This window comes from Salvelinus fontinalis, chromosome 34 (genome assembly GCF_029448725.1).
Source record: "Salvelinus fontinalis isolate EN_2023a chromosome 34, ASM2944872v1, whole genome shotgun sequence".
NCBI classification, from domain to species: Eukaryota; Metazoa; Chordata; class Actinopteri; order Salmoniformes; family Salmonidae; genus Salvelinus; species Salvelinus fontinalis.
Window position 1 is genome coordinate 16,531,718 of NC_074698.1, and position 72,089 is coordinate 16,603,806.

At 43.4% G+C, this 72,089-nt stretch overlaps 1 protein-coding gene across 2 annotated transcripts; it reads left to right on the forward strand.

The window, feature by feature from the left end:
- Positions 1-6,863: 6,863 nt before the first annotated feature.
- Positions 6,864-30,606, forward strand: LOC129833301 (acyl-coenzyme A thioesterase 1-like). Of its 2 annotated transcripts, XM_055897800.1 has the most exons (4): positions 6,868-7,818; positions 8,429-8,634; positions 19,403-19,795; positions 27,949-30,606. In XM_055897800.1, the coding sequence occupies exons 1-4, from the start codon at positions 7,287-7,289 to the stop codon at positions 28,171-28,173; spliced, it is 1,356 nt and encodes a 451-aa protein (XP_055753775.1). In that variant the 5' UTR covers positions 6,868-7,286; the 3' UTR covers positions 28,174-30,606. The 2 variants fall into 2 exon arrangements, with proteins under 2 accessions (XP_055753776.1, XP_055753775.1); XM_055897801.1 differs by lacking the exon at positions 8,429-8,634 and having other exon boundaries at positions 6,864-7,754.
- Positions 30,607-72,089: the final 41,483 nt, after the last annotated feature.

Below are 72,089 nucleotides of genomic sequence, written 5' to 3' on the forward strand. Positions count from 1 at the left end.
GGAGCCACTGTCAGGTTTTGGCCAGGACTATTCAGGTTTTGGTCACTAGATGTCCCCATTGCACCTTTTGAACCTTTTGTTTTTTCCCTTCTAATTATTGTTTTCACCTGTATCTTATTTCCTTGTAGGTATTTAAGCCATTAGTGTCCCTCAGTTCTTTGCTCTGTGTTTGTATGTTAGCACCCAGCCCCAGCCTTGCTGTGAACATATATTTCTCTTGTTGGATTTTCCAGAGGTTCTCTGGTTTTGTTCTTGTTTATTTTTGAGGTTTGTTTTTCCCCTGCTGTTCTTACCACTTTGTGGATTTTCTTTGTATTTTGGAGGATATCCATTTTTTCTCTTGGCTTTATTTTTGACGTTGTGGATTTATATTTTTTGCCTCAAGATCTTTTTCCTTTATTAAACCACCATCTCTAGTACTGCTGTGTCTGCCTCATCTTCTGGGTTCTGCCGACTATTAGTGACCGTTTCTCACACCGGGTCCTGACAGCCACTCCTTAGTTGCCCTGGCTGTGTGTTTCGGGTCGTTGTCATGCTGGAAGACACAGCCACGACCCATCTTCAATGCTCTTACTGAGGGAAGGAGGTTGTTGGCCAAGATCTCGTGATACATGGCCCCATCCATCCTCCCCTCAATACGGTGCAGTCGTCCTGTCCCTTTTGCAGAAAAGCATCCCCAAAGAATGATGTTTCCACCTCCATGCTTCACGGTTGGGATGGTGTTCTTGGGGTTGTACTCATCCTTCTTCCTCCAAACACGGCGAGTGGAGTTTAGACCAAAAAGCTCTATTTTTCTCTCATCAGACCACATGACCTTCTCCCATTCTTCCTTTGGATCATCCAGATGGTCATTGGCAAACTTCAGACAGGCCTGGACATGCGCTGGCTTGAGCAGGGGGACCTTGCGTGCGCTGCAGGATTTTAATCCATGACGGCGTAGTGTGTTACTAATGGTTTTCTTTGAGACTGTGGTCCCAGCTCTCTTCAGGTCATTGACCAGGTCCTGCCGTGTAGTTCTGGGCTGATCCCTCACCTTCCTCATGATCATTGATGCCCCACGAGGTGAGATCTTGCATGGAGCCCCAGACTGAGGGTGATTGACCGTCATCTTGAACTTCTTCCATTTTCTAATAATTGCGCCAACAGTTGTTGCCTTCTCACCAAGCTGCTTGCCTATTGTCCTGTAGCCCATCCCAGCCTTGTGCAGGTCTACAATTGTTATCCCTGATGTCCTTACACAGCTCTCTGGTCTTGGCCATTGTGGAGAGGTTGGAGTTTGTTTGATTGAGTGTGTGGACAGGTGTTTTTTATACAGGTAACGAGTTCAAACAGGTGCAGTTAATACAGGTAATGAGTGGAGAACATGAGGGCTTCTTAAAGAAAAACTAACATGTCTGTGAGAGCCGGAATTCTTACTGGTTGGTAGGTGATCAAATACTTATGTCATGCAATAAAATGCAAATTAATTACTTAAAAATCATACAATGTGATTTTCTGGATTTGTTTTAGATTCCGTCTATCACAATTGAAGTGTACCTATGATAAGAATTACAGACCTTTACATGCTTTGTAAGTAGGAAAACCTGCAAAATCGGCAGTGTATCAAATTCTTCTTCTCCCCACTCTAGGTCCTGGATGTCAGGAAACTTGGCCCCAGTAAAGTACTGGGCCGTACGCACTACTTTCTGCAGCGCCTTACAGTCAGATGCCGAGCAGTTGCCATACCAGGCGATGATGCAACCAGTCAGGATGCTCTTAGATGGTGCAGCTGTAGAACTTTTTCATCATGCTTGGCCACGCAGTCGTGGGTGAAAAGACAGTACAGGAGGAGACTGGCACAGGCCCCAGAGTTGAGGATCAGTGCGACAGACGTGTTGTTGCTTACCCTTACCACCTGGGGGCGGCCCGCCAGGAAGTCCAGGATCCAGTTGCAGAGGGAGGTGTTTAGTCCCAGGATCCTTAGCTTAGTGATGAGCTTTCAGGGTAATATGGTGTTGAACGCTGAGTTGTAGTCAATGAATAGCATTCTCACATAAGTGTTCCTTTTGTCCAGGTGGGAAAGGGCAGTGTGGAGTGCAATAGAGATTGCATCATCTGTGGATCTGTGTGGGCGGTATGCAAATTGGAGTGGGTCTAGGGTTTCTGGGATAATGGCGTTGATGTGAGCCATTACCAACCTTTCAAAGCACTTCATGGCTACGGACGTGAGTGCTACGAGTCTGTAGTCATTTAGGCAGGTTGCCTTTGTGTTCTTGGGCACAGGGACTATGGTGGTCTGCTTGAAACATGTTGGTATTACAGACTCAATCAGGGACATGTTGAAAATGTCAGTGAAGACACCTGCCAGTTGGTCAGCACATGCCTGGAGCACACGTCCTGGTAATCCGTCTGGCCCCGCAGCCTTGTGTATGTTGACCTGTTTAAAGGTCTTACTCACGTCGGCCATGGAGAGCGTGATCACACAGTCGTCCGGAACAGCTGATGCTCTCATGCATGCCTCAGTGTTGCTTGCCTCGACGCGAGCATGTGATTTAGCTTGTCTGGTAGGCTCGTGTCACTGGGCAGCTCGCGGCTGTGCTTCCCTTTGTAGTCTGTAAAAGTTTGCAAGCCCTGCCACATCCGACAAGTGTCAGAGCCGGTGTAGTTAGATTCAATCTTAGCCCTGTATTGACCCTTTGCCTGTTTGATGGTTCATCGCAGGGCATAGCAGGATTTCTTGTCAGCTTCCAGGTTAGAATCCCGCACCTTGAAAGCTGCAGCTCTACCCTTTAGCTCAGTGCGAATGTCGCCTGTAATCCATGGCTTCTGGTTGGGGTATGTACGTACAGTCATTGTGGGGACGACATCCTCAATGCACTTATTGATAAGGCCAGTGACTGCTGTGGTGTACTCCTCAATGCCATTGGAAGAACCCCGGAACATGTTCCAGTCTGTGATAGCAAAACAGTCCTGTAGTTTAGCATCTGCTTCATCTGACCACTTTTTTATAGACAGAGTCACTGGTGCTTCCTGCTTTAACTTTTGCTAGTAAGCAGGAATCAGGCGGATAGAGTTGTAGTCAGATTTACCAAATGGAGGGCGAGGGAGAGCTTTGTACGCGTCTCTGTGGATGGAGTACAGGTGATCAATAATGTTTTTCCCTCTGGTTGCACATTTAACATGTTGATGGACATTTGGTAGAACTGATTTAAGTTTCCCTGCATTAAAGTCTCCGGCCACTAGGAGCACCGCCTCTCGGTGAGTGGTTTCCTGTTTCCTGTTCCTGCTTATTTCCTTATACAGCTGACTGAGTGGGGTCTTAGTGCCAGTATCTGTCTGTGGTGGTAAATAAACAGCCATGAAAAGTATAGCTGAAAACTCTCTAGGCAAATAGTGTGGCCCTGCAATTTATCACAATATACTCTACTTCAGGTGAACATAGGATATTACAGTTTTTGATGTCCTGTTGGTAGGATATTCGTGCTGAAGGCTGAAGGCGCCATGTCCAGCCCTGCCACTCATAAATCTCTGATCCCTGTCTGGTGGGATCTGCCTAGTCCTACCGTCCAGCCTACTGCTGTCCAAAGTTGTCTCCCTGCTCCTCCTTGGGAACCCCCTCCAGTCTCTGCTGCAGTGGCTCGGTCCGTGTCTGCTGTCCAACCCCTGTCAGTCCCGGTCTGGTGGAACCTGCCAGTCTCAGCCCTGGGGTTCTTGCTAGCCCTTACAAACTGTTTCCCGCTAGTTCCAGCCTTGGGGAGCCTTCCTGACGTGCCCGTGGGGGACCCTCCTGACTGATGTGTTCAGTGTCCGATCGTAGGAGACACCTCACTTTCTGCCCTACTAGGTCCTCAGTCTATAGCCCATGTAGGTCCATAGTATCTTAGCCCTCAGTTCTCTGATCACCTAGTTGCTTCACAGTTTTCTGCAAAGCTGGGTCCCCAGTTTCCTATTCCAGTAGGATCAGAGCTTTCTGTCCTGATAGATCTAACATCCCCTAGCTCAGTCTGTAGCCCAGTCAAGCCCAAAGTCACTAGCTCTGTCAGGCCCCAAGTTTCTCCTGGACCCAGGGTCCAGCTCTCTCCCGCCTTTGCTACTTTTTCTTCCTCTCTTTCAGGTGTGCAGTTTTCTCCTCTCCTGAGATCTTAACCTGTTGTTGCTGTGAGGATCCAGCTGATCTCAGCTCCGGTCCCAGAGCCCTCTCCGTTCGCTGACGTGGTGGTCCAGCCGTCTATTGTCCTGAGATCTCCACCCGTCGCTGCGAGATCCAGCCGACCCCAACTCCTGTCCCTTGGGCCTTTCCTTTCGCCAATGGGGTGGCCTCACCATCTGCAGTCTGGAGACCCTCATCGAGCTCTGCTGCTGTGGACCTGTGGTCTCTAGTCCTGAGAACATCATCGAGACCTGCGGCCGAACCTCCGCCGCCTGCCGTGCTGAGACCACATCGAGCTCTGCTGCTGCGGCCCAAACTCCTGAACCAGGGCCCTCACCTGGTCCCTCTGCCTGGGTCCGGCCTGTCCGGTGGCCACCGCCCATTGCTGCTTCGTGGCTCCAGATGCCTATGTATCCAGTTCCAGGGTCCTCATCGAGCTCTGCTGCTGCAGCCCTGCGGCCTCCAGTCCTGACACCCTCGTCAAGCTCTGCCGCTGTGGCCCTGCGGTCTCCTGTCCTGGTGTCCTCAGCTGACACTGTGCCAGGGGTCAATATGACTCCTGCTCCCCCTGGGGTCTTACAAGCCCTCATCATTGAGGTACTCCTGTTGCCTGTTCCTGGGCAGAGGGGGCAGCCATCACCAAATCCACCACTGCATCTTGTTGGCGCCCCTCTTCCAGAACTGCTTTACAGCCTGCACTGGCCCCCACAGTATCACTCTCCCTGGTCTGGTGAACTCAAGCACCTTCGTGACGGGGCGGCCAGGTGCAACAAAAGTCAGGCCTTCTGTTGGACCAGTCGCCCATCTGGTCTACATTTCTCCCTCTCTGGATGACCACAAGTATTCACGTCATTCCTCTCAGTGACTGTCTGCTCTTGCTGCCCTTTAAAATCTGTACAACACATTTGGGGGCGGCTATTAAAACGGCCAGCTTCAGTCAGCTGATTCTAGCCATCCCTCTGGTTAGTTCTAGTTGTGCAGCTTAGTCTCCCATTCAGAGACTCACCACTTTTTTTAGTGTCTTATTGGTCAAGGTCACGCCAAATACTTATCACCACATCTCCTTCAGCCTATCAGTGGCCTTGATTCCCGGAACTTCCGTTTCAGTTAGTCTATGACACCAGCACGCTGTGTGGTCAGAAACATGCTTTCCCCATCCTGATGAGCATTTCCACAGTTTCCCCTCCTGCTGAATTTGTCCTCCTGTGGACTGAATCCCTGTATGTCTGATGTTTAATTGTGCGTGCATCTGAACAACCACATAATTAATGTCAGTTCTCACTGGACATGATTCTCAGTTATCTGAACCATGAGTGGTCAGATGTGTGTGTGTGTGGACATCTTCTTCCATTACACTTTCCTCAACCTGGACATCCGCCTCCTCCCTGTTCTGAACGGACATTCTGTAGTGGTTGAAACCGGCCTTAAGCCAACACCTAAGGTTTCTTATTACATTCATGGTCCTTCGATTCTTTAAAAACCTACCCTTATTTTTCACTGTCCCTTTCGCTGTGATTGTCATTCTAATGGAATCCAGAAAGGACAAAACCAAACATTTACATCAAAAGGTGAAAAGACACAACATCCACATCAAATTAAATATTTTTCTGGATCAAATAACATGGAAAACAACCACTTTTTGTGCAGTATTCATTTATCATCCTTACAAACCACGATGTAAATTTACATTACTGTATTGAACATAGGCTTGTCATCTAGGTTTGTACGTTAGACTTTCCATCAACCTTGAATAAAAACAATGCACAACACAGTAATTGAGTACATTGAGACATCAAGTGGTTTGTGATGATATGATGTGGCTCAGTTGGTAGAGCATGGTTCTTGCAATGCTAGGGTTTGATTCCCACGGGGAACCAGTACCAAAAAGTATGAAAATGTATGCACGCACTACTGTAAGTTTCTCTGGATAAGAGTGTCTAGAAAAAGGAATGAATAGAGCATTTCATTTTTTCACATAGAAATAAGTTGCATTTGCAAAGTATTTCAAGAAACTGAAAAACATATCAACCATTTTTATATTCCAACAAGTATTATCAGATGAACTGTTAAGTACAGATAATTATCAGACTCAAGTTATAAATGCTGGTAAACACTCCAATACATTTAGTTTAAATTTGTTCACAAAAGTAGTGCACTGGGCCTTTACTAGTGCTGTATTAGCTGACGATATAGATGTATTCAGTGCTGGCAACAACAACAAAAATAATTAACGTAGCAGGTTAGGATAATTCGGTTACGGTTAGGAAAAGGGTTAGGGTTAACTAAAATGCAATTTTTACAAAAGCTTTACTCCTTCTAGCCATGACTGCAAGCATACCAAGATCTGATCATGGCTAGAAGAGATACAGCTTTTGGCAAGTTAACGTCAAAAGTCGATTTTTCTTTAGCATTTTAGCTAACCCCAACTCGTTTCCTAACATTAAAGTAATTATCCTAACCTGCGACGTACAGTTTCCTAACTTGCTGCGTAAATTCTTCTAAACCGCTACGAAAAGTTCAATCGGACGTTAATTTGACAAAAGCTGGATTCCTTCTAGCCATGACACCAAGATCGGTTGAAGGACGAGCGTCGCGTAGGGTGAACCGAACTGACGTAAGACTATGACCGTGTTCGAGAGGATCAAAACCGCAATGTACCATTGTGCTTGACTGACCGACAAATTGTAGTGAGTTCGACCCTGGGTTTATAAGTGCGGAAATCGACTCTGCCGCACGAGCATACTTTTTCGGCACAGTCGATAGCGCGCCGGACTTCGGGCTAGAAGCTCCCTGCTGTTTCATTACAGTGTGATGTAAGGTGATTTGTAGATCCGGCAGTCACCTGCTGTCATTTTGATGCTCTCGAACACGGCCAATGATACTTAGCCATATTTGGTGGTTAGTGGAAAGGTCATGGCAAGAAGGGATATAGCGAAGACACTATGCTGTGGCTACAGCTTTTGTCAAGTTAACGTCAAAAGTGCATATTAGCTAACCATTAACTCTATTCCTAACCTGCTATGTTAATTCTCCTAATGTACGAAAAGTGAACTATGACAAAAGCTGTATCCATCTAGTCAAAACCGAGTGGAAATTTCAACCGGATGCTTCAGATTTATACATCCGGTGAAACATCTGGCTACTTATATCTGTGGCCATGTTGCACCAACGGGCTTACCGTGAAGTTATCTCAAAATTATGGTTTATACGATTTCAGACAACAGGTTTGAATTCGCAACAGGTTTGCGTCCGGCTTCTCCCCAGCCCTCGCTGTTTCTTCGACGAACCGGTGCACGTGAAGGTAGATGGACTTTCTCCCCACCAGAAAGTAGAGTTGAGGTCCAAACTCAAGGACGATAAAGGGGTCATCTTCAGAGCTTCCGCTCTGGTCGCTGCAGATGCTAGCGGACAGGTGGACCTGTGTCGCTCTCCCTCTCTGGGCGGCAGCTACACGGGAGTTGAATCCATGGGCTTGTTTTGGGCCATGGCGGCCGAGACTCCACACAGCAAACTGTTAAAAAAAAATGTTTTGGGTTCAATGACGGTTGACATAGAAGTGCTGCATGGGGACACAGGTGAACTCTTGGCCACAGAGACCAACGAGAGGCGGTTCATGGCGGATGGGGTAAGGAGAATACCGTTGGGCATGAAAGAAGGGAGAATTCGGGGAGTCCTCTTTCTACCACCCGGTTAGTAGGCAATTCAAAATGCCCTGAAGTGGGAAATTATATTTTTGTGTCTACTGGACCAGGATTAAGTTCTAAGGAAATATAAATCCATTGATTTTTATGTACTGTATTCACACCTGTTTAACGAAAGTGCCTATATTATGATTGAAAAGTGTTTGAATATTTTGTTGTGAGCTCTCCTAAGAAAAGCACAAATTACAGTTTAGAAGGCCTATAAGCTTATTCCTTGATTACACGGACAGCGTCATTGTATTGTGCAAAATGGTACGCAGCATCATCTGGATGTGTGTGCAACAAAAGTTCAATATTCACCTTCTACTACCGTTTCTGTCAAGCCCTCAACACATTCAGTTTGATGCATACGTTCATTAAATCCAACGTATGCACCACCCAGAACGCACTGCAACTGCCTCTGCAACGCAATGCTGCAAGGCAAACTTCAGGTGTACCAAAATCAAATGACACTGTCGGTATGATCAAGGCATTAGATAACAAAGCTTACTTTGCATTGCATAGGTTTTATATACGGTAGGTAGGCCAGAAAGCATCTCCACCTGCAGTGAGTGACAAAACAGTCCTACATTTCTCTGTTATTCCCCCATCCTCACAGGGCAGGGTCCATTCCCCGGTGTACTGGATGTGTATACTCTGGGTGGAGGTATATCAGAGGTTCGAGCCAGTCTGCTGGCTAACAAAGGCTTTGTGGTTCTGGCTCTGGCCTACTATGGCTTCCAGGACCTGCCCAGAACCTTGCCCAAATACTTTGACCTGGAGTACTTTGAAGAGGCTATCACTTTCCTGAGGCGACAGCCACAGGTTAGTGGAGGAAGAAAATCAGCGCCCATACTCATAAAACATCTGATTATAGGAGTGCTGATCTAGGGACAGGTTCCTCATGTCCATATAATGTCCAGCACTCTTAATTCAGACACATTGTGAATATAGGCCATTTGTTCCATGAGAAGAAAATGTCACCTTGAGGTTCCTCTCACTATGCTTCAATATTTTGTTAGCTGTGTAAATGCTACTATCTAGTGGCTTCTGTTTGCTCTACACCAGGGGTTCTCCAACTTTTTTGGGGCGGGAACCCCATTTGTGTTAACAAATTCATCAGGGACCACCTAACAGAGTTGAGACCAAGTAACAATTTTGAAAGTCCTAAGCAAGTCTTTAACTTTCGAGTCTCGAGTCAAGTCTCAAGTAATAATGGGGAAGTCTCAAGTAAAGTTCCAAATTCAATAGCTCAGGTCAAGTCACAAGTCCCTAATTTTGGGTTTCGAGTTCTTAAGTCAAGTGTTTTATGCCAATTTCATTGCAATTGCAATATATCAGTGATTTTTGGCCCACGTTTGACAAACTGCACCCCCCCCCCCCCCCCCCCACTACAAAAATATTTTTGGGGGACTGGTGATGCAGAGGTTCTAGAGTGGTGGGGAAAATTGTTTCCCCTGGGGCTTTTCCTAATCTGGTAACCTAATGAAATCAACTTTTATGAGTCATATTCACCGACTACAACAGTGAAATGCTTACTTAACGAGCCCCTAACCAACAATGCAGTTTAAAAAAAAATATAGATAAGAGAGAAAAGTAATTTAAAGAGCAGCAATAAAATAACACTAGAGAGACTATTTACAGGGGGTACCAATACAGAGTCAATGTGCGGGGGCACCGGTTAGTTGAGGTAGTATGTACATGTAGGTAGTTATTAAAGTGACTGCATAGATGACAACAGAGAGTAGCAGTGGTGATGGGGGGGGGGGGGGGCACTGCAAATAGTCTGGGTAGCTATTTGACAAGATGTTCAGGAGTCTTATGGCTTGGGGGTAGAAGCTGTTTAGAAGCCTCTTGGACCTAGACTTGGCGCTCCGGTACCACTTGCCGTGCCGTAGCAGAGAGAACAGTCTATGATTAGGCTGACTAGAGTCTTTTACAATTTTTAGGGCCTTCCTCTGACACCGCCTGGTATAGAGGTCCTGGATGGCAGGAAGCTTGGCCCCGGTGATGTACTGAACCATACACACTACCCAATGTAGTGCCTTGCGGTCAGAGGCCGAGCAGTTGCCATACCAGGCAGTGATGAAACCAGTCAGGATGCTCTCGATGGTGCAGCTGTAGAACGTTTTGAGGATCTGAGGACCCATGCCAAATCTTTTCAGTCTCATTATGGGGAATAGGTTTTGTCGTGCCCTCTTCACGACTGTCTTGGTGTGCTTGGACCGTGTTAGTTTGTTGGTGATGTGGATACCAAGGAACTTGAAGCTCTCAAATTGCTCCACTGCACCCCCGTCGATGAGAATGAGTGCGTGCTTGGTCCTCTTTTTCCTGTAGTCCACAATCATCTCCTTTGTCTTGATCACCTTGAGAGAGAGAGGTTGTTGTCCTGGCACCACACGGCCAGGTCTATGACCTCCTTGCTATAGGCTTTCTTGTCGGTGATCACAGTTGTGTCATCAGCAAATATAATGATGGTGTTGTAGTGCCTGGCCGTGCAGTCATGAGTGAACAGGGAGTACAGGAGGCGACTGAGCACGCACCGCTGAGAGGCCCCTGTGTTGAGGATCAGCGTGGCGGATGTGTTACCTACCCTTACCGCCTGGGGCTGCCCGTTAGGAAGTCCAGGATCCAGGATATCTATGACAATGGTGTTGATGTGAGCCATGACCAGCCTATCAAAGCACTTCATGACTACAGATGTGAGTGCTACGGGTCGGTAGTCATTTAGGCAGATTACCTTAGTGTTCTTGGGCACAGGGACTATGGTGGTCTGCTTAAAACATGTTGGTATTACAGACTCGGACAGGGTGAGGTTGAAAATGCCAGTGAAGACACTTGCCTGTTGGTCAGAGCATGCTCGCAGTACATGTCCTGGTAATCTGTCTTGCCCTGCGGCCTTGTGAATGTTGACCTGTTTAAAGGTCACATCATCACACAGTCTTCCGGAACAGCTGGTGCTCTCATGCATGTTTCAGTGTTATTTGCCTCGGAGCGAGCATAGAAGTAGTTTAGCTCGTCTGGTAGGCTTGTGTCACTGGGCAGCTCTCGGCAGTTCTTCCCTTTGTAGTCTGTAATGGTTTGCAAGCCCTGCCACATCCGACGAGCGTCAGAGCCGGTGTAGTATGATTCAATCTTAGTCCTGTATTGATGCTTTGCCTGTGATGGTTCGTCGGAGGGCATATCGGGATTTCTTATAAGCTTCCGGGTTAGAGTCCCGCTCCTTGAAAGCGGCAGCTCTAGCCTTTAGCTCAGTGTGGATGCTGCCTGTAATCCATGGCTTTTGGTTGGGGTATGTACGTACAGTCACTGGGGACAACATCATAGATGCACTTATTGATGATGCCAATGACTGATGTGGCGTACTCCTCAATGCCATCGGAGGAATCCTGGAACATATTCCAGTCTGTGCTAGCAAAACAGTCCTGTAGCTTAGCATCTGCTTCCTCTGACCACTTTTTTTATTGGATCTAGTCACTGGTGGTTTCCTGCTTTAATTTGTGCTTTTAAGCAGGAATCAGGAGGATATAATTATGGTCAGATTTTCCAAATGGAGGGTGAGGGAGAGCTTTGTATGCGTTTCCGTGTGGAGTATAGGTGGTAGAGTTCTTTTTCCTCTGGTTGCACATATAACATGCTGATAGAAATTTGGTAAAACGGATTTATGTTTCCCTGCATTAAAGTCCCCGGCTACTAGGAGCACCGCCTCTGGGTGAGCGTTTTCTTGTTTGCTTGGCGGAATACAGCTCATTCAATGCTATATTAGTGCCAGCCTCTGACTGACTGTGGTGGTATGTAAACAGCTACAAAGAATACAGATGAAATCTCTCTCGGTAGGTAGTGTGGTCTACAGCTTGTCATGATATCCTCTACCTCAGGGGAGCAATAGCTCGAGATTTTCTTAGATATCGTGCACCAGCTGTTGTTTACAAAAATACATAGACCGCCGCCCCTTGTCTTACCAGACGCCTCTGTCCTGCCGGTACATCGTATAACCAGCCAGCTGTATGTTGATTTTGTCATCGTTCAGCCACGACTCCGTGAAGCATAAGCTTTTAGTTTTTAATGTCCCGTTGGTAGTTTAATCTTCTGTGTAACTTTTCGATTTTATTGTTTAATGATTGCATATTTGCTAGCAGAATGGAGGGAAGTGGGGGTTTATTCCATCGCTTATGAATTCTCAGAAGGCAGCCTGACCTTCGGTCCCTTTTTCTCCGCCGCCTCTTACGCAGATCACAGGGATCAGGGCCTGTTTCAGAGGAAGTAGTATATCCTTTGCGTCGGCCTCGTCAGAGTCATGAAAGGAAAAAAAGGATTCTGCTAGTCCGTGGTGAGTAATCGCAGTCTGGATGTCTAGAAGTTAATTTCGGTCATAAGAGACTGTAGCGGCAACATTATGTAAAAAAACAAGTTATAAACAAACCAACAAAAAAACACAATCGGCTGGGGGCACGTAAAACGTCTGCCTTCTTCTCCGGCACCATCTTAACCAGGTATAAATCAGGAACCTATAGGGCAGTGCTTTCCAAACTCGGTCCTCCGGACCCCAAAGGGTGCACAGCTGATTCAAAAGATCAAATCTTGATGATTAGTTGATTACTTGAATCAGCTGTGTAGTGCTAGGGCCAAAACTAAAACGTGCACCCCTTGGGGTCCCGAAGACCAAGTTTGAGGAACTCTGATGTATGGTCTGACAGTGACTTTTCTTTAGTAGTTGTAAAAAGGCATTTACAGTACATTCGGAAAGTATTCAGACACCTTGACTTTTCCCACTTGTTATGTTACATCCTTATTCTGAAATGGATTTAAAAAATTGTATCCTTCATCAATCTACACACAATACCCCATAATGACAAAGCGAAAACAGGTTTAGACATTTTTGCAAATATATTAAAAATAGAAACATACCTTATTTACATACTGTTGAAGTTTACATACACCTTAGCCAAGTACATTTAAACTCAGTTTTTCACAATTCCTGACATTTAATCCTAGTAAAAAATAACCTGTTTTAGGTCAGTTAGGATCATCACTTTATTTTAAGAATGTGAAATGTCAGAATAATAGTGGAGAAGGATTTCTTTCAGCTTTCATTTCTTTCATTACATTCCCAGTGGGTCAGAAGTTTACATACTCACTTAGTATTTGGTAGCATTGCCTTTAAATTGTTTAACTTGGGTCAAATGTTTCTGGTAGCCTTCCACAAGCTTCCCGCAATAAGTTGGGTGAATTTTGTCCCATTCCTCCTGGCAGAGCTGGTGTAACTGAGTCAGGTTTGTAGGCCTCCTTGCTCGCACACGCTTTTTCAGTTCTGCCCACACATTTTCTATAGGATTGAGGTCAGGGCTTTGTGATGGCCACTCCAATACATTTTGCCACAACTTTGGAAGTATGCTTGGGGTCATTGTCCATTTGGAAGACACATTTGCGACCAAGCTTTAACTTCCTGACTGATGTCTTAAGATGTTGCTTCAATATATCCACATAATTTTCTTACCTCATTATGCCATCTATTTTGTGAAGTGCACCAGTCCCTTCTGCAGAAAAGCTCCCCCACAACATGATGCTGCCACCACCAGGCTTCACGGTTGGGATGGTGTTCTTCGGCTTGCAAGCACCCCCCTTTTTCCTACAAACATAACGATGGTCATTATGGCCAAACAGTTGTATTTTTGTTTCATCAGACCAGAGGACATTTCTCCAAAAATTACGATCTTTGTCCCAATGTGCAGTTGCAAACCGGGGTCTGGCTTTTTTATGGCTGTTCTAGAGCATTGGCTTCTTTCTTGCTGAGCGACCTTTCTGGTTACTTCGATGAAGGACTTGTTTTACTGTGGATATAGATACTTTTGTACCTGTTTCCTCCAACATCTTCACAAGGTCCTTTGCTGCTGTTCTGGGATTGATTTGCACTTTTGCACCAAAGTACGTTCAACTCTAGGAGACAGAACGCGTCTCCTTCCTGAGCGGTATGACGGCTGCGTGGTCCCATGGTGTTTATACTTGCATACTATTGTTTGTACAGATGAACGTGGTACCTTCAGGAGTTTGGAAATTACTCCCAGGGATGAACTAGACTTGTGGAGGTCTATAATTTTCTTTCTGCGGTCTTGGCTGATTTCTTTTGATTTTCCCATGATGTCAAGCAAAGAGGCACTGAGTTTGAAGGTAGGCCTTGAAATGCATCCACAGGTACACCTCCAATTGACTCAAATGATGTCAATTAGCCTATCAGAAGCTTCTAAAGCCATGACATCATTTCCCGGAAATTTCCCAAGCTGTTTAAAGGCACAGTCAACTTAGTGTATGTAAACTTCTGACCCACTGGAATTGTGATACAGTGAAATAATCTCTGTTAACATTTGTTGAAAAAATGACTTGTCATGCACAAAGTAGATTTCCTAACCGACTTGCCAAAACTATAGTTTGTTAACAAGTGTAGAAGGTGGAAAGTTAAGTTCCTCGACGTACACATCACAGACAAACTGAAATGGTCCACCCACACAGACAGCGTGGTGAAGGCGCAACAGCACCTCTTCAACCTCAAGAGGGTGAAGAAATTTGGCTTGTCACCAAAAACACTCACAGACTTTTACAGATGCACAATCGGGAGCATCCTGTCAGGCTGTATCACCGCATGGTACGGCAGCTGCTCCGCCCACAACCGCAAGGCTCTCCAGAGGGTAGTGAGGTCTGCACAACGCATCACCAGGGGCAAACTACCTGCCCTCCAGGACACCTACACCACCCGATGTCACAGGAAGGCCAAAAGGATCATCAAGGACAATAACCACCCGAGCCACTGCCTGTTCACCAGGCTATCATCCAGAAGGCGAGGTCAGTACAGGTGCATCAAAGCTGGAACTGAAAAACAGCTTCTATCTCAAGGCCATCAGACTGTTAAACAGCCATCACTAACATTGAGTGGCTGCTGCCAACATACTGACTCAGATCTCTAGCCACTTTAATAATTAATAATTGGATGTAATAAATGTATCACAGTCACTTTAAGCAATGCTAATTTATATAATGTATACATACCCTACATTACTCATCTCATATGTATATACTGTACTCTATACCATCTACTGCATCTTGCCTATGCCGTTCGGCCATCGCTCATTCATATATTTTTATGTACATATTCTTATTCATTCCTTTACTCTTGTGTATAAATAAGGTAGTTATTGTGAAATTGTTTGATTACTTGTTAGATATTACTGCATGGTCGGAACTAGATGCACAAGCATTTCGCTACACTCGCATTATCTGCTAACCATGTGTATGTGACCAATAAAATTTGATTTGACAAGAAATTTGTGGGGTGGTTGAAAAACGAGTATTAATGACTCCAACCTGAGTGCATGTAAACTTCCGACTTCAACTGTAAGTATTCAGAATCTTTGCTATGATACTCGAAATTGAGCTCAGGTATATCCTCCTTCCATTGATCATCCTTGATGTATCTACAACTTCATTGGATTCCACCTGTGGTAAAATAAATTAATTGGACATGATTTGGAAAGGCACACACCTATCTATATTAGGTCCCACAGTTGACAGTGCATGTCAGAGCAAAAACCAAGCCATGAGGTCGAAAGGAATTGTCCGTAGAGCTCCGAGACAGGATTGTGTCAGGCATAGATCTGGGGAAGGGTAACAAAAAATGTCTGCAGCATTGCTGTTTCCCAAGAACACAGTGGCCTCCATCATTCTTAAATGGAAGAAGTTTGGAAACACCAAGACTATTCCTAGAGCTGGCGGCCTGCCAAACTGAGCAATCGGGGGAGAAGGGCCTTGGTTAGCTCCAGTGTTCCTTTATGGAGATGGGAGAACCCTCCAGAACGACAACCGCTACAGCAGCACTCCACCAATCAGGTCTTTATGGTAGTGGCCAGACAAACCACTCCTCAGTAAAAGGCACCTGACAGCCCGCTTGGAGTTTGCCAAAAGGCACCTGAAGACTCTCAGACCATGAGAAACAAGATTCTCTGGTCTGATGACACCAAGATTGAACTCTTTGGCCTGAATGCCAAACGTCACATCTGGAGGAAACCTGGCACCATCCCTACGGCGAAGCATGGTGGGGAGGTTTTTCAACGGCAGTGACTGAGACTAGTCAGGATTGAGGGAAAAGACCTGAGAGACCTGAACATTAGATGTGCAGCGACGCTCCCCATCCAACCTGACAGAACTTGAGAAGAATGGGAGAAACGCACCAAATAGCGGTGTGCCAAGCTTGTAGCGTCATAACCAAGAAGACTCCAGGCTGTAATCGCTGCCAAAGGTGCTTCAACAAAGTACTGAGTAAATTAGATTTAAGATTGTGAGCATTTTTATTTTCATTCATTTTGGTGTAGAATATACTTTAAAAAAGTCACAGTAACTGAGCTTCTCGGTCCTTATACATAGAAATTCCCCCAAGGAGAATCCCGGACCCTAAGGGGACAGGAATTGGTCAAACCCGCAGTTTAATACTTTTAATCAAATTGAAATTAAAATTGTCACATTTTATTGGCCACATACATATATTTAGCAGATGTTATTGCGGGTGTAGCAAAATGCTTGTGTTCCTAGCTCCAACAGTGCAGTAGTAACTAACAATTGACAAATCTAAAAGAATGGAATATATAAAAATTGGGATGAGCAATATCGTAGTGGCATTGACTAAAATACAGTGGAATAAAATACAGTATATACATATGAGATGAGTAAAGCAGTATGTAAACATTATTGAAGTGACTAGTGTTCCATTATTAAAGTGACCGACGATTCCATGACTATGTATATAGGGCAGCGGGGTTGAGTAACCGGGTGGTTGCCAGCTAGTGATGGCTATTTAACAGTCTGATGGCCTTGCGATAGGAGCTGTTTTTCAGTCTCTTGGCTCCAGCTTTGATGCAACTGCAATGACCTCGCCTTCTGGATGTTAGCGGGGTGAACAGGCCGTGGTTCAGGTGGTTGATTATCTTTTTGGCCTTCCTGTGACATCGCGTGCTGTAGGTGTCCTGGAGAATAAGCAGTGTGCCCCCGGTGATGCGTTGTGCAGACTGCACCACCCTCTGGAGAGCCCTGCGGTTGCGGGTGGTGCAGTTGCTGTACCAGGCGGTGATACAGCCCGACAGGATGCTCTCAATTCTGCGTCTGTAAGAGTTTGTGAGTGTCTTAGGGGCACAGACAAATTTCTTCAGCCTCCTGAGGTTGAAGAGGTGCTCTTGTGCCTTCAACACACTGTCTTTGTGGGTGGATCATTTCAGATTGTCAGTGATGTGTACGCTGAGGAACTTGATGATTGAGTTGGAGGCGTGCATGGCCACTCTGTCATGGGTAAACAGGGAGTACAGGAGGGAGCTGAGCACGCATCCTTGTGGGGCCCCAGTGTTGAGGATCAGCGAAGTGGAGGTGTTGTTTCCTACCTTCACCACCTGGGGGGCGACCCGTCAGGAAGTCCATGACCCAATTGCACAGGGCGGAGTTCAGACCCAGGGCCCCGAGCTTAATGATGAGCTTGGAGGGAACTATGGTGTTGTAAGCTGAGCTATAGTCAATGAACAGCATTCTTACCTAGGTATTCCTCTTGTCCAGATGGGAAAGGGCAGTGCGATGGCGATTGCATCTTCTGTGGATCTATTGGTGCGGTAAGCAAATTGAAGTGGGTCAAGGGTGTCAGCGAAGGTAGAGGTCATATGATCCTTAACTAGCCTCTCAAAGCACTTCATGATGACAGAAATGAGTGCTACGGGGTGATAGTCATTTAGTTCAAACTTTTGCTTTCTTGGGTACAGGAACAATGGTGGACATCTTGAAGCAAGTGGGGACAGCGGACTGGGATAGGGAGAGATTGAATATGTCCGTAAACACTCCAGCCAGCTGGTTGGGCATGTTCTGAGGACGCGGCTAGGGATGCCGTCTGATCCGGCAGCCTTGCAAGGGTTAACACGCTTAACTGTCTTACTAACGTCGGCCACGGAGAACGAGAGCCCACAGTCCTTGGGAGCTGTCAGTGGCAGTGTGTTATCCTCAAAGCGGGCGAAGGTGTTTAGCTTGTCTGGGAGCCAGATGTTGGTGTCCGACGTGGCTGATTTTCCCATTGTAATTGTCTATAAACCCTGCCACATACGTCTTGTCTGAGCTGTTGAATTGCGACTCCACTTTGTGTTTCTACTGACGTTTTTCTTGTTTGATTGTCTTGTGGAGGGAATAACTACACTGTTTGTATTCAACCATATTCCCAGTCACCTTTCCATGGTTAATTGCGGTTTGCGCTTTCAGTTTTGCGCGAATGCTGCCATCTATCCACAGTTTCTGGTTTGGGTAGGTTTTAAGTCACCATGGGAACATCATCCCCTATACACTTCCTGATTTAACTCCGTCACCGTGTCTTTGTATACGTTAATGTTATTCTCAACATCAAAACAACATCAAAACAATCTTGAAGCATGGATTCCGCTTGGTCAGACCAGCATTGAATAGACCTTAGCACTGGTACTTCCTGTTTGAGTTTCTGTCCAAAGTAAGGGAGGAGCAAAATTGAGTCGTGATCTGATTTTGCAGAAGGGAGGGAGTGCAGGCATCTTGAAAGGGGGAGTAGCAGTGGTCTAGTGTTTGTAAAGAGGGAGTACTACAGTCAATTTGTTGATAGAACTTAGGTAGTGTTTTCCTCATTTGCTCTGTTAAAATCCCCAGCTACAATAAATGCGGCCTCAGGGTATGTGGTTGCCAGTTTGCATATAGTCCAGTGTAGTTCCTTTTAGGGCCGTCGTGGTATCGGCTTGAGGCAGAATATACACGGCTGTGACTATAACCAAAGAGAATTCTCTTGGGAGTACCTATGGTCGGCATTTGAAGTGTTCTAGTCGGGTGAACAAAAATATTTGAGTGTCTATGTTATCACAATCACACAATGAGTAGTTAATCATGAAACCTAAACCACTGCCTTTTTTCTTCCCGGAGAGTTCTTTATTCTTGTCTGCGTGATGAACTGACAAGCCAGCTAGCTGTAAGAATGGGGACAGTATATCCTGAGAGAGCTATGATTTAGTGAACCAGAGTATGTTATAGTCCCTGATGTCTCTCTGGAAGGAGATCATCGCCCTTAGCTTGTCTACTTTATTGTCCAGAGACTGAACATTAGCGCGTAATATACTCGGAAGCGGTGGATGGTGTGCTTGCCTCCTGAGTTGGACTAGGCGTACACTTGGAGCAGTCTCTGGGATGAGTTCAATTGCCCTGGGGGGTAAGAACAAAGGCTCCAATTTGGGAAGTCGTAATGCTGGTGGGTTAGCGCCGCTCTGATATCCAAAAGTTATTTCTGGCTGTATGTAATAACACAAAAAATGTTCTGTGCTAATGTAAGAAATAACACACAAATAAACAAAATACTGCAAAGTTGCTTAGGAGCTAGAAGCAGAGCTGCCATGTCTGTCGGGGCCATCATACTCTATCATTAACAAAATGATCCTCTTTCCTAAAACCTTGATGGTCATGACTTTCTATATTTAAAGGGGAGGTTAACTTGGCCCCAGACAATCGATCTGGTATGTATTTCTTTGCTTTAACCCCTGTGACAATAAAACATATTTTGTTTTTATAGGTACAGGGTCCAGGAATAGGAATCCTGTCCATCTCGAAGAGTGGGGATCTGGCTCTGTCCATGGCCTCTTTTCTCTCTGGCATCTCAGCCACAGCCTGGATCAACGGCAGCAACGCTAATACGGTGGCGCCACTGCACTACAAAGACCTCATCATCCCTTCCATCACGCCTATCGTTGAGAACGTCACCTTCTCACCGTCCGGCATCCTCGACATCCGAGACGCCTTACCGGACCCAGAGACTGAGGGGAACCGCGGTTCTGTGATCCCAATAGAACGTTCCAATTCTAGGTTCCTCTTCGCTGCCTCTGAGGACGACAGGAACTGGAACAGCTGTCTCTTCGCCCAACAGGCTGCCGCCCGGCTGAGGCATCATGGGAAAGAGAACTTTGAGGTAAGGAAATAAACCTGAACACAAACATTTTTGATAGCAAAAATGTAATCAAGTACTACTAGATAAACACATGATGTTTCAGCCTAAACTGCCTTTACTCAATAGCAGGGGTTAAAACTGAATTTATTCTTCCAATAGTTTCGTTCTGAACAGAACCTCTATTTATTTTGTTCCGTTCCATTGTACCGACCAGCATAATAAAGTTAGTTCACTGAATTGTGTACTAGCTAGATGCTTATGGAGGAGCGGCTAATATGGAGGAACTTTGAGCATCAGAGTTGTCTCAATGACGTGATATCTATAGTATTCTTAACTAGCTGGCAGGCAGACACTGAAAGGCAGAGACACCATTTTGATTTGAATGAGACCTTCCATACATACAATGCCTTCAGAAAGTATTTATACCCCTTGTCTTATTCCACATTTTGTTGTGTTAAAGCCTGAGAAAAAGCAGAAACCTGCACACTACTCCTGCTAGTATGACTGCTCTTTATTTAGCTTATCAGCCTCGAGTCCTTTGTCAGAGCCTGAATTCAAAATGGGTTAAATGTATTTTTTTCCCTCACCCATTTACACACTTAAAAAAAAAATTGAAAATGTATTGAAAATGACATACAGATATCTCATTTACAGAATTATTCACACCTCTGAGTCAATACATGTTAGAACAGTGGTCACCAGCCTTTTTTGAGCCGAGATCACTTTCAAAATACAGGCTGAGATCTACCGTTCATGTTTTTTTTAAATCATGACTTAAACATAAGCCTATGCAACATTAACCTATTAAAAGCAGTTATTTGTGCAGTATGCTATAGGCCCAATACATTATCACTTTGCTGTGCACTCGGAAGCAGCAGGCATGGTGATCTAAGCAATCCGAATGGCTAGCGGTAGGCCTCTAGGTGCACTTGATTTACTCTCCGGTTTGTACCTTCAGACACTTGAAACGGTTCAAAATGGAAACACAGTGGTGGAAAAAGTACCCAATTGTCATACTTGAGTAAAAGTAAAGATACCCTAATAGAAAATGACTCAAGTGAAAGTCACCCAGTAAAATACAACTTTAGTAAAGTTATTTGGTTTTAAGTTAATCAATTACCAAAATATACTTCAATCAAAAGTATAAATAATTTCTTATATTAAGCAAACCAGATGGCACACATTTCTTGTTTTTTAACCTGTCTATCCCCGGGGGGCCGCTAGCGGCACACCCCCCCCACCCCCACTGAAAAGGCAGAGCCGCGAAATTCAAAAAAAAATATATTTTTTAAATATTTAACTTTCACACATTAAAGTCCAATACAGCTAATGAAAGACACAGATCTTGTGAATCCAGCCAACATGTCCGATTTAAAAAAAATGTTTTACAGGGAAGACACAATATGTAAAGATGTAAATCTATTAGCTAAACACATTAGCATAATCCACCATCTTTTCTTTGTCCACCAACACCAGTAGCTATCACCAATTCGGCTAAACTAAGATATTGATAGCCACCAACCAAGAAAAAACCTCCTCAGATGACAGTCTGATAACATATTTATGGTATAGGATAGGTTTTGTTAGAAAAATGTGCATATTTCAGGTAGATGTCATAGTTTACAATTGCACCCACCGTCACAAATGGACTAGAATAATTACAATGAGCAACGTGTTTACCTAACTACTAATCATCAAACATTTCGTAAAAATACACAGCATACACTAATCGAAAGACACAGATCCTGTGAATACAGACAATATTTCAGATTTTCTAAGTGTCTTACAGCGAAAACACAATAAATCGTTATATTAGCATAGCACATGTGCAAACATTACCCCAGCATTGATTCTAGCCAAAGAGAGCGATAACGTAAACATCGCCAAAATATATTAATTTTTTCACTAACCTTCTCAGAATTCTTCAGATGACACTCCTGTAACATCACATTACAACATACATATACAGTTTGTTCGAAAATGTGCATATTTAGCCACCAAAATCATGGTTAGACAATGAGAAAAGTAGCCCAGCTGGTCAGAAAATGTCGTGCGCCATATTAGACAGTGATCTACTCGTATACATAAATACTCATAAACGTGACTAAAATATAGGGTGGACAGGGATTGATAGACAATTTAATTCTTAATACAATCGCGGAATTACATTTTTTAAATTATCCTTACTTTTCAATACAGTTTGCGCCAAGCGAAGCTACGTCAAAAAAGATGGCGTCCTAAGCCACTAACATTTTTCGACAGAAACACGATTTATCATAATAAATTGTTCCTACTTTGAGCTGTTCTTCCATCAGAATCTTGGTCAAAGAATCCTTTCTTGGGTCTAATCGTCTTTTGGTCGAAAGCTGTCCTCTTGCCATGTAGAAATGCACATTGCGTTCGGCAAGAACTGGAACGGTGCCCAGAGATTCACAGTGGCTCAGAAATAAATGTCCCAAAATCGCACTAAACGGATATAAATTGCTATAAAACGCTTTAAATTAACTACCTTATGATGTTTTTAACTCCTATAACGAGTAAAAATATGACCGGAGAAATATAACTGGCTACACTAATGCTTGGAAAAACAGTAGGTCGGTGTCCTCCGCGCGCCTGACGCACCAAGAAAAGAGTTCCTACCTACAGGATTTTTTCATTTATAGTGGCTGTGATTGGGCAATCGATACCATTCAAAGCGTCATCACGTAAAGGCATCCAGGGGAAGACGTAAGCAGTGTCCGTATACTCATAGGAATAACAGTGGCCTTAAAACTGACTCCAGAACAGGGGCCAAAATGTGTGAAATCTGACTCCATGTCAGGGAAATTGCTGTAGAATGAGTTCTGTTCCACTCAGAGACAAAATTTCAACGCCTATAGAAACTATAGACTGTTTTCTATCCAATAATAATAATATGCATATTGTACGATCAAGAATTTTGTAGGAAGCCGTTTCAAAAATTACACGATTTCCATAATGAGTGACAACAGCACCCCCTAGCCTTAACAGGTTAAAGTTATTTACAGATAGCCAGGGGCACACTCCAACACTCGGATATAATTTACAAATTAAGCATGTGTGTTTAGTAATTCTGCCAGATCAGAGGCAGTAGGGATGACCAGGGATGTTTTCTTGATAAGGGTGTGAATTTGACAATTTTCCTACCTGCTAAGCATTCAAAATATATGATTTTGGGTGTCAGGGAAAATGTATGGAGTAAAAAGTATATTTTCTTTAGGAATGTAGTGAAGTGAAAGTTGTAAAAAATATAAATGGTAAAGTACAGATACCAAAAAACTACTTAGGTACATTAAGGTATTTTTACTTTACACTACTGTGGAAACACTTTGTCTAGCCGTTGCACAGGGCAGCTGAATCAATTGCACCTACTGCCAACAGTGCAAGACAGAAAAAAGCAGGAATGCAAGGCTTTATCTATTTTGTTTTTGTAGAAAATGTTATAGAAAATCTACTAGGAATGCTTTGGCGATTGACTGTTTGGTGACCACTGTGTTAGAAACACATTTGGCAGCAATTACAGCTGTGCGTCCTTCTGGGTAAGTCTCTAAGGCCCCAATTCCGACCCGAGTTAAGCGCCCGTAAATAGAACATAATTACTTTTTTATGTGATTTTTCTCTCTATGCATATTTGGACCTTGAACTTAAGCATGAGAATAGCATGCTATTCACCAACTATTAGTTTGAGGTCGTGCCATTCATCTACTGCCATCGCCTCGTGTTTCCGCTTGATAATGCACAGCCCCATGTTGCAAGGATCTGTACACAATTCCTGGAAGCTGAAAATGTCTCCGCTCTTCCATGGCCTGCATACTCACTAGACGTCACCCATTGAGCATGTTTAGGATTCTCTGGATTGACGTGTATGACAGCATGTTCCAGTTTCCGCCAATATCCAGCAACTTCGCACAGCCATTGAAGAGTGGGACAACCTTCCACAGGCCACAATCAACAGCCTGATCAACTCCCTGCAAAGGAGAGGTGTCGCGCTGCATCAGGCAAAATGGTCACACCAGATACTGACTGGTTTTCTGATCCGCGCCCCTAGTTATTAGAAACATTCATTAATGTAAAAGTGTTTTGAAACCTATACTATTATTATTTACAAGAAGGTACTCCAAAATGACACTACATTATTTACCATTTTGTTTCAATAGGGCACAAAATCATCTGGAACACAACCAAAATAAACAGAAAATGCATCCCAAAATGTTGAATCATTATGGAACTCAGACCACATGTTGCAGGTTAAACCTGGAGCGTGGTGCATGGTTCACGACGACTGGACCGTTGTCATCCAGTTTTGTGATTAGTGAGAATTGGGGTAGAATTATTGTTCAACGCCTATTTTTTATTTTTTTTCGCCTTCCAATATTTTATAGATTGAACTTGAATATGACAACTTTCAGGATGGATCAAACGTATTTTTTTTATTAATCAATATATTTAGTGCGTAAAGACTCTCCAAACAAGTTTGGATTTTTATTCATACAAACTTTCCTAACATTAAAATGTGCCTTAATAATCTACGAAGTCAGAGTATTTTCATTTTTTTGTTTTTTTTTTCATTTTTTTCACCTTTTTATTTAACCAGGTAGGCAAGTTGAGAACAAGTTCTCATTTACAATTGCGACCTGGACAAGATAACGCAAAGCAGTTCGACACATACAACAACACAGAGTTACACATGGAGTAAAACAAACATAGTCAATAATACAGTAGAAAAATAAGTCTATACAATGTGAGCAAATGAGGTGTCATAAGGGAGGTAAAGGCAAAAAAAAGGCCATGGTGGCGAAGTAAATACAATATAGCAAGTAAAACACTGGAATGGTAGATTTGCAGTGGAAGAATGTGTAAAGTAGAGAAATACTGGGGTGCAAAGGAGCAAGATAAATAAATACAGTATGGGGCTGAGGTAGTTGTTTGGGCTAAATTATAGATGGGCTATGTACAGGTGCAGTAATCTGTGAGCTGCTCTGACAGCTGGTGCTTAAAGCTAGTGAGGGAGATGAGTATTTCAGAGATTTTTGTAGTTCGTTCCAGTCATTGGCAGCAGAGAACTGGAAGGAGAGGCGGCCAAAGGAAGAATTGGTTTTGGGGGTGACCAGAGAGATATACCTGCTGGAGCGCGTGCTACAGGTGGGTGCTGCTATGGTGACCAGCGAGCTGAGATAAGGGGGGACTTTACCTAGCAGGGTCTTGTAGATGACCTGGAGCCAGTGTGTTTGGCAACAAGTATGAAGCGAGGGACAGCCAACGAGAGCGTACAAGTCGCAGTGGTGGGTAGTATATGGGGCTTTGGTGACAAAACGGATGGCACTGTGTTAGACTGCATTCAATTTATTGAGTAGGGTATTGGAGGCTATTTTGTAAATGACATTGCCGAAGTCGAGGATCGGTAGGATGGACAGTTTTACAAGGGTATGTTTGGCAGCATGAGTGAAGGATGCTTTGTTGCGAAATAGGAAGCCAATTCTAGATTTAATTTTGGATTGGAGATGTTTGATGTGAGTCAGTCTGGCAGGAGAGTCTACAGTCAAACCAGACACCTAGAATATGTGGACAAATACAAATACCTAAGTCAGAACCGTCCAGAGTAGTGATGTTGAACGGGCGGGCAAATCTACCAGTTGGTGCTGAAATGGAGACAAATATACATACAGTGCATTCGGAAAGTATTCAGACCCCATGACTTTTTCCACATTTTGTTAAATTACAGCCTTATTCTAAAATGGATTTTAAAAAATTCTCATCAATCTACACACTACCCCATAATGACAAATTAAAAACGGTTTTCTTTTTGTAAATGTATAAAAAAAATAAACTGATTACATTTACATAAGTATTCAGACCTATTACTCAGTACTTTGTAGCACCTTTTGGCAACGATTACAGCCTCAAGTCTTCTTGGGTATGAGGTTACAAGCTTGGCACACCTGTATTTGGTGAGTTTCTCCCATTCTTCTCTGCAGATCCTCTCAAGCCCTGCCAGGTTGGATGGGGAGCGTCACTGCACAGCTATTTTCAGGTCTCTCCAGAGATTTTCGATCGGGTTCAAGTCCGGGCTCTGGCTGTGCCACTCAAAGACTTGTCCCGAAGCCACTCTTGCGTTTTCTTGGCTGTGTGCTTAGGGTCGTTGTCTTGTTGGAAGGTGAACCTTCGCCCCAGTCTGAGGTCCTGAGCGCTCTGAAGCAGTTTTTCATCAAGGATCCCTCTGTACTTTGCTCCATTCATCTTTCCCTCGATCCTGACTAGTCTCCCAGTCCCTGCCGCTGAAAAACATCCCCCCACAGCATGATGCGGCCACCACCATGCTTCACCGTTGGGATGGCGTATCGTTGCAGAATGCTGTGGAGCCATGCTGGTTAAGTGTGCCTTGAATTCTAAATAAATCACTGACAGTGTCACCAGCAAAGCACTTTCACACCTCCATGTTTCAAGGTGGGAACTACACATGCGGAGATCATCCGTTCACCTACTCTGCGTTCCACAAAGACACGGCGGTTGGAACCAAAATCTCCAATTTGGACTCATCAGACCAAAGGACAGATTTCCACCGGTCTAATGTTCATTGCTCGTGTTTCTTGGCCCAAGCAAGTCTCTTCTTATTGGAGTCCTTTAGTAGTGTTTTCTTTGCAGCAATTTGACCATGAAGGCCTGATTCACGCAGTCTACTCTGAACAGTTGATGTTGATGTCTGTTACTTGAACTCTGAAGCATTTATTTGGGCTCCAATTTCTGAGGCTGGTAACTAATGAACTTATCCTCTGCAGCAGAAGTAACTCTGGGTCTTCCTTTCCTGTGGCGGTCCTCATGAGAGCCAGTTTCATCATAGCGCTTGATGGTTTTTGTGACTGCCCTTGAAGAAACATTCAAAGTTCTTGAAATTCTCCGCATGGACTGACCTTCATGTCTTTAAAGTAATGATGGACTGTCATTTCTCTTTGCTTATTTGAGCTGTTCTTGCCATAATATGGACTTGGTCTTTTACCAAATAAGTCCCTCTTCTGTATACCACGTTTACCTTGTCACAACACAACTGATTGGCTGAAAAGCATTAAGAAGGAAAGAAATTCCAGAAATGAACTTTTAACAAGGCACACCTGTTAATTGAAATGTATTCCAGGTGACTACCTCATGAAGCTGGTTGAGAGTGCCTGGAGTGTGCAAAGCTGTCAAGGCAAAGGGTAGCTACTTTGAAGATTCTCAAATATAAAATATATTTAGATTTGTTTCACACTTTTGGTTACTACATGATCCCATATGTTATTTCATAGTTTTGATGTCTTCCCTATTCTACAATGTAGAAAATAGTAAAAATAAAGAAACCCTTGAATGAGTAGGTGTCCTGTGGTGGAATTATTGTAATCAAAAATAGACTTTTAGATTTTTTCAAAACAATCAAACTTTATTATTTAATTACTGCAGTAATGTAGCTGGTCAGTAATCACCCCTGGAGGTGATCACTAGGAACTCAACGAGCTGGTTTGAGCCACAGCATTTTATAGCAAAGCCCATCCTCCTTCAGTCTACATGACACACAACAGATGTATGGAATGGGTCACAAGGTTAAGATTTGTATGAAAGATACTTACAATTCACAAATGACAGTATTTGCTGTAAAAAAAACTGTCCTCATTGTGTAGAGACCAGGGTCTGGCCCCCCAACTCCATACTGGAGCCATCTCCCCCTGGTACCCCAATACAGAAACATTAACTCATGCTCTGTAATGCGGTATCACCCAACGACATCGTACATCTCCTGTCAATGTTAAATCTCTGAGAGGCCCACTTTCAGTTCACACAGACACAATACAGTTATAAGAACCCTCTATTCTGTTGCATAAAACAACCATTTGCTGCAGGTACAGTATTATAACAATCTTGTAATTTTGCTCTCACAGTCCAAATTCTGACTGGTACTGTACTATATACATTTTACAGACACAGTATATTTTTACAATAGTTATCTTTTGTTTGTTTTTAGACCCATCCTTCAGCGACCCTCAACCCCTCCCATTCAATTTTTTTCTATTTGCCGTATATTTTAAAACTGCTTTTTCAGAAACAGCTCATTGTTGTATCCGTCTTTTCTTAAATGCTTTTCACTGCACCTTGACTTGGCGTTGGTTGATGTTCTGTCCTCTTACCAGGTGGTAATGTACCCCAGGGCGGGGCATTTTCTGGAAGTACCCTACATGCCCCACTGCCCGTCAGGCTTCCATTCCGCGGTTGGTCAAGTGGTGGTGTTTGGGGGAGAGGCTAAAGCCCACCATCAGGCTCAGCTGGACCTGTGGAGGAGGGTCCAGGAGTTCTTCAGGAAACACCTGGACAGGAACAACACTGCCCAGAAAGCTATGTTATATACTAGAGGGTAAGACAAGGGTTTCCGTTAGGAACATTTGGCACCGGACAACATAACCGGGAAGATTTTAATTGACCAGACATTGAGAAATGTACTGGACATCCGTATGCATTCAGATCCGACTACAAAGAGAGAGGGAAATAAACTGCCGACCTGGCGAGGCCAGTGCCATCATTAAACGAGGGATAGCCTATTGGCCAAATGAGCCACATTTTAGTTGTCCTTAACAGCCTATAACAAATTACAAAAACACTTCAGTGTTTTAGATGTGTAGCATAAGCAAACATGTATGGCCTATTGTTTTATTGGGTTTTACTTCCCTAAAACATTTGTCCACCTCACGGTTCAGCTGTCGGGATATTTGAGCACTAAATGCATCAGGGCATTGCATGCATATGCCTATAGGCTTAGACGTCCACCGTATTATATGAATATAAAAAAATAAAAAAAAACATGTAAAATAAGAGAGACTTATTCCTTGCCCCAGAGACGGAGAGAGGAGATGTGGCATGCTGCGACACCTCCATGCATTTGTCAGATGGTTAGTGTCTGCAAGAGATAGATGTACAGAAGGAGGCTTATTCATTCATTTTCAATCATGTTTTTTATAAACATACTCCTATAAACAATATGATTAACTCTGGTAGGCCTAAAATGTTCTTCCTCACATAAACTTCAACTGTCAGAGTCGGTTGGAGCATCGGTGCGCTCTGCTTTCATAGTCCTGCAGCAGCCAAAGTTTAATAGGCCTAATAGCCGCACCAAACTTTAACAAAGGTTTCTCAACTTTATTAGGGAAATATCAAAAGTCATTGTTTGTAGAGAAAATATGAGCAGGCTATTATATTGCAGTAAACACACCATTATACAGTTTTTTATTTATTTATTTTTTATTTAACCTTTATTTAACCAGGTAGGCAAATTGAGAACACGTTCTCATTTACAATTGCGACCTGGCCAAGATAAAGCAAAGCAGTTCGACACATACAACAACATATAGTTACACATGGAGTAAAAACAAACATATAGTCAATAATACAGTGAAAAAAAATAAGTCTATCTACAATGTGAGCAAGTGAGGTGAGATAAGGGAGGTGAAGGCAAACAGATATATGTATAAATAAATAAAATATAAAAAGGCCATGGAGGCGAAGTGAGTACAACACAGCAAGTAAAATAAAAACTAAAAAACACTGGAATGGTTGGTTTGCATTGGAAGAAAGTGCAAAGTAGAGACAGAAATAATGGGGTGCAAAGGAGCAAAATAAATTAATAAATAAATACAGTAGGTAAAGAGGTAGTTGTTTGGGCTAAATTGTAGATGGGTTATGTACAGGTGCAGTAATCTATGAGCTGCTCTGACAGCTGGTGCTTAAAGCTAGTGAGGGAGATAGGTGTTTCCAGTTTCAGAGATTTTTGTAGTTCGTTCCAGTCATTGGCAGCAGAGAACTGGAAGGAGAGGCGTCCAAAGGAAGAATTGGTTTTGGGGGTGACTAGAGAGATATACCTGCTGGAGCGCGTGCTACAGGTAGGTGCTGCTATGGTGACCAGCGAGCTGAGATAAGGGGGGACTTTACCTAGCAGGGTCTTGTAGATGACCTGGAACCAGTGGGTTTGGCGACGAGTATGAAACGAGGGCCAGCCAACGAGAGTGTACAGGTCGCAGTGGTGGGTAGTATATGGGGCTTTGGTGACAACGGATGGCACTGTGATAGACTGCATCCAATTTATTGAGTAGGGTTTTGGAGGCTATTTTGTAAATGACATCACCGAAGTCGAGGATTGGTAGGATGGTCAGTTTTACAAGGGTATGTTTGGCAGCATGAGTAAAGGATGCTTTGTTGCGGAATAAGAAGCCAATTCTAGATTTGACTTTGGATTGGAGCTGTTTGATGTGGGTCTGGAAGGAGAGTTTACAGTCTAACCAGACACCTAGGTATTTGTAGTTGTCCACATATTCTAAGTCAGAGCCGTCCAAAGTAGTGATGTTGGACAGGCGGGCAGGAGCAGGCAGCGATCGGTTGAAGAGCATGCATTTGGTTTTACTTGTATTTAAGAGCAGTTGGAGGCCACGGAAGGAGAGTTGTATGGCATTGAAGCTCGCCTGGAGGGTTGTTAACACAGTGTCAAAAGAAGGGCCAGAAGTATACAGAATAGTGTCGTCTGCGTAGAGGTGGATCAGAGAATCACCAGCAGCAAGAGCGACATCATTGATGTAAACAGAGAAGAGAGTCGGTCCAAGAATTGAACCCTGTGGCACCCCCATAGAGACTGCCAGAGGCCCGGACAACAGACCCTCCGATTTGACACACTGAACTCGATCAGAGAAGTAGTTGGTGAACCAGGCGAGGCAATCATTAGAGAAACCAAGGCTGTCGAGTCTGCCAATGAGGATGTGGTGATTGACAGAGTCAAAAGCCTTGGCCAGGTCAATGAATACGGCTGCACAGTATTGTTTCCTATCGATGGCGGTTACGATATCGTTTATGACCTTGAGCGTGGCTGAGGTGCACCCATGACCAGCTCTGAAACCAGATTGCATAGCGGAGAAGGTGTGGTGTGATTCGAAATGGTCGGTAATCGGTTTGTTGACTTGGCTTTCGAAGACCTTAGAAAGGCAGGGTAGGATAGATATAGGTCTGTAGCAGTTAGGGTCAAGGGTGTCCCCCCCTTTGAAGAGGGGGATAACCGCAGCTGCTTTCCAATCTTTGGGGATCTCAGACGACACGAAAGAGAGGTTGAAGAGGCTAGTAATGGGGGTGGCAACAATTTCAGCAGATAGTTTTAGAAAGAAAGGGTCCAGATTATCTAGCCCGGCTGATTTGTAAGGGTCCAGATTTTGCAGCTCATTAAGAACATCAGCTGACTGTATTTGGGAGAAAGAGAAATGGGGAAGGCTTGGGCGAGTAGCAGAGGGGAGGGCAGTGCTGTTGTCCGGGGTAGGGGTAGCCAGGTGGAAAGCATGGCCAGCCGTAGAAAAATGCTTATTGAAATTCTCAATTATAGTGGATTTGTCGGTGGTGACAGTGTTTCCTATCTTCAGAGCGGTTGGAAGCTGGGAGGAGGTGTTCTTATTCTCCATGGACTTTACGGTGTCCCAGAACTTTTTTGAATTTGTGTTGCAGGAAGCAAATTTCTGCTTGAAAAAGCTAGCCTTGGCTGTTCTAACTGCCTGTGTATATTGGTTTCTGGCTTCCCTGAAAAGTTGCATATCACGGGGGCTGTTCGATGCTAATGCAGAACGCCATAGGATGTTTTTCTGATGGTTAAGGGCAGTCAGGTCAGGAGAGAACCAAGGGCTATATCTGTTCCTGGTTCTAAATTTCTTGAATGGGGCATGCTTATTCAAGATGGTGAGGAAGGCATTTTTAAAAAATGACCAGGCATCCTCTACTGACGGGATGAGATCAATATCCTTCCAGGATATCCCGGCCAGGTCGATTAGGAAGGCCTGCTCGCTGAAGTGTTTCAGGGAGCGTTTGACAGTGATGAGTGGAGGTCGTTTGACCGCTGACCCATTACGGATGCAGGCAATGAGGCAGTGATCGCTGAGATCTTGGTTGAAAACAGCAGAGGTGCATTTGGAGGGCAAGTTTGTTAGGATGATATCTATGAGGGTACCCGTGTTTACGGAATTGGGGTGGTACCTGGTAGGTTCATTGATAATTTGTGTGAGATTGAGGGCATCAAGCTTAGATTGTAGGGTGGCTGGGGTGTTGAGCATGTTCAAATTTAGGTCGCCTAGCAGCACGAGCTCTGAAGATAGATGGGGGGCAATCAGTTCACATATAGTGTCCAGAGCACAGCTGGGGGCAGAGGGTGGTCTATAGCAGGCGGCAACGGTGAGAGACTTGTTTTTAGAGAGGTGGATTTTTAAAAGTAGAAGTTCAAATTGTTTGGGAACAGACCTGGATAGTATAACAGAACTCTGCAGGCAGTCTTTGCAGTAGATTGCAACACCGCCCCCTTTGGCCGTTCTATCTTGTCTGAAAATATTGTAATTGGGGATAAAAATGTCTGAATTTTTGGTGGTCTTTCTAAGCCAGGATTCAGACACGGCTAAAACATCCGGGTTGGTAGAGTGTGCTAAAGCAGTGAACAAAACAAACTTAGGGAGGAGGCTTCTAATGTTAACATGCATGAAGCCAAGGCTATTACGGTTACAGAAGTCATCAAAAGAGAGCGCCTGGGGAATAGGAGTGGAGCCAGGTACTGCAGGGCCTGGATTCACCTCTACATCACCAGAGGAGAAGTAGGATAATGGTACGGCTAAAAGCTATGAGAATTGGTCGCCTAGAGCTACTAGAGCAGAGAGTAAAAGGAAGTTTCTGGGGGCGATAAAATAGTTTAAAGGAATAATGTACAGACAAAGGTATGGTAGGATGTGAATACAGTGGAGGTAAACCTAGGTATTGAGTGATGATGAGAGAGATCTTGTCTCTAGAAACATCATTGAAACCAGGTGATGTCATCGCATATGTGGGTGGTGGAACTGATAGGTTGGATATGGTATAGAGAGCAGGGCTAGAATCTCTACAGTGAAATAAGCCAATAAACACTAACCAGAACAGCAATGGACAAGGCATATTTACATTAAGGAGAGGCATGCTTAATCGAGTGATCAGTAAGGGTCCAGTGAGTAGAGGTTGGTTGGGGTCGTGGCGATCCAGACAGCTGGCCGGGTATATGGCTATCGGTAGCAGCATAGGATGGAGGTCTGTTTGTAGATACCTCGTGCGTTTCCGTCGGTAGGTTCCGTGTAGTGGGGTTTTGTTCAGATAGCAGCCGATAGGACAGCTAACGATTAGCGGGCCTCAGGTGAGCGTTCAGGTAACGTCGGGACGGATTTGCCGGTTGGATAAATCCCTCGGGCAGATAACGTCGGCAGTCAGTCGTGAAGGCCCGGTGGGGTTCCGTATCTGCAGCAGCAACAAAAGAAACGGGTCCGGATGGTGATGGAACTCCTCAGCTGGCTAGCTCCAGCATGATTTGAGTTTGCTCCGGGGTCGACGTAAGCCAATAGTCACACGGTATGCAGCTAGCTAGCTGCGAAATCAAGGTGCAAGTGTCCAGAGCCTGCGGTTGGAATCCGGGGAAACTGAGAGAAAAAAAGTCCCGGAATGCTCCGGTCCGAGTCGCGTTGCACAAAAGTGCCGGTAGATTATCGAGCTAAAGGAATAGCTGATGACCGCAAAACGTGGGCAGCTGAAACACCAACGCTAGCTAGCAAACCGGCTAATTTCGGGGCAGCTACAGATTAGCTTCTGGCTAGCTATCGGAGTAGCTTCTGGTTAGCTATCAGGCTAGCTTCTGAATTAGCCCCTGGCTATCTTCCACGATGGATTTTCAGATTGAGGTAAATAATACTTAATGTAATTGGTGAAGCGGGTTGCAGGAAAGCTTTTGCAGGAAAGCTTTTGTAGTTGAGTTCTTGGATAATAAAATAAATAAAGGATATGTGAAGAAAAGGTGTAAATATATATATATATATACAGGACACGACAAGACAATACGGAAAAGACGTCTGAACTGCTAAGCCACCTTGGAGTTATATAATGATACATTATATGATTTGGCCATTGAAAAAATAAAAATGTAACAGAATTTAAACACACTTGTGAAGCAATTACCAACAAACGCTAGTGCCTACCGTACCCAACAAATGACAGCAATAGGCTAATAATATTTATTTTACAACAGGCCCACTTTTTAACCTATTTTAAACTAAATACGAAGCACACAGATCGGACTTAAAACGAAAATGTCTCAACAGAATTATACAAAACACGTTTTACATATTTTAAGAACTGGTTTAGATTAATAAATAGGCCTACACTAATATCCATATACAATAATAGAGTAATGATAAAACAAATTATTATAAATAAGAAAATAAATACAAGTTCCAAAATAGCGAGTTGCACAGGAGCCTGCATTTGGACGTGCCAACGTTCTTCTAATCTTTGTCTACTACAATATTAAAACTTGGTCACACAGAGGACATTCCCTTTGTAAGATTTTCACTGTAGACATACTTTTTCCCCCCTCTAACTTTCATTTGACTTAATAACCGAAGAAGGAATGAAAGAAATTGGTTATTCTCCGCACTATTGAGCAGGGCCGGACTACCGCATTTGGGGCCCAGGGGCACAACATTTTGCCATGGTGCTGAGAAAAAAATTTGCAGTTTTTTATAATGCTATTCTACACATTTTGTTAGGAGGCTAAAATAAAATGTTGCTGTTTTAACGGTAATTTTCTGCAATTCTACACAAATTGCTATCATATGCTGTTCGGTAATCTGTCCCTGCTAGTGACTAACAAAATCAATGGAGCCCTGTGTTATTCAGCCATGATTACTACAAGTTTACATAGCTGGCAAGACTAATTTACCAATCTAAAAATTGTTAGATAACATGGCTAATTGAGTGACTGACATATTAAAACTTCTGATGCACAACCAAATTTCAAAATTGCACCTTGTGTATTTTACTGAGGGTTGCAAAATTATGGGAACTTTAAAACAAACAAAAAAACATGGTTTTACAGATATCCTGGTTGGAGGATTCTGGATTTCCTGCTTATTCCCTCCTGATTCTGGGAATCTGTTTTGGAAATTGATCTGTGGGCGTCAAAATTAATTAGATGTTTTTGTTACTGCTTCTCAAGAGGGACAAATAGTAATATTGCAGTTTTTTCTAGTTTAAGGGAGTATGCGAGGCACAAACGTTCGCTTTGCAGAGTTCTGCTAGGAACAAACCAAACCTACTATGCGGGCTTCTTAAAGGTTAGGGTTAGGTAAGGGTAGGAACGTCCCAAGGACCCCGGATGGCACTAACCACAACCAATAATGCGAGAGGAGGACCCCACATAAGATAATTATTGTAGTAGGGTTGAACATTTTGGGGAATTTTTTAGAGGTGGAAACTTTCCGTGGGAATATATGGGAATAACGGAAATATATGCAAATTAATATGAATACCATTTTAAATGTAGATGTTTTTTGCATTGGATTATATTTACCATATCATATGGAGACAAACAAACCTTTTACCTAATCATAAGTAGACATAATTGCAAATGATTAAATCCTTACAATAGAAATTTTTAAAAAATGATTTAGTTACAAATTGAACTATAATTAAATGAGTTGACTCTTCACATGGAATGATTTCACTGAACAACTAAAGAAAGGGAATATTGAACAATCCCCAATGATCCATCGCATCTCCCAAAAATGTTTTCAACATACATCTAAAATGATAGTCTAGAAACTAAAGCTTTGGTTGTCTTCCTCTCATGCTTCCATGTCTTCTCCCTGGATCTCCTCAATGTCCACCACTTGAACATCAGACTCTGAGGGCTCATCTTCACTGTCACTTTCCAACCATGTTGAGGATGGCTTGTTGTCAGGCTCAAAAAGCCTCAAATTTGCCCAGATGCCCACCAATTTTTCTATCCTTGCATTGGTCAGGCTGTTGCGTGCTTTGTTGTGTTTGTGTGTTCCCAAACAAGGACTAGTTCAGCTCTGAGGCGGCTGATGTTGGTGGGATTTGGAGGATGATGGAGGCAATGGGGGAAAGAGCCTCAGATCCACAAAGTCCCTTCCACCAGGTGGCTGATGAGATATGTTGGCACGACTGCCATATTGCATCTCCATCCCAAATCTCTTGCTTGGATGTGTACTTCGCCAGACTGCCAAGAACCTTGCCCTCATCCAGGCCAAGGTGGCGAGACACTCTAGTGATGACACCATGGGCCTTGTTGATCTCTGCACCAGACAGGATGCTCTTGCCAGTATACTTGGGGTCCAGCATGTACGCTGCGGCATGTGTGGGCTTCAGGCATAACTGCAGTTTCCTCTGCTTGGAGCAACAGTGAAGTGGGCAGGGCAGTATGGATGTCTTCTCTTACATCTGCAAGCAGTCTGAACATCATGGCATACCCTCAATCCGTGCAATGGCTACTGCTATAGGTTTCAATCTGATTAACACTCTCTCCCAAAATACATCATCCAGGAGGATCCTCTTGATGGGGCTGTCCATAACGGCAGACTGCGGTATGGCCATTTCTTGGAGAGACTGCTTCCCCTCCAGGAGACTGTCAAACATGATGACAACACCACCACAACGGGTGTTGCATTGCAGCTTCAATGTTGTGCTGTTATTCTTCTCACTTTGCTTTGTGAGGTAGATTGCTGCTATAACTTGATGACCTTTCACATACCTAACTATTTCCTTGGCACTCTTGTAGAGTTTATCTGTTTTCAGTGCCATGATGTCCTTGAGGAGCAGATTCAATGCATGAGCAGCACAGCAAATGGGTGTGATGTGAGGGTAGGACTCCTCCACTTTAGAGCAAGCAGCCTTCATGTTCCCAGCATTGTCTGTCACCAGTGGGAATACCTCCTGTGGTCCAAGGTCATTGACTGCCTTCGGCTCATCTGCAATGTAGAGACTGGTGTGTCTGTTGTCCCGTGTGTCTGTGCTCTTGTAGGATACTGGTTGAGGGGTGGAGATTATGTAGTTAATTATTCCTTTCCCACGAACATTCGACCACCCATCAGATGATTGTAATACAGTCTGCTTTCTCTATGATTTGCTTGACCTTCATTAGAACTCTGCATCCAGCAAATGAGTAGATAAAGCATGTCTGGTTGGAGGGGTGTATGCTGGGCGAAGAACATTCAAAAATCTCTTCCAATACACATTGTCTGTGAGCATCAGAGGTGAACCAGTTGCATACACAGCTGGAGCAAGACATTCATCAGCATTTCTCTGACTACGTTCCTCCATTGAGTCAACTTCTGATTCCAGGAGGACCATGAGCTGTTGCTATCGATAAGGTGTCTGATTCATAATTTTCACCTCGAATAGAAGTAGAGGTACTTTTGTCAGAGGTTGCTTGTTGTGAGCGCTGAGGGAGCTTTATGCACTTGGCCAGATGATTCTGCATCTTTGTTGCGTTCTTCACATATGATTTGGCACAGTATTTGCAAATGTACAGAACGCTGTTTAGAAGTGTGTAAGATCTTGAGAATCAGCTGTACATGTGATGGAAGAATGCACTGTGCATGCAGAGCGTTGCAATTCCATTGAATTAGGGATAGTTTAACCAAAATATGCCGCAAGACCTAGAATTGCCTTCACTGTTATAAGCTAACTTTTTTGATGAATTTAAGCAAAATTCTTAAGCTTAACTTCCCATGGAAAATTCCCGACCATTTGCAACCCTAGGTAGGTGTCATCTTAATTCACAAACACTAACAGGTACTGAGGAGAGAGATTGTGTTATTTGTGTGAAATATTTTTATTCTGGGATAGTTGTTCACTGAAATGCTATCATTAGTTGCTTATGCTACTACAGTGTAAATAAATGTCTTGTGCTTTCCGTTATAATGTTAGGTCAATTTCACAGGGTAAAGTGAAGGATTAGCCAATCAGTGGCTAAAGACCACCCACTTGCCTTGATTTACATATCCCTTTTATTTTGAATAAGACCATGAAATTATGAAATAGATCATGTCATACAGCGCCATTAATGAAGTGATAAATGTTACAATGTAAAATTCCATTGAAATACAATGTGTCATTATGAAATAAAATATGGTAAAATTTATATAGAAAAGTGACACTAAAATATGATTTCATAATAATCCATCCAACAGTTTCCAAAAACACATGCTCATTATTTTTCAACCAGGATTATAATATACAGAGTCTTTGACAATGACCAGTACTCATTATTCAAACTTTTTAATTAAAACAAATTTGCGTCATTCTCTCCTCCTGTTTTTAACATTATAAGCAGATGTATCGTGCACACCAGAATTCGTCTGGTAAATAATTTGGGGGGATTTTGACCTAAGGCCTTGATTTTGTCCTAATGAGTCCTTCACAGTATGCAAATGGTCGCCGCTATCGTCTATCAAATAGTAACATGCAGTTGTTAAAACATATATTTGTGTGTGAGTAAGCAATAATCATCTCTGGGGTTGGCAGCTGTCTCCTTCCAGCTTTGGCCTCCCGTTGCAACTGTTACTTTAAGTTAGATTTAGACCCCAAATACCACATGTCCCTTTTAAAACACAGGTGCCTCTCTATTTTTTTCTGTCATTGCAAAGTTACACAGAATGTGCTCAGGAAGAGGGGGAAGAGTTTAGATTGTATATCCTATGTGTTTGTGCCTCAACTTTTCATGAAAAAACACATGTTCTAGTACTGTGTAGTTTACAGATACCTAGTCCTTTGATGTAAAGATATGATGCTAGCAAAAAGTACATTCTATGTATACACTGAACACTCCCCCTCAGTTAAAAAGAAATGGCAAAGTGTTTATTTAAAAGTGTTGCAGTTTGATTTACTGGTACTGTAAGGTCAACTTTGATACTTTTAATATAGGTTTCTGCTAAACTAGCATTATGCACCCAATGTCATCAATACATTATGGACTGTATTCATGAAGGACTCTGATTATCAACCCCCAAGGGAAATCATCTCTGTGGAATACCTCAAATAACAAAAAAAGATGATGGTAGTGTGCTACTCTATGGCTTGCTCTGGTAAAGCAGTGAAATAAATAATGTTTAAGCTAAACATGGAGAGAGAATTTTCCAATGTGGTTTTCTGTGAAGAAGTAAACATCATCCTAGATGAAGTGGGTGACAGAGACCATCTGGTTGCCTGAGTCATAGCTATGCCGTCTGCTTTAGGAACAAACAATCCCTTAGCAGAGAATACAATGCACTGTCATTGTCATTGCATTACGCTACTATGACATCTGGCGCTAAAATATGACCAGTGGCAAGGAGATGGCGCTCACACACAACTCACTGTGCGATCAATCATCCATTGTGTTTCAAAACCCATGGTAATAACTGTCAATAAATACTATGGTAGTCATTAACCCAATCAGAGTTGAATTCTCCCTCAATACTTTAGTCTGTGGCACAAATGAGTCTGACCTCAGTAAATGCTCTTCTATATCCTACTGTGGTGGATGAACCTGTCTGTCTGTGTCACTAGTGATGATCTGGTACTCCTCAGGGTGGTAGCAGACACTTCTAACCAGAGTATATCGTCTGCTTCTATTTGTTTCACTGTTAGTATTTGATTATATTTGTTAAACTATTAGTCCTTTCATATCAATAGCATTGTAACCAAATTCTGTTATGAATAAACATGAGCCAAGGCATGCAATACTTGTGGTTTTTGAAAACATTGTTTATCTGGTAGGCCCTAACAGTGCAGTGGTTTCATGCCCACTAATTACCTTCTAAGGCATAAAGGTATCTATAATCAAATAATTTGGTGAGTGCTTATTGTCCTATTTCATGCATGTACAAGCGTGTATTAAAATGCATGTGTGAATTGGAAATGTGTATTTTTGCATATCCCAACTCTCCTTGAGACTCCCTCGGAAAGTGTGGTCACGGCCAGGGTCTGCCATTATCAACGGCGACCCTATTTGTACTTTGTAATGCTCATGGTTCTTTATCTCCATCGTTGTTGTTTATCTCCATGGTGCTTTATCGTTTTCACCCTCCCCTCCCCCGCTGGCAATCCTCTTGCAGCCTCATTCCAGGCTGGAAGAAAACAACACAAAAGTCAATGACTGGGAGAAATATAAACATGAATGCCTGACAGAAAGTATTGTTTTTCTATCATCCGAGTTCAAAATGGCACAACTGTTGTTGCCCAACTAAATCACCACCAGAGGAGTAAACAGAGGAATGTTTTTGCATTTCCAGACAGCAGACGCGGCTGATAATAGAAAGCCCCTGAGTTTCTGCTGCTAAGAAATGGAATGGGAAATCCACCACTGATGATGCTCCTGCCGTCAATCATGAATTCCACAGCGTTGCAGCCAGGTCATGTTGGGCACAGTGATATGTAGCACTTCTTTAGAGGTTTCCGTATGCCACATCCAGATGTCATTCTCAGAACGTGGCAAAGAGCTCAGATGAGCCAATGTGAGATATACATCAAGATATATATGTTAATAAAGCACTTATTATCAGCCCATAATGAATCGATCAAGCTATTGACCATGACTATGATAAACTTTGGAGGATGTAGTATCTTGCTTCTTAGATTGTTGGTACCTGACCTGACAAGTACGTTTTAGAATTTAATTGTAACTTAGAATAACATTACTGGAATGCACCTGGCGTATATTACCAGAGGTTTTTCCGAGCACGGTTATATGGCATACATCTGAACGGATGGCATAAAGCAAATCCTGTATTGAGTCAATACTGCCATCTATTGGGAAACATAATAACTAACATAAATATACCAGGTTACTAATTGATTGTGTCAATTGGCTTCAAAATGAACAGCCAGTCGAGCAGAAACAGTTTCCTATTTGCATTCAGTAGGGGACTGAGCCTGCACACATGGAATGTGATGCCGTTTATGATGTGATCTTTTAGCTTGTGTCATTTGCCATTGAAGGTCCACATTGTTCACGGCGCTGTTATGACTGGTGGTGATCAGGTGATGAACTCCTCTTTTGAAGTCAGTGCAGTTGAAATGGTAGATCTGTGTCACTTCTGTGCCCACAAAGAACTGGTGACCATCACCACAGGGCGCTATGGATGTCACACCTTCTCCAGCTGAACCTTCCTGCCAAAGAGTAGAAACCAAAGACTACATGTACAGTTAGTATTTATTATGTAGTACAGTGGTGTATTAGATGCTTTTAGAAGATGCACACAGGATTACTGAAGTGAGAGAATAACTCTAAAAGTGAATAAAGACCTCCATTCCAGACACTTGACTCACTTGATGTGTTTGAAGTTGGATGAGGATCCTAAACAGAGGGAACATGACATCTCCTGAGCCGACAATGTTGCCTGTCTTCATCACAGATTGTGTTCACCCAATGTAGACAAGGGGAAATGCATGCTGAGTTCTGAGGTTTGTACTGCAGTCTATCTAACTAAGCCAGATATTAAACTCCTCCTACTGTGTTCCTTTTTTGAAGCCACCTTGCTGAACTTCTGTTTCACTGGGCCACGGCCCATTAAGAAGCTTAGTCTTGAGATTGACATTCAGGATATCTCCACTGGTGCCACAGTAGAAATAGCTGCCTTCCTCAGGGATCTGTATCAAGAACTAACAAGTTATTCAGGCTGCAAACTGCCGCAAGACTTACTGCAGTATGCTGAGGAAATGACGCTCACAAAGAATCATACTATTCACGTGTTTAAATGTATCAGGGCTCTACAGTGCGACTTCATTTCTTTGTGTGCCTACATTTTTCAACTTCGGAGCACATGTACTCCTTGAATGAAAGGTCAGCATAGAGCCCTGTGTATAGCCATGTGTTCTGATGTTATAATTACCCAAATGCATTTCACAAGTGTTTTCAGCTACCCTGTCTGACATTCAGTGTGTGTAATCTTGTGGGGAAGATCAAGTTCCTAAACAGGGAGAGTGTCACTACAAGAAGATCATGCAGATCCGTATAGGCCTTTAGTTGTGACATTTCATTAGGTGTGCCAAGCCAAAATTATACAAAAATAGCTCTATTTAGATATACATACTGTTCTGCCTATACAAAGATGTTGTCACTTATGTTGCAGAGTAAGGCAGTGACCACCCCTGTGGGCTGAGGCCGGATTTACACAGAAAACAGAAGACATTTATTTTACACACCACTATATGGAAATTATAGACACACAGTTATTCAGTTAAAATGTATGAATATGACTATTTGTACCTATTATATTATAACAGAGGATCTGAGTCAAATGTCAGTATTTCACAATGTTTGACAAAACCTGCCATCATTGTGACCCCCAAGAGTCACCAGGTACTTGACATTGAGGGGAGAAGGCCAATCCTCCCACTTAGGCTTTGTGGAGCTGCAGGTGAGCATATATTCCTCTCTTGGCAAAGTCCCATATTATAACATCATCCTGTTCAAAGAATGATAAAGACCAGCTAATTATCAGTTTTCTGCCCATCCATTTTCCTTTCCTCTGCATTAGTCCATTACCTTGAAACCCATGAAAGTGACCTGACCATGAGGCAATATACTTTCCACCTTTGGACACAGTGACACAGGAGACGTTGGTGTGGTCATGCATAAACTCCTGTTTCTTTTTTCTCAGGCTTTTGAGGATGATATTGCAGCCCACTGGATAGATAAGGTGCTCTCTGTTAGAGTTTACTTTTACACCAAAGATTACATGACCTGGTAAACAAAAGACACACAGTGTATTTTGGGTAATGTGTTTGACTGAGAAAATTATTGCATCAACGGAAATTGTGTTGATAACTAGCTGCTGACTCGTTTTATGTTGCCATTTGGGCATGTCGTTTTGGGAAAACATCATTTTTTTAGTCGATCTTCCCATTCTAAATCAACTAATATGGGAGCCTTTTACCAGTATTTTAACTTTGTGCAACCAGTAGGAGTAGTAACACCAATGATGGTATGAGCATTGAGACATTTGAGGTAAATTAGGATTTTCTGAAATGGAGGCCACAAATGCTGAAATCTAAGGTCATTAGTCCTTTAAAAATAATGTATCATTTTGAGGTCAGTTAAATTTCAGGCCAGTCAAGTTCTTCGACACCGATCTCGAACAAACCATTTCTATATGAACCTTGCTTTGTGCACAGGGGCATTGTCATGCTGAAACAGGAAAGGGCCTTCCCAAAACTGTTGCCACAAACTGTTGCCACAGAGTTGGAAGCACAGAATCGTCTATGATGTAATTGTATGCTGTAGCGTTAAGATTTCCATTCACTGGAACTAAGGGGCCTAGCCCGAACCATGAAAAACAGCCCAGACCATTATTCCCCCCCCCCCCTCCCCAAACTTTACAGTTGGCACTATGCATTTCGCAGTCCCGTTCTGTGAGCTTGTGTGGCCTACCACTTTGTGGCTGAGCCGTTGTTGCTCCTAGATGTTTTCACTTCAAAATAACAGCACTTACAGTTGACCGGAGCAGCTCTAGCAGGGCAGAAATGTGATGAACTGACTTGTTGGAAAGGTGGTATCTTGTGATGGTGCCACGTTGAAAGTCACTGAGCGCTTCAGTAAGGCCATTCTACTGTCAATGTTTGTCTATGGAGATTGCATGGCTTTTTGCTCGATTTTCTACACCTGTCAGCAACGGGTGTGGCTGAAATATATATCTGCACAGTATGTTTGTGTATGGTTCTCATGATTTAGGATTGGGTGTTGAGGGACCACTTGTCACATTGTCCAAGGTGTGTTTGTGTTATGGTAAACAATGCATTTTCCTTCCAGATAAAGAGAGTAATACAGCTTTGAGAAAGACCCACCACTGACCAAATGTTTTTGTTTTCCAGTCCAACAGGAGTGCATCCCTGACGCCATCCGGTGCATGGACGCGGCAGGGTAGCCTAGTGGTTAGAGCGTTGGACTACTAACCGAAAGGTTGCAAGTTCAAATCCCCGAGCTGACAAGGTAAAAATCTGTCGTTCTGCCCCTGAACAGGCAGTTAACCCACTGTTCCTAGGCCGTCATTGAAAATAAGAATTTGTTCTTAACTGACTTGCCTTGTTAAATAAAGGTTAAAAAAAAAAAAAAAAAATGGACCTCCTGTGCCAGTGTGATCCGAATGCGAGAGTCCAGGTGTAGGGACTACAGCAGATCGAGAATGTGGATGGACAAGTTAGTAACTCATCAAATGTGATACAACATTGTGTAAAACATTGAATTTTGAGATTTTGACTATAGTCTCCCCTTTTTACCCGTGTTTTAGACAAGGCTTGACATGCAGAACATCTTCAGGCACCCCCTATGAGAAACAGTGCATGATGTTCAACGCCATCCTCGGCAAGGAGATCTTCCGGAAGTGATGGCTCTCCGATCCTTAGATGTACTCTCTCTCTCTCTCGCTGTCTCTCTAGTTAAGCAGTCCAGAGGATTTTCTTAGGGTTAGTCCTATCGAATTCTACTTCTTATTTGGAGCTCAATGGAAACATTGACGTTTCATGCACGTCCACCATGACACAGTTACAGAATATTCTCACTGAGGTGCATGTTGTGGGCTCAATGTTTTTTCCATACAAACCACAGAAACTGTTTTATTTCATGAATGCATATGTTGTACATATGTTGTACATATGAATGTACATGACTAATCAAATGACCTGTGAAGTCATTTAGACATGTCAGTCCCTTTCAGATGATCCCTCAGCCATTGTTGGTCCTCCTTAGTGATCTCACAGCTAATTAGTACCCTAGACTGTCCTGATCATCTAGTTGAGCATTCCAGATAAATCCTCCATCCCAGCAGGAATGTCCCATCCACATAGTGCTAAATACTCATATAATTTTTCGGCTCGGCATTCTTAGGGAAACATTTGCCACAAGTGATGTTCTCTGTGTTGTAAGATCATGGAGTGAGTCAACTCGTTGTCCAGTGAGTGAGGGTTGGCTGCATAGTGTTTAGTTAGTAGCCTAGTTGTGGTTCACTTCCACTAGAAGGTCCTTATTATTCCCACCAGGTGTTTCTTCAGGCTATTGGATGTCATAAGGTGAATGCACCAATTTGTAAGTCGCTCTGGATAAGAGCGTCTGCTAAATGACTTAAATGTTAAATGTATTGGGGATGGGCTCAACATTTTTGCCATGCGAACAGCAAAAACGGTTTTGTTCCAATGACTGCACCTGTTGAGCATGACTAATCAAATGACTGACTGACTTGACTTAACCCCATGGCTCCTATGAATAGCATAGGCCAGTTGATGCCATTCTCAGTCATTTCTTCCTGTACATCTCTCCTCCACGTGTTTCCAGGTCAGAGTTTCCCAACCCTGGTCCTCTAGTACCCCAACAGAACACATTTTAACTGTAGCCATGGACAAACACACCTCATTCAACTCATTGAGGGTTTGATGATTAGTTGACAAATTGAATCGGGTGTGCTTGTCCAGGGTTACAATAAAAATGTGTTTTAATATATTAATTCTCGTCAATGACAACATTCTAGAACTGAGTTATGACTCATCTAAGTCTGGTATCCAGGGTAATCTGGTTAATGATTATATAATGTTGAGTATGTGGCTCTTTTCTTGTAGAATGTTGACAGTTGTGTAGAACACATTGTATTGCTAAGATGCTCAATCTTTTCTTAATAGCTACACAGGATACACTTTATTCCTCATGCTGGCCCTGACCAAACCGGTAAGTTGCCCCTCATTATAGCTGCCCTCCTCCACATGGCCAGATTTATAGTGGTCTTCTCTTCTCCCCTTTTAATGCTCATGCGCAACCTCCGTGAAAAATACCGTAAGGTCTGAAATAGTTTACATACTATACAAACAATTATCTAGGCTAAGTAAAACAAAATATATTGTTTATCTACTGCTTTGCTAACTAGCTAGCTACCTGAAGTATAGCCAGTGGCTAGCTATGGTAGAGAGAAATGGGATAGAAGTTCAACACTTTATTCAATTAATTTCAATATAGCACATATTCCACATGGACAGAAGGCCTCTGATCGCGCTGGTGAATGGTAGCTGATAGTGTCGGCTAGAGATGACATGCAGGAGCTTCCTGCAGGAAGTCTTGCATGAGGTCTTCTCTGTTGCTAATTAGCATTTTGAATTTTAGAGAGTAAATTGAGGCAAATATTGATAAAACTAACCTTGTCCGAGACAGAATTACATGTTTTTTATTATTATTTTTATTTATTTAACCTTTATTTAACTAGGCAAGTCAGTTAAGAACAAATTCTTATTTACAATGACGGCCTACCCGGTTATCAAAACATCACGCCAGGGTAAGCCTACACCAAACACATACTTAATTTGAAGTGTTTCTAAAGTCTCCTATGTGAATAATGAATGGTGGAAAAACGATTGGAACCATTTTCGTGTTTGACCGCTAGGTTTTATGGGTATTATGATGCATTCACTGTGGAGTTCAAATCCTCTCAATGGGCAATACATAGCATCAGCAATCCAGGGTTTATACCAATCATTGGGTCTAACGGCAATCTCCGATCTGCATGTGAATCCGTCAAATAAATGGCACTCCTTTGATATTAATTTGTTTTTGTCGAAAATGAAAATGTGTCAGTTTGTTACTTTCACGAGGATGGAGTAATAATATGTTGAGCTACTTAAAGGAAAACTCCACCCAAAAACTGTCTTTTGGTATTTGTTTCATTAGTCTGTTGTTGATTTAGTCCCAAATGTTTTGCTTGTCAGCTATCAAGGTTTCAAAATATGTAGCTTTCAAAATACAGAAATCTGGCCCATATGATGCTGGTTTTGCAAGCCACAATTTTGGGACTACAGTGGCAAGAAAAAGTATGTGAACACTTTGGAATTATCTGGATTTCTGCATAAATTGGTCATAAAATGAGATCTGATCTTCATCTAAGTCACAACAACAGAAAAACACAGTCTGCTTAACTAAAAACACACAAAGAATTGTATTCAATATAGACAAGAAAGATACATCATTTAAACATTCACAGTTTAGGTTGGGGAAAGTATGTGAACCCCTAGACTAATAACATCTCCAAAAGATAATTGGAGTCAGGAGTCAGCTGACCTGGAGTCCAATCAATGAGACGAGATTGGAGATGTTGGTTAGAGCTGCCTTGCCCTATAAAAACACTCACAGAATTTGAGTTTGCTATTCACAAGAAGCATTGCCTGATGTGAACCATGCCTCGAACAAAAGAGATCTCGGAAGACCTAAGATTAAGAATTGTTGACTTGTATAAAGCTGGAAAGGGTTACAAAAGTATCTCTAAAAGCCTTGATGTTCATCAGTCCATGGTAAGACAAAGTGTTTATAAATGGAGAAAGTTCAGCACTGTTGCTACTCTCCCTAGGAGTGGCCGTCCTGCAAAGATGACTCCAAGAGCACAGTGCAGAATGCTCAATGAGGTTAAGAAGAATCCTAGAGTTTCAGCTAAAGACATACAGAAATCTCTGGAACATGCTAACATCTCTGCGGATGAGTCTACGATATGTAAAACACTAAACAAGAATGGTGTTCATGGGAGAACACCAAAAAAAAACATTGCTGCACATCTGAAGTTCGCAAAAGAGCATCTGGATGTTCCACAGCGCTACTGGCAAAATATTCTGTAGACAGATTAAACTAAAGTTGAGTTATTTGGAAGGAACACACAACACTATGTGGAGAAAAAAAGGCGGAGCACACCAACATCAAAACCTCATACCCACTGTAAAGTATGGTGAAGTGAGCATCATGGTTTGGGGCTGCCTCATGGCCTGGACAGCTTGCTATCATCAACAGAAAAATGAATTCCTAAGTTTATCAAGACATTTTGCAGGAGAATGTAAGGCTATCTGTCCGCCAATTGAAGCTCAAAAGTTAGGTGATGCAACAGGACAACGACCCAAAACACAGAAGTAAATCAACAACATAATGGCTTCAACAGAAGAAAATACGCCTTCTGGAGTGGCCTAGTCAGAGTCCTGACCTCAACCTGATTGAGATGCTGTGGCATGACCTCAAGAGAGCGGTTCACACCAGACATCCCAAGAATATTGCTGAACTGAAACAGTTTTGTAAAGAGGAATGGTTCAAAAGTCCTGCTGACCATTGTGCAGGTCTGATCCGCCACAACAGAAAACGTTTGGTTGAGGTTATTGCTGCCAAAGGAGGGTCAACCAGTTATTAAATCCAAAGGTTCACATACTTTTCACACCCTGCACTGTGAATGTTTACACAGTGTTCAATAAAGACATGAACATTTTATAATTGTTTGTGTGTTATTAGTTTAAGCAGACTGTGTTTGTCTATTGTTGTGACTTAGATGAAGATCAGATCAAATTTTATGAACAATTGATGCAGAAGTCCAGGTAATTCCAAAGAGTTCACATTCTTTCTCTTGCTACTGTATATCAGCAATGGACTAATGAAACAAATACAAAAAGTTAGTTTGAGGTTGCATTTTCCTTTAAGACATTGGCCTCAAGTCTAAGATGTGCCTGTAGACTTAAAAAATTAACAACTAGGAATATATTTCACTTCTCTCATTGACTTCTCAAACCCTGGTCTGGTCTGCCGAGTCTGCTTGGCAAGTGTTCCCGGAAGTCTTGTTATGTTGTACCTCTGGGTTTAGAAAATTGTACTTAAAGCAATATAGGGCAATAATGGTGTCTTGTTGTTGGCACTACCTCCGCCATGGTTCGTTGAACAAAGCCTATGGGAAAATGAAGGGAGTTTTTGTAGGGTCCACTAGCTATGTGATATTATTCTGGATTTATTTCTGATTTCTATAGTGCTTTAGATTACGCTCCACCGTCCAGGCATGCACACTCTCCTCTGCTTCTCCTTCCATGGCTCCTCCAAGAACAAGAAGGACGCAGGTGAGAACATTGGCTGACTTCATAGCTGTCCTTTTTTGCATAATGTGTTGTGACTCAATGCCCCTTGAAGCCTCAACAAAAGTGAGGGTCATGCAAGGGCAGCCACTGTTCAGTGTAGGGGTCTTTATTGGGGTCACATCCGGCTCAGACCACCCAGCTGTGTGGAAGACACCCATTCATGACCATGTGAGCTGGAGTGCAGGCTTGTCTTTGCCATGATGACAAATGAGGGAAAAAAGTCATAATCCTATGACCTTTGGCACCCTAATGAAAGAGCGTATTTAGTGAAAAGCTGCATTTGACCTCTAGACTCGCATCGTCAGGAGAAATACAAAGAACATCGGAGATACAAGAATCACTACCTCTTTAGAATGTCTCACACCAGAGATTAAGTATTTGGTATAGTCTATGCATAATAGCCTGAAAGACCTTTTCTGCCAAATGCCGAACTGTCATGATTTCTGTTTACCCCTCATTTCCTGCAGAGGACAGTGTTTTAAAGGAAACGATGGGTTCACTGAATTGTTTTTGATTATGCAGATTTTGTGACCAGTGTCAGCACAAATCCTGATGAATGAGCTCTCTGCTTGTTATGACTGACATGTGACTGTGGCCAAAGACAGAACTCAGTGGAAGAAGATTGTTGTGGCTTTATGTCCCACCCAGAACGAAGAGGACTAGGTAGAGACACGTATGATTGGTAGTAATGTGTCAGGGACCTTCTCACAATGGTCTCACTGGGATTTTGTGAGTGTCAATTTTAGTGCCCATTGACTCATCCTCTTATATTTATCCTGTCTTTATTTGGATGAAGACAGGTTTGATATTGTTGAGTCCTATTGTTGAATGCAACACTGACATTTCAGTCCAGAAGACAAAACCGGAGGACAGTCAGAACACAGCAATTCCTGCAGATGGACGTGTAAAAAGACAGAAGAGGTGTAGGACAATAGGACACCATGTCGTCACTGAAATATCTAGATCAACAAAACATGGCCGGATCTTAAACTTATCCCCATAGAATTGAAAGTGAACAGACAAATCCGTCACACAGAACCCCTCAGTTTTAAGTCAGCCTAAACAGTGGTCTAAAAAGCACAGTGTGGGGTCTCTGTGTGCAGTGGTGACGTTACTCACGCTCGAGTAATCCAAGCTTTTCACCCTCTGATATCGTTGTTCAAGAACTATTTGAGGAACAGCATGTTCATTGAAGGTTAGCCAGGAAAGAGAGGAGACAGGGCTCCCCATTCTAAGACATTGTAGTTCCCCTTGCATGGGCAGCCCTGAGACATTCTCCTCTGTTTGACCCTGCTGATCTGGGCCTGTCCGGCAGCACTCCAGTGTGACCACAGGCTTTAGATGGGCCTGATTGGCTCAGCGGGTGGGTAATTGGATAAGCTTTTAATCTTCACACTATCGCCGCCCTGCTGGATCAGAAGCACAGGGAGACAGAGATCAGTCCTTTGGTAAAATACTTAGTAAACATTTCAGGGGTGTAATATTCACAATATCCTTATGGACAACAGAAACATGACTCACTAAAGATAACTAATAGGATGCATTCAGATGATAACAATGATTTAATCTGATTTGGGGACTGGGGGGGTATGTAGGGGGGGGGGGGGTTAAAAACAACATACTCTATACTGGCATTTTGACCTCATGTAAGCATATTGTTTTTAGTCAATGTTTCGATTGGAATCAGACATAATTCAAATAACAACAAATTAAGAGATTTCTTTTTTTCTAAAAGGTGATAATGCAGACAAGTGTTGAAGGCTCTGTTATTCTACTTGGATTGCATCAATTTACATAAAGTCCACATACTGTGACATACAGTTGTTTTTACCAAACCACAAATAAACTCTTTCTCATCTGGCCTCAACGGCCCTGCACTGCCTGTAGACTGTCATTCCAGCAGGCCTCTCTGACACAGTACAGAAGTGTTTATAAAGTATACCCACACAGGCCAACAGAGTAATTGATCGCTCCTCCATTCATCCGGGAGCGAGTGGTAATCTCCAGTTACTATAGCCATAAGTTGTACAGCTGTTTCCATATGAATCTGGAGTCCATTCACACATAGCATACAACCATGCATTACTGATAAATGTTACAATATCAATGTTACACGGTGGTGGCTGAACATGTTGGCTAAGGCATGGCATATACCAGGGAAGAGGACAAAGGGGTTTTCTATGGGTTTCCGTTGGGGTGGTGGTTTGTTGCCAGCTGTTTGAACCACATGTTCAACTTCTCCAGATGGTGGAGATGTCTTTGTGTATGTGTGTCTGAATGAGTTAGTGTGTGTCTAGAGGTCTTCTGTTGTACGACCATCAACTTGTCAACAGTGAGCATCACCAGAGACCATCATTTAGGACATGACAGCAGCCTGGTGTAGTAGAGCATCATTTAGGACACGACAGGAGCCTGGTGTGGTAGAGCATCATTTAGGACACGACAGCAGCCTCGTGTAGTAGAGCATCATTCAGGACACGACAGCAGCCTGGTGGGGTAGAACATCATTTAGGACACGACAGGAGCCTGGTGTGGTAGAGCATCATTTAGGACACGACAGCAGCCTCGTGTAGTAGAGCATCATTTAGGACATGACAGCAGCCTGGTGTGGTAGAGCATCATTTAGGACATGACAGCAGCCTGGTGTGGTAGAGCATCATTTAGGACACGACAGGAGCCTGGTGTGGTAGAGCATCATTTAGGACACGACAGCAGCCTCGTGTAGTAGAGCATCATTTAGGACATGACAGCAGCCTGGTGTGGTAGAGCATCATTTAGGACATGCCAGCAGCCTGGAGTAGTAGACCATCATTTAGGACTTGACAGCAGTCTGGTGTGCTAGAGCATCATTTAGGACATGACAGCAGCCTGGTGTGGTAGAGCATCATTTAGGACATGACAGCAGCCTGGTGTGGTAGAGCATCATTTAGGACTTGACAGTAGCCTGGTGTGGTAGAGCATCATTCAGGACACGACAGCAGCCTGGAGTAGTAGAGCATCATTTAGGACATGACAGCAGCCTGGTGTGGTAGAGCATCATTTAGGACATGACAGCAGCCTGGTGTGGTAGAGCATCATTTAGGACATGACAGCAGCCTGGTGTGGTAGAGCATCATTTAGGACACGACAGCAGCCTGGTGTGGTAGAGCATCATTTAGGACACGACAGCAGCCTGGTGTGGTAGAGCATCATTTAGGACATGACAGCAGCCTGGTGTGGTAGAGCATCATTTAGGACATGACAGCAGCTTGGTGTAGTAGAGCATCATTTAGGACACGACAGCAGCCTGGTGTGGTAGAGCATCATTTAGGACATGACAGCAGCCTGGTGTGGTAGAGCATCATTTAGGACTTGACAGTAGCCTGGTGTGGTAGAGCATCATTCAGGACACGACAGCAGCCTGGAGTAGTAGAGCATCATTTAGGACATGACAGCAGCCTGGTGTGGTAGAGCATCATTTAGGACTTGACAGCAGCCTGGTGTAGTAGAGCATCATTTAGGACATGACAGCAGCCTGGTGTAGTAGAGCATCATTTAGGACTTGACAGCAGCCTGGAGTAGTAGAGCATCATTTAGGACACGACAGCAGCCTGGTGTGGTAGAGCATCATTTAGGACATGACAGCAGCCTGGTGTAGTAGAGCATCATTTAGGAAACGACAGCAGCCTGGTGTGGTAGAGCATCAGTTAGGACTTGACAGCAGCCTGGAGTAGTAGAGCATCATTTAGGACATGACAGCAGCCTGGTGTAGTAGAGCATCAGTTAGGACTTGACAGCAGCCTGGTGTAGTAGAGCATCATTTAGGACATGACAGCAGCCTGGTGTAGTAGAGCATCATTTAGGACTTGACAGCAGCCTGGTGTAGTAGAGCATCATTCAGGACACGACAGCAGCCTGGTGTAGTAGAGCATCATTTAGGACTTGACAGCAGCCTGGTGTGGTAGAGCATCATTTAGGACATGACAGCAGCCTGGTGTAGTAGAGCATCATTTAGGACATGACAGCAGCCTGGTGTAGTAGAGCATCATTTAGGACACGACAGCAGCCTGGTGTAGTAGAGCATCATTTAGGACATGACAGCAGCCTGGTGTGGTAGAGCATCATTCAGGACACGACAGCAGCCTGGTGTGGTAGAGCATCATTTAGGACACGACAGCAGCCTGGTGTGGTAGAGCATCATTTAGGACACGACAGCAGCCTGGTGTGGTAGAGCATCATTTAGGACATGACAGCAGCCTGGTGTGGTAGAGCATCATTTAGGACACGACAGCAGCCTGGTGGGGTAGAGCATCATTTAGGACACGACAGCAGCCTGGTGTGGTAGAGCATCATTCAGGACACGACAGCAGCCTGGTGGGGTAGAGCATCATTTAGGACACGACAGCAGTCTGGTGTAGTAGAGCATCATTTAGGACATGACAGCAGCCTGGTGTGGTAGAGCATCATTTAGGACATGACAGCTGTCTGGTGTGGTAGAGCATCATTTAGGACATGACAGCAGTCTGGTGTGGTAGAGCATGCTGACAGAGTCAGCTCCCTGCCGACAGAGTAATTAGCTGCTATGACACTAAATAGGACCTTTCTTCCCTATGTGTTACAGTAATGATATGAGTAGTGTTTTTCTGCTGATCTAGACTTTGCCAATGAATATGGAACAGGGCTTTTCTGTAAGTTTTAACACAACAGGTACACACCACCTACCACAGTGTGCTATCTGAGTGATGAGTAGAACAACAGCGCTCTGTATTCCTTTAGTCTTGTAGGCCTATTCTTTCATATTACATTCCTGATTTACAAAGCCTCAGGATACCAAAAATAAAATGTGTAATCCTGGTATGACTAGACTGTGATAACAGCATCTGGCATTGTTCACTTTACTGTTGTTTGCACTTCTCTTACCTTTCGTAGAAAGAGGATCATTTCAACATTGCTTCATGTTTTTCTTTGCTTTTTTTACATAAGGAAAGAAAACAGGCTGTTCCAGGAATACTAGGAATTTACCATAGACGATGAACAGGCTGTTCCAGGAATACTAGGAATTTACCATAGACGATGAACAGGCTGTTACTGAGAATACTAGGAATTTACCATAGACGATGAACAGGCTGTTACTGAGAATACTAGGAATTTACCATAGACGATGAACAGGCTGTTACTGAGAATAGAGAATGTTGTTATAAAAAGCTGCAGGGTGAACATAACACAATCCAAATACATCTGTGTTTTGCACTAGTAGGGACAGGGATTTAAAATTAGTTTCCAAAATGATATGTCATCCTACAAGAGGACCATTATACTCTGGAATACTTAGGTTGGTTTTTTAAAGCATTTTTTTTGATTTACACAATTTGATTGTCTACCTAGTCTGTGAATACCAGACAACTTTTACAACAGTAGTTTTTAGAGAAGCGTTTAGAAGCTCTGTAGATTAAATAAGACCTCTGGGCTCAGGCTGTAGGTTTAGCTGCATTTGGCCTGGAGAAATATGGAGGGGAGGCTGGGCCCCTGAAGAGCAGGACACAGGGAAGAACAGGATATGTCATGTAGAATAAATGCTGGGCAGGAAAAGGTCTTCGCACAGCCTGACCCTGGGACCTGCCACAATGTGAGTTACACTCAGTCCCCATGTCCTGCAGGTCCTGCCTTCAGGGTGGGAAGGTGGTCTTGGTAGGAATGAGTGATGCTGGACTGGAGGTACTGAAGATATCTAAGGAAATTAGTTTGGCTAAACGGGTGAGCAACAGAGCTGTTAACTGTAATGTCCAATTATTCTGTTATCTGGCTTTTATTAACAGCCTGTGTCTAGCTGAGTCCAAGAGTAAGTCAACTGCTATTCTGGTTCCACACCACCATTTCATTGTTATGTAAGCTTAAAGCCATTTTAAAACATCACTATCTGTCTCACATAACTCTACAGTGGATAAACTCTCCAAAGTGGTTATATCAGTTCAGAAGTACTTCGTTCTCTGTGAGATTTGCTCTCATTATTTTTAAACTCCAGAGGTTATATCGATCCATAAATCACCTGACTTACAGTGCCTAAACGTTCTGGCTTCAGCCTGCCTGTCTGACAATGGATTTATGACCTGCGGGTGGAGCGGTGAGCGGCGGCCCAATCTCCTCCGTGCTCGCTCCCCTCTCCAAGGCACTCGTATACATATTTAGAAAAGTGTGGGGTGGCGGAACAGTGTCGGGTTGTGGGTCAGACTCAGTGGTGGGATGCTGCAGTCCCTCAGCACCTCTACTGGCAGCATGATGAGATACTACTGTACTGTAACAGCACAACTCTCTGTGGTCTCTTAGGAGGGAAATACTTTATCTACATGATCAACTCAGAGACATTTTTCATGATTAAACAGAGAGGGCTGAGTGATTGTAGAGGCAAGAGTACTGTACTGGGAGTCTCGTTTCGGTTTCACATTTATCCATCTTCTCCAACTATGTGCTTTTCGACAAGGTTTTGCAGAGGGGTAAATGGCAATGAAAAAGGCTTGTGTGTACATATCCCTCTTGCCAAGCTTTGGCAGAAATCTCTCCTATACTGATTGTCTGGCAACAGAGCCTGGATCAGTGATGTCATCCACAGGTCCACATTCTCTGTCTTTCTCACCATTGTGTGGAGTTTCAACAGAACAGATTTGGGCTCGTCCTTTGGCTCCTTTTCTCTTGCTCCTTGTCCAACTGTTCCTCTGTCACTGAAAACAATCTCTTTGGTTTTTCCTCAACCTATAAGCAATGATCGGATAGGATGATGATGTTTTACTAGTTGGAGGTTGAATCATATCTCTATCCTGATCAGTCATAGACAGGTCTGATGGATGAGGATTTTAAAACTTTCCCCTATTAGAATAGCAGCCACTGAGGATAGCAGATGTGTGCACCACCAGGCTCTCACCTCCTCTCGCCCCTCTTCTTGGTTACATCCATTATTGGCAGGTTAGGCTCAGTGGAGGGGCCTTCAGTAGTAGCCAGGGTCTCCATCACAGCGGCTGAGGTCAGAGGTTACGGAGGAGGCAAAAGAGTTGTTGGAAAGGAGATGGACACGGAAAAGGGATCATCGGTCCATCTATCATTCTGGGAGACAGAGCATGTCCAGTGTGTCTGTTGGAGGTTTCAATGCCCTCTCCCTACCACTGCCAGAACATCTGCTGGGTGTCATAGGGTGCAATGTTTGGACCATTGTAAGGCAGAGGCATTTCAATAATCAAGTGACGACAATGCATTCATTTTCAATACTTTTTTAATGCCCATTCATTTAACATAAAGAATTGCTAAGTTATGAATTGTGTGCCTGGTTTAGCCATTGAGTCATTTTCACAGTTTTCAGAGATAGATTTAGAGGTTTAAAATATGAATAGTAAAATAGGCACTATATGTATGTCCTGCCTTGAAATACCTTTCCATCTGAATACATTTTCACCCTTAAAAGTGTAAGAGGAGGAAAAGAGATACACCAGTGGCTGCTTGGCTTGTCTTCCTGTGGGTGCCAGTGGCAAATAGTAACTCAGCGTAAGGCAGTTGTTGGCATGGCCGCAGCAGGCTGTGTGCTGGCTCAGCGAGGGGACAGTGTCCCCGATTTCACGGCGGATTGAAGAAAGCGTGCTCCCCTGTTTGACTGGGAAGAGGGAGGAGAGGCTGAGGCAGTAGGTCACAGCAGGAAGCCTATTAAACACTATCCAATAGCACCACAGGAGCTCCCGTTGTCCCCCAGGAGCAATGGGGATTATTAACCTGTGATCTAGGGGATTGTTCAGACATAGTGGGGAAGTTACTGGAGGAATGTGCGCAAAAAGTTGCTCCATAGTGCAATTCTTGAGTAGTGAGATATTTTCATATGGTGCAGATTATTTCTGGTCCAAATGAATCATACCCACCAAGCCAAGAAGATGACATGAGTTATGTCAGTTATGTCTGTCTGTGTGTGTAAGTACGAGTGTTTCCTATCACTGAAGAGGGATCTCTCTTCCTGTGCTGATGGGAAGTTGTTTCAAGCGCTTTCTACCAAAACATTTTCATTGGCTGCAGAGCTTGTGTTCACCACAAACAACCTCTCCCAGCCAGCCTTGGTGTTTCCTCAGCTGGTGGATAACCTCCAATGCCTCACGCATCTCTTCTCTGCCATCCATTTCCCGCTCTCCATCTCCTCCTTTCCCCCATTTCAACACTTCAAAAGATGGCCAACATGTTAGCCTATACGCTGGCTCGCTCTGTTCCATGATCTCAGGCTGAAGGAAATTAAATGAATATGAAATTAAAGGCATTCCTACCTAATCAAGCACATCAAGCAAATTACTATTTTAACTTTGATCCAGCAAGTGCTAGAATACATAAAGACATGCAAAGCTTAGGGTATAGTAACGTCAACAGCAGCCTCCAATTATATGTATGCATTTGTTACATATCAACAAATAGTGGAGTTAAGAACAAATTAGGTACCAGTAATTTATTTATTGCATATTATATTTCAAAAATAGATACACTTTAATAGATACAGTATGTGGCATATTGAACAGGATCAAACGACAGTCACCTAACTTGTATATAGTATGGGCTTAGAATGTTGGATTTGTCCTGTGGCGAATAGTTAAAGACAGGTCTGACCTTAGAGGGGTGAGGTCATGTGTTCTTTACTGCTAACGATAGAGTGGCTCACATCTGTACAGCAGGTTTATTTACCACCCACTTCTGACAACGTATCATAAAGGCAGCTAGATGTTGATTAACTCGAACTGAATGGGAGCTGACTATTCAAAGGGATATCTGTATCAGAACAGTCATCTCTCAGCCTTTATTCTGCTTCAATAGTATCAGGTCACTGATCAACTCCTGGCTTCATGTTCCAAGGCTGACAAGAATGACAGCTTAATTATCCCAGTTTTCCTCAAAACACCTTGATCAACTGATCAAATGGATCAAAACTGATTGACTTTTGTTTGCATTGACAATAGAATATGCTATATGTCTCTCATATGAATAAGATTGGGAGTATATCTAAGACCAACACTATACAGTATCCTCCAGATGTCCCAATTCACCTTGTGGTCCAATGCTGAAGACCCCCCTCAGCTTCAAAGTGGCCATACTAACACATAGCTCAATGATTCCTGCCGTTATTGTTTTTGTGTCTCACTACTCGGTTATGAGTAGGAATCAGCTACGTGGCGCCGTGAGGGAAGAGAGAGAAGGAATGGGGTGACTGGCGGTACTTTGAAGTTCGGCGTTCTCTGAAAAGGTTAGAAATCACCTGCCATAAAGAGGTCCAGAGACATGAGTAAGCACTGAGCTATTTGTTCTGGTGCCCGTGTGGTTATGGGTCTCCAGGGAGGGCTCGCCCTGCCGCCCTGGCCTTTGTGAGATCACATCAGTGTGGATAAGGCAGGCAGGGGTCCAGCCGGAGGTGGAACTAATGACTTCATGTGTTCACAGACACTTCAGAGAGACACCCTGGAGTTTTCACATCACGTCCCCCAGAGAGGAGAGGGGGTGTGGTCAGGCCTCTCACTTGCACATAATGTAGTCACATACAAATCAGTGTATACACACACACACCCATGGACGCTCACGCACACAACACACATACACATTCAGAGACACTGATCCCTTGTTGCGTCTATGAGGAGAGTGCTTCCAGACAGTTTTTCATTGATGTGGAATGTACTCTAATAAATAACATTCTGGCCCACATCTATCTATTCGATATGATCTGCCTGTCCCAGTAAAAGTCACGTACAGGTTCCGGTGCTCGTGGTCTGCAGTCTTATTGATGCTGTCCTGACCTCAAGGATCTGACATCTTATTTAAAGTGGTTAATGATTCCCATCTTTCAGTGTGTTACAGCTGTCATACCGGTAATCCCCCATTTGGAAGGATCGCTCCAAGGGTAGTCAATGTCTGGACACTTTGACCTATGATTCTCTTGAGAAAAGTCCATTGAAATTGGTCAATATTATCAAAATAGTGCATGAAGTCTCCTTGATAGGAGTAAACATTGACTCAATGATCTACTCAATTTGGTCTTTGGCTGTCGGAAATATCATAATACCTGGGCTGGGCGCTTGTGAGGGGTTGTGATGGCTTAGATATAATATGAAACATGCAGCTTACATGAATGCCCAAACCAGATAGATGGCCAATAATGGGTCTCACAGCACTGTGATGTATTTATTGGGTGTGAAGTATTAATTCTGCTTTCATGCAGTTCTTTGTCCACAAACTCCATTGCCTATTAATTTCAAACAAGGCCAGTTTTTCACATATTAGCCTTTAGTTGAATGTTATTTGTGGCTTTGTGTCCAATAAGCGGCGGCTTACGAGAAATACATGTTAATAGAAACCTTGTAAACTCTAAACAGAAGCGTGAATAACACTCAGTCTTTAAGCACTGGGTTTGGTCACACTGTTACAGACACTAAAATATAAATGATGGAGGAAAACAAGGTGTCGTGACTGGAGGGCCAACGGAGGAGTCCAACCTCTTCCTTTTGAGACAATTGCTTCCTGATAGGCATTCAGCAGTGATGAAGTATGTGACGATGTTGTGAGAATGCCTCTGTGAGTGACCACAGCACACAGAGTTGGAATGTGACTGTCACTAATCCCCATGTTACTCCAAACCAGACCGGAAGGCTGGCAGAGGCCAGAGAACACAGATGGAATGACACCACCCTTTCATTTTCTCTGTATTACATCCTGGTTCTGTAAGGATCAAAGAGGAGAGGTATCACATACATCCTCAGTCAGCCCAAGAGGGTGATTCTCATTGGAGCCTGGCCACCTCCAAAATGTAGGAAGGGGGTGAGCACCAGTGGAGGCTGGTGACTTACAAATTGAGGAGGATCCGAGACCCACGGTATAGGCACGGAGACCACAGAGTGTTTCAAAAAATCGTCAAAGACTAATTATTTTAACCTAAAGCATTTAATAAAGACATTTATAGTACAATATTATGGGGAATGAGAGGGCTACATACAGTGTTGGAAAGGGATCACAGCAACGATTGAATGAGGGTATGAGGCATGAGTTGAGGTGTTCAGAGGCTTGACTTCAGTGCAGGACAGGATTTGACTGGGAAGACAAAAAACAATAACACACTACACAGTTAGACAAAAATGCTAAGAATGAGTTCAAATCAAATGTTATTTGTCACATGCTCCGAATACAACAGGTGTAGACCTTACAGTGAAATGCTTACTTACAAGCCCTTAAATGGGACTATAAATACATAATGTTACCAATTATTTTACCCTGACCAGTTGCTCTTATTAGTAGCCTACAGTTGATCAGACTGAAAAATTGTCTAGTTTTCATCCCATACAGCATGTCAGATCTCTAATGTTTAGGTGTAGTCTAGGCTGCTGCAACATTTATGTAAGTAGTTTTTGCTTGTGTCTGTCTGGAGTGATATGTTATCATCTTGGAAAGTGGAAAGACTACTTGAGAGAGCGCAAAAAAAATGCGCTGCGTCAACCTCTTTCTTTAATCTAACTTTTAATGGATGATGCGATGGAAGCTATCAAATCATTCTTAATAGATTTCGACATCCCAGAAAAGGCAGTCAAAAGTTCCATATGTTCAGCAAGTAAAGCATCGTAACGTGCAATTACCGCTGCAACCTCCTAGTAGTGTCCCTTGTAAGCCGCTTGAGAACATCCCTGTTTCTTCTTACTTTCTCGTTGTGTTGCGTTGTCTGAATATGCAGACCTTCGTCAAGATCGATGCGGCTTTTCCCCAGAAGCTTAAATCTGATGTGGGCTTTTGTATGCTCCCTGCTTTTGTTTAGCCGTTTAGCTGAACGATAGATGTTCTGGAGGCTACTGTACCGCCCTTTCACACAAGGCTCAGACTTTCCATAAAGCAGGCAAGGCCAGCAATACAGACTGCTTGATGAAAGCCTCCCTGTTAACCAGCTATACTTTTGATACCAGTTGGTATTGAACGCCCTCACCTTTTCATCCTTTTTCGTGAAACTGATCTCAGGCAGAGGTCCACCGTTGGTTTTAATTCGCACCTTTTCCGTGTATCCCAGAGAATGAAAGGGGTTCGTCAACAAAATTGTCGGTAGTGTTGGCGGTGAAAACTGCACACTCGAGCTGGTAGCTACTGATACTTGCTACTGAAGTTGGCAAGGCAAATTGAAATAAATTGCACTAACTGGGCACAAAAAAAAAGTTCTAAAATCATGAAAACAATTTATAATCTACCTCCGCCATCTCCTGTAATTTCAATAAACTAATTTGAATTGAATAATATTCAAAAAATGCTCAACTATCACTTTTCAATCTCTATCCAATAATTTCCCAAACTCTCCAACCTTCTCACACATAGAATCCCCCCCATAACGCTCTGCAGCACAACCCCAATACAACATACTAGGTTAATTCTCTCCTAATCCTATGATTGGATGGACAACATGTGAGTTCATACTGCAAAAGCTTTGATTGGTTGGAGGTCGTCATAATTACCATGTAGGTCTGTAGAAGGGCGTGAGGCCTACTACAGCCTCCTAGATTTTATATTGAAGTCAATGTACCCAGAGGAGGACAGAAGCTAGCTGTCCTCCGGCTACACTATGATGCTACCCCAGACAGTGCTGTTGAAGTTACAATAGACCTTTATTGCAAAACAGTGCGTTCTAATCAATTATTTGGTGACAAGTATATATTGAGTATAGTTTTATCTAAAAATGATAACTTTTTAACGTTTCACAATTTTTTTTTAAAATGAAATTTCACTGAGAAGGATGGTCCTCCCCTTCCTCCTCTGAGGAGTCTCCACTGGTGAGCACTAATGAATTCTCTGAGTCAGAAAGGATAGCTGACTGCTGGATGTAATCACAGACTTAAAGGGGAAAAGGGTTTAAGTGATCAAAGAGTAAAACTAGGCTTTAATGGTTATCACTTAGTTACTAACAATGAGGTGAGAATGAGCCAGGAACAGCCCAGGAGACTGACCCTGAAACACAGCCTCTGCATGCAAGGAGACGACAGGACTTAGAGAAACGATCCACAACAACCAGGATCGTAGTGTTTCCCTGTGATGGGGGAGATCGGTCAGGAAATCGATCGACAGGTGAGACCATGGCCGTTGTGGAACGGGTAAGGGCTCGGTGTGTGCCCAGTGTAGGAGCCTTACACTGGGCACACACCGAGCAGGAGGAAACATAAACCCTCACGTCCTTAGCTAAAGTGGGCCACCAGTACTTCCCACTCAGACAGCCTGGATGACCAGAGGAGGGTGACATGTGGGCCCAATAGATCAATCGGTCACGGACAGCAGACGGAACGTACAGACGCCCAGCGGGACACTGGAGGGGAGCGGGCTCTGCACGCAACGCCTGCTCAATGTCCGCGTCCAGCTCCCACACTACCGGCGCCACTAGGCAGGAGGCCGGGAGTATGGGGGTGGGATCTATGGGCCGCTCCTCTGTGTCATACAGCCGGGACAGTGCGTCTGCCTTCACGTTCTGGGAACCTGGTCTGTAAGAAAGGGTGAAAACAAAACGGGTGAAAAACATGGCCCACCTTGCCTGGCGAGGGTTCAGTCTCCTCGCCGCCCGGATGTACTCCAGATTGTGGTGGTCAGTCCAGATAAGAAAAGGGTGTTTAGCCCCCTCAAGCCAATGTCTCCACGCCTTCAAAGCCTTAACGACAGCCAACAGCTCCCGGTCCCCCACGTCATAGTTTCGCTCCGCCGGGCTGAGCTTTCTCGAGAAGAAAGCACAGGGGCAGAGCTTCGGTGGCGTACCTGAGCGCTGAGAGTACGGCTCCTATCCCAGCCTCAGACGCATCCACCTCCACTAAGAATGCCAAAGAGGGATCTGGATGGGCCAGCACAGGAGCCGAGGTAAACAGAGTCCTTAGGTGACCAAAAGCCCTGTCCGCCTCAGCCGACCACTGCAAACGTACCGGTCCCCCCTTCAGCAGTGAGGTAATGGGAGTCGCTACCTGACCAAAACCCCGGATAAACCTTCGGTAGTAATTGGCAAACCCTAGAAACCACTGCACCTCCTTTACCATGGTGGGAGTCGGCCAATTACGCACGGCTGAAATAAGGGTCACTCTCCATCTCCACCCGAGGTGTAAATGCGGTACCCTAGGAAGGAGATGGACTGTTGGAAGAACAGGCATTTCTCAAACTTGACGTACAGGTCATGCTCCAACAGTCGACCAAGCACCCTGCGTATCAGGGACACATGCTCGGCGCATGTAGCGGAGTATATCAGAATGTCATCAATATACACCACTACACCCTGCCCGTGCAGGTCCCTGAAAATCTTGTCTACAAAGGCTTGGACTGATGGAGCATTTATCAACCCGTACAGCATGACGAGGTACTCATAATGCCCTGAGGTAGTACTGAACGCTGTCTTCCACTCGTCTCCCTCCCGGATATGCACCAGGTTGTGCGCGCTCCTGAGATCTAGTTTGGTGAAGAAGCGAGCCCCATGCATTGACTCAATCGCTGTGGCGATCAGAGGTAGCGGGTAACTGTACCTCACAGTGATCTGATTGAGGCCTAGATAGTCAATACACGGGCGCAGACCTTCCTCCTTCACAAAAAATAAACTTGAGGAGGCGGGTGAAGTGGAGGACCGAATGTACCCCTGACGCAGGGATTCGGAGACATATGTTTCCATAGCCGCCGTCTCCGCCTGTGACAGGGGATACACGTGACTCCTGGGAAGTGCGGCGTCTACCAGGAGATTTAATGCACAATCCCCCCGTCGATGGGGTGGTAATTGAGACGCATTCTTTTTGGAGAAGGTGAGAGCCAAATCGGCATATTCGGGGGGAATCCCAGCCATGCCTGAATCGACGAGCGCCTTATGCTGGGAATGCGGGGAAAACTCAGGAAAAGTAACAAACAAAAACATGTGTGCAACAGAGGGCTCTGGGTGAGAATGGTGCCTTCTCACCTGGGGTGACACCAGAGTGCCCTGCCTGCTGCCTCGACCCCCAGAGGGACCAACCCAGCACAGACCGGCAGTGTGACCTCTGCGGCCACAGATGGTGCATGTGAAAGAACCTCCTCCGGTCTCCATGAGCGCAGCACCTCCCAGCTCCATGGGCATCGGAGCAGTGGTGCTGGGGGATGGAACCGATAGACCCCGCTCTGGACATCCGCGGGTAGCCAGGAAGTTATCCAGCCGAATGAACAGGTCCACCAGCTGGTCGAAGGTGAGGGTGGTGTCCCTGCAGTCCAACTCTCGACGAACGTCCTCGCGCAAACTGCAGCGATAGTGGTCGATCAGGGCCCTGTCGTTCCATCCCACGCCGGCAGCCAGGGTCCGAAAGTCCATCGCAAACTCCTGGGCAGTCCTCGTCCCCTGCCTCAGATGGAAAAGGCTTTCACCCGCCGCTCTACCCTCAGGTAGAGTCCCACTCGGACCGGGTGAAGGGGTGGCGAGTAGTGGAGACCCTGGTGGTGCTGGTGGAGACGCTGGAGGAACTCCCTGTCTCTCCCAGCGGTCCATGGTGACTCCAAGATGGTGGAGCATCGCCGCGTGCTCCGGGATGCGTTCCTCAACCCTTATACCAGGGGCACCTGCTCCTGCTGACTCCATATTGTGGGTGTAAAATTCTATAAGGGGTGCATAACTGGTGGCAGGGAAGTCAGACGCAGGAGAGCAGAACTGGGTAATAACCAGAGCAGTTAAATTATCAAAACCAACGGCATCCAGAAATACAAAATATAGGTACAAAACCCGTCGCGCACCTGTCAAAATGTGCACAAGCACTTACAGCAAACAATTTCACACACAGACATGGGGGGAACAGAAGGTTAAATACACGACAAGTAATGAGGGAAATGTAAACCAGGTGTGTGGGAAAACAAGACAAAACAAATGGAAAATGAAAGGTGGATCGGCGATGACTAGAAGACCGGTGACGTCGACCGCCGAACGCCGCCCGAACAAGGAGAGGAACCGACTTCGGCAGAAGTCGTGACAGAAACAAAATATATATATTTTTAAATACGTTTTGGGGGATCAACTACAAGCACAAAGATAATGAAAATAAGGCCACATGTATAAATGGGTGAACTTTCCGTTTAGACTTTGAGTTTCTGCATTTCAATCTCAATGTTATGATCAAAAGTAGTTTTCCATTTAGCGGGAGTTGTTTTACCAAACACAGGATAATAATATGATGCAGTGACTCAGGTGGAGACAACTAGACACAGCTTATTAAGATGCTGAAAGATTCACGCCACCCTCTGTGTGATTAGCAGAACATTGGGCTGAGATGCACTGCCACACTACGTTAGTAGAACCGTGCCATCAGAGGGATTCAGTTCATCAGTTTGCCTCTAAATTCAAATGTTCTGGATGTTGAGTGCTTGTTATTTTCTCAACAAAACAAATAGGATATCTGTTGATTTATACGTGCAGTGTACAGTAAACAGAAAATATACTGCATGGCTTTCTCCATAATTTGTGTGCGGGCTGGCATGTGCGTGTGGCAGATGTCGCACAGTGCCACCCCATGCAGAACCATTGAACTGAAAGGGTTTCAGAGCTGTGGTCTTTCATGAGGATGGACGGGCTGGTATCTTTGAGCCGACAAAGGCGGCCTTTTCCCAGGCATGTTTATCACGCTCTGTCCTCCATCACAATGGAAAGAAGGAGCTGTGTCCAGATGGGGCCATCAGTCTACATCCCGCTCTCTGTCAGGCATCTCAAACATGACATGTCCAGCAATGGGTGGGACCAGGAATCATTGTGTTGGTTTCCTGACCTTCCCATAGCATTGTAATGACAGAGATTGCCCAGACCACAGCTGGCACCACAGGCCTTTCCCTGCATGAGAAGGGATGCTGGCGATCATTGGAGCAAGGCAATAGGCATTTGAGCCATTTGTAAAGATTCCATAACCTTTAACTATTGTAAACTCAGCAAAAAAAGAAACGTCCCCTCAGGACCCTGTCTTTCAAAGATAATTCATAAAAATCCACAGATCTTCATTATAAAGGGTTTAAACACTGTTTCCCATGCTTGTTCGATGAACCATAAACAATTAAAACCTCTCTGGGATATGTGGGATGCTAGCTTCCTCCATTTTAAAGATAAACTTCTTTTAAATCCAGCCACAGTGTCCGATTTCAAATAGGCTTTACGGCGAAAGCACACCAAACGATTATGTTAGGTCAGCACCTAGTCACAGAAAAATGGCTGTATGGTTTCCAGCCAAGGAGAGGGCTCACAAAAGTCAGAAATAGCGATTAAATTAATCACTAACCTTTGATGATCTTCATCAGATGGCACTCACAGGACTTCATGTTACACAATAAATGTGTGTTTTGTTCGATAAAGTTAACCTGTCTAGGATGAGGGTGCCGCTGGCGGCACTCCCCCCCCCACCCCCACTGAAAAGGCAGAGCCGCGAAATTCAAAAAAAATATTTTTTTTAAATATTTAACTTTCACACATTAAAGTCCAATACAGCTAATGAAAGACACAGATCTTGTGAATCCAGCCAACATGTCCGATTTTTAAAATGTTTTACAGGGAAGACACAATATGTAAAGATGTACATCTATTACCTAAAAACACATTAGCATAATCCACCATCTTTTATTTGTCCACCAACACCAGTAGCTATCACCAATTCGGCTAAACTAAGATATTTATAGCCCCTAACCAAGAAAAAAACTCATCAGATGACAGTCTGATAACATATTTATGGTATGGGATAGGTTTTGTTAGAAAAAAGTGCATATTTCAGGTAGATGGCATAGGTTACAATTGCACCCACCGTCACAAATGGAATAGAAAAACGACTTAGAGCAACGTGTTTACCTACTTACTAATCATCAAACATTTCGTAAAAATACACAGCATACACTAATCGAAAGACACAGATCCTGTGAATACAGACAATATTTCAGATTTTCTAAGTGTCTTACAGCGAAAACACAATAAATCGTTATATTAGCATAGCACATAGCACATAGCAGCCCAGCATTGATTCTAGCCAAAGTGAGCGATAACGTCAATATCGCCAAAATATATTATTTTTTTCACTAACCTTCTCAGAATTCTTCAGATGACACCCCTGTAACATCACATTACAACATGCATATACAGTTTGTTCGAAAATGTGCATATTTAGCCACCAAAATCATGGTTAGACAATGGGGAAAGTAGCCCAGCTGGTGAGAAAATGTCCGTGCGCCATATTAGACAGTGATCTACTCTTATACATAAATACTCATAAACGTGACTAAAAAATATAGGGTGGACATCGATTGATAGACAATTTAATTCTTAATACAATTGCGGAATTACATTTTTTAAATTATCCTTACTTTTCAATACAGTTTGCGCCAAGCGAAGCTACGTCAAAAAACATGGCGTCCTAAGCCACTAACATTTTTCGACAGAAACACGATTTATCATAATAAAAATGTCCTACTTTGAGCTGTTCTTCCATCAGTATCTTGGGCAAAGGATCCTTTCTTGGGTCTAATCGTCTTTTGGTGGAAAGCTGTCCTCTTGCCATGTGGAAATGCCAACTGCGTTCAGCATGAACTGGAAGCGTGCCCGGCGATTCACAGCGTTTCAGAAATAAATGTCCCAAAATCGCACTAAACGGATATAAATTGCTATAAAACGCTTTAAATTAACTACCTTATGATGTTTTTAACTCCTATAACGAGTCTTAACATGACCGGAGAAAGATTACTCCCAACACTAATGCTTGGAACAGGTGCGGGTCGGTGTCCTCCACGCGCATAACGCAGCTCCAAAAGACTTACTAGCTACAGGGTTTTTTAATTTATAGTGCCGGTGAACGCGCAATCGACCCCATTCAAATCGTCATCACGTAAAGGCATCCAGGGGAAGACGTAAGCAGTGTTCGTATACTCATAGCAATAACTGTGGCCTTTTAACTGACTCCAGATCAGGGGCCAAAATTTCTGAAATCTGACTCCATGTCAGGGAAATTGCTGTAGAATGGGTTCTGTTCCACTTAGAGACAAAATTTCAACTCCTATAGAAACTATAGACTGTTTTCTATCCAATAATAATAATAATATGCATATTGTACGATCAAGAATTTTGTGGGAAGCCGTTTCAAAAATTACACGATTAGCATAAATAGTGACAACAGAGCCCCCAGCCTCAACAGGTTATTCTTTATGTCCAAAAACCTAATTTGGTGTTTTATGTTCAGAAATGCATTGTCTCAAACAAACATCCGGTGAAAGTGCAGAGAGCCACATCAAATTACAGAAATACATAATAAACATTGATAAAAGATACAAGTGTTATACATGGAATTATAGATAAACTTCTCCTTAACTTGTTATGGCTGCAATCCCGTTAACGGGGTAAGTGTCATCAACAACCGCTGAATAGTATAGCGCTACATTCAATAAATATTACAGAAAAATTTTAGATTCACGAAATCACAAGTGCCATATAGGAAAACACAGTTTAGCCTTTTGTTAATCCACCTGTCGTGTCAGATTATGAAATTATGCTTTACAGCGAAAGTAATCCAAGCGTTTGTGTAAGTTTATCGATCGCTCGACAAAACATTAAGTACACTTAGCATCAAGTAGCTCGGTCACTAAAATCAGAAAAGCAATCAAATTAATCGTTTACCTTTGATGATCTTCGGATGTTTTCACTCACGAGACTCCCAGTTAGACAACAAATGTTCATTTTGTTCCATAAAGATTATTTTTATATCCAAAATACTTCCGTTTGTTTGGTGCGTTATGATCAGAAATCCACAGGAAAGAGCGGTCACGACAACGCAGACAAATTCCAAATAGTTTCCATAATGTCCACAGAAACATGTCAAACGTTTTTTATAATCAATCCTCAGGTTGTTTTTAAAATATATAAATCAATAATATATCAACTGCAAATGTCTTTCACAGTAGGAGAGGGGAAAACAATGGCTGCCCAAACTCTGTTGCGCGAGCAAAACTCATGTGACCACTTGACGAGATGTCATCGTTCTGGCTCATTTTTCAAAATAAAAGCCTGAAACTATGTCTGAAGACTGTTGACGCCTTGAGGAAGCGATAGGAAAAGGAATCTGGTTCATATCCCTTTAAATCCAGCAAACGGAGGCTATGGAACATGGAGTTTTCAAAAGAGAAGCTACTTCCTGTTTGGATTTTCCTCAGGGTTTTGCCTGCAATATCAGTTCTGTTCTACACACAGACAATATTTTGACAGTTTTGGAAACTTTTAGAGTGTTTTCTATCCAATACTAATAATAATATGCATATATTAGCAACTGAGACTGAGGAGCTGGCCGTTTACAATGGGCACCTTTTCATCCAAGCTACTCAATACTGCCCCTGCAGCCATAAGAAGTTAATGCAACCGCTGTGTCAGATTTCAAAAGGCTTTACGGTAAAAGCACACCTTGCGATTATGTTTGGTCAGCGCCAAGTCACAGAAAAACATACAGCCCTTTTCCAAAGAAGCAGAGGTGTCACAAAACTCAGAAATAACGTTAGAAATATTCACTTACCTCTGATGATCTTCATCGGAATGCACTCCCAGGAATCCCAGTTCCACAATAAATGTTTGTTTTGGTCAATAAAGTCCATTTACGTCCAAATACCTCATTTTTGTTCACGCGTTTAGCCCAGTAATCCAAATGCTCAATGCGCGATCGCTTAGTTCAGACGAAAAGTCAAAAAATTTACATTACAGTTCGTAGAAACATGTCAAATGATGTTTTGAATCAATCTTTACGATGTTTTTATCATAAATCTTCAATAATGTTTCAACCGGACAATTCCTTTGTCTTTAGAAAGGAAAAGGAACGCAGTCACGGTTGCACGCCTGACTGAGCTCATGGCATTCTGCCAGACACCTGATTGAAACAGCTCTTATTCTCTCCCCCTTCACAGTAGAAGCCTGAAACAAGGTTCTAAAGACTGTTGACATCTAGTGGAAGCCTTAGGAAGTGCAATATGACCCCATAGACACTGTATATTCGATAGGCAATGACTTGAAAAACTACAAACCTCAGATTTCCCACTTCCTGGTTGGATTTTTTCTCCGGTTTTGCCTGCCATATCAGTGCTGTTGTACTCACAGACATCATTCAAACAGTTTTAGAAACTGTGAGTGTTTTCTATCCAAATCTACTAGTTATATGCACATTCTAGCTTTTGGGCCGGAGTAGCAGGCAGTTTACTCTGGGCACCTTATTATCCAAGCTACTCAATACTGCCCCCCAGTCCCAAAGAAGTTTTAAAGAACATGCACCTGTGGAATGGTCGTTAAGACACTAACAGCTTATAGACGATAGACAATTAAAGTCATAGTTATGAACACTTAGGACACTAAAGAAGCCTTTCTACTGAGTCTGAAAAACACCAAATGAAAGATGCTGAGGGTCCCTGCTCATCTGCGTGAACGTGCCTTAGGCATGCTGCAAGGAGGCATTAGGACTGCAGATGCGGCCAGGGCAATAAATTGCAATGTCCGTACTGTGAGATGCCTAAGACAGCACTACAGGGAGATAGGACGGACAGCTGATCATCCTCGCAGTGGCAGACCACATGCTAATGAGACAGTCCGGGGTTGGTGGTAATGAATCCAGTTCAGTGACGCCTAGAAGACCGGTGACTTAGACCTCCGGAGCTGGTGAACGGAATGAGCAGCAGGACCAGGGATCCGTAACAGCAACAACTTGTTTTAAATAGGCTATGTCACACTTACAGGCACCATAGTTTCTCCCCATGGGCATATAAAACATTGCAAACTATGGATGGTTTGCGCACATCCAAACTTTTCACAGTAGCTGGACACAGATCCAATATAAATAGAAAGGGAGAATGTCCACTCACCATTATACTGCTCCCAAATAGGCCTATGTTTTATGAACATAATCGGAACCATTTTGCAGATCAGATCGCATTCACTCATCTCCAGAAGTTGCATTGCAAGCAAACCACGGATATTGTCACCATAATACCAGTAAGGTGAATAAAATGTAATGATATCATAAAATCGGTAGTTTAAAAAAGACACGCATTGCTGTTGAACCAGCCTTCGTTATAGTACGTCTAAAGGAGTCTTGGGTTTTGAACATATGAAACGGAAAACTTAAATTGTAACAGGTTACAGATAAATTCTTAATACCAGGTTCACCGGTGAACGTAACCTTTATTAAACTAGGCAAGTCAGTTAAGAACAGATTCTTATTTACAATGACGGCCTACCGGGGAACAGTGGGTTAATGTCCTTGTTCAGAACACTGAATTATAACTTGTCAGCTCGGGGATTTGATCCAGCAACTTTTCAGTTACTGGGCCAATGCTCTAACCACTAAGCTACCTGCCGCCCCAGATTCTCATCTCTCATTTCAAGATGGGCATGGACATGTAGCCTACATCATGGAGGGGGTTTACGCACGTCCAAAACAGGACCTGCATGGCTAAAATAATGTGGGCCTGCCTACTGTGCATAGATATAAAGGGAATGTCAGCTCACTGTTTTACTCCTTTCAAACTTGATATTTTAATAAAGCTTTGGTGATAAATATGTATTTCCAAGCTGTCTCAGGAGCCAAACCATTTATTGACAGTCTTGACTACTTCACTATTGCATTGGGCAGACAAAAAAAGCATTAATTGAGAGGAGGGGTGGCTATGCTTGGTTTTAATCAAATAAAACGAAATGGGGAATATACAGGCACCAAAAGCACATTTAACTACTGTTGATTCATGCAAATATGGGCAGTGTGCATCACGGCTGGATAGGCTGCATTTCCGCTAAAACTAGTAAGTTAAATAAAGGTTCAATTACATTATTATTATTCATTTTTTTATTTTTTATAAAACCAGCTTTTGGTTGGTCTTAAATATTCCCATCAGCGATGCCTGATATTTTACTGTGGATCATGTTTTTAAGGACCATATTTCCACCCCGCCTAACTGAGCCTAAGAGAGCCGATATAAGACAAGTAAACTGCCGAACCTGGTGTTCGGGCTGGAAAATGCCAGTGCGCCAGTTTTTACGTGACAAAATTACAAACTAATGTGCTGGTCTGAAAATGACAAGCAGGACGTGTTGTGTGTTTTTACACTTTTCGGTTTAATGAGTGTGGCTCTGGAAATTGGCAAGAAACTAGAGAATTTAGGATATATTATTAATTATAAGACACTATCGCTGCCTTATCGGCAGAAAAAATAGATCCCTTAAAGTGCACACATACAGTATCAACTTTTTAAAAATGAATTCACAAATTTGGCAACCAGGCAGATCAAAGTTTCTGGTGCCCTGGTAGTCTAAGGTCATTTTCCAGAGACGTGTTTGTTGTGCTCTCAGTAAAGGCAGGGGGCTGGAATTGGCCTTCCCCGGGGCTAAGCCTCCTGTCTGACCCAAGCCTTCCTTCTCTGACCCTGTGGAAGATTGCCATCAGAGGTGTTTTTGATGTTGTATTGATGCTTGGCTTTTGATGTCAATGCTGCTTTCATGCCGATGTTGAACTTGTATTCGAACATCACCCAATATTTTTGGAGTAGCTGCATTAGAGCTGATGTCCAAAGTGGAGGTGTCTGTTCCTCTTTGATCCTGGCTGTTGAT

Bases quoted from the DNA above. Each gene is read 5' to 3' on its own strand.
- LOC129833301 (XM_055897800.1), top strand. From the start codon at position 7,287: ATGTTGCACCAACGGGCTTACCGTGAAGTTATCTCAAAATTATGGTTT. The intron at 7,819-8,428 runs GTTAGTAGGCAA...CCATCCTCACAG, and splicing joins AGTCCTCTTTCTACCACCCG to GGCAGGGTCCATTCCCCGGT. The intron at 19,796-27,948 runs GTAAGGAAATAA...TCCTCTTACCAG, and splicing joins ATGGGAAAGAGAACTTTGAG to GTGGTAATGTACCCCAGGGC.